This window comes from Amphiura filiformis, chromosome 9, assembly GCF_039555335.1.
Source record: "Amphiura filiformis chromosome 9, Afil_fr2py, whole genome shotgun sequence".
NCBI lineage: Eukaryota > Metazoa > Echinodermata > Ophiuroidea > Amphilepidida > Amphiuridae > Amphiura > Amphiura filiformis.
The window spans coordinates 39,645,249-39,717,337 of NC_092636.1; the positions used below are offsets into that span (position 1 = coordinate 39,645,249).

General features: G+C 35.7%; 2 protein-coding genes and 3 long non-coding RNA genes across 6 annotated transcripts; 2 read left to right on the forward strand and 3 right to left on the reverse strand.

Annotated features, from left to right (window-relative positions):
* Window positions 1–641: 641 nt before the first annotated feature.
* Window positions 642–7,718, reverse strand: LOC140160978 (uncharacterized). Of its 2 annotated transcripts, none has more exons than XR_011860055.1 (3): window positions 7,545–7,718; window positions 3,618–3,829; window positions 642–2,552 (listed from the first exon to the last, which is right to left on the reverse strand). It is a non-coding gene; the product is annotated as an uncharacterized lncRNA (long non-coding RNA). The 2 variants fall into 2 exon arrangements; XR_011860056.1 differs by having other exon boundaries at window positions 7,541–7,718.
* A 105-nt stretch (window positions 7,719–7,823) lies between these two features.
* LOC140160977 (cadherin EGF LAG seven-pass G-type receptor 2-like) lies at window positions 7,824–22,022 on the forward strand. Its single transcript, XM_072184333.1, has 5 exons — window positions 7,824–7,973; window positions 12,216–12,304; window positions 13,172–13,324; window positions 13,521–13,640; window positions 14,411–22,022. The coding sequence occupies exons 2-5, from the start codon at window positions 12,244–12,246 to the stop codon at window positions 14,485–14,487; spliced, it is 411 nt and encodes a 136-aa protein (XP_072040434.1). The 5' UTR covers window positions 7,824–7,973; window positions 12,216–12,243; the 3' UTR covers window positions 14,488–22,022.
* Window positions 22,023–26,266: 4,244 nt separating this feature from the next.
* Window positions 26,267–29,422, forward strand: LOC140160979 (uncharacterized). The gene is given in 2 exon segments (XM_072184335.1): window positions 26,267–28,495; window positions 28,498–29,422. Coding segments are annotated over 2 exon segments (1,182 nt in total). The 5' UTR covers window positions 26,267–27,414; the 3' UTR covers window positions 28,599–29,422.
* Window positions 29,423–32,297: 2,875 nt separating this feature from the next.
* On the reverse strand, window positions 32,298–40,076 carry LOC140160980 (uncharacterized). Its single transcript, XR_011860057.1, has 4 exons — window positions 39,484–40,076; window positions 38,769–38,835; window positions 37,987–38,049; window positions 32,298–37,070 (listed from the first exon to the last, which is right to left on the reverse strand). It is a non-coding gene; the product is annotated as an uncharacterized lncRNA (long non-coding RNA).
* A 4,026-nt stretch (window positions 40,077–44,102) lies between these two features.
* Window positions 44,103–57,173, reverse strand: LOC140160327 (uncharacterized). Its single transcript, XR_011859954.1, has 3 exons — window positions 57,124–57,173; window positions 47,826–47,892; window positions 44,103–44,621 (listed from the first exon to the last, which is right to left on the reverse strand). It is a non-coding gene; the product is annotated as an uncharacterized lncRNA (long non-coding RNA).
* Window positions 57,174–72,089: the final 14,916 nt, after the last annotated feature.

A 72,089-nucleotide genomic window follows, 5' to 3' on the forward strand; every position in this document is an offset into this window, starting at 1 on the left:
AAAACTGAGTAATAACTTTTATGTACTAAGTGTATATTGTACTGTTGAAATCAAAGCCAATCATCTCCCAGAGATACGAGACATGAAAGTAACACACACACACAAAACCACAGACAATTTAACCCCATGAGAACTACCTTCCGATTGGCCAAAAAGAAATTTTCATTACCAATCAGCAACATTATTAGAATAATTTTACTATGCAAAAAAATTGGGGTGAATTATTTGCAAAGCTCCATTCTGATTGGTGATTAAAGTGAAAATATAATGTAATTGACCAATCAGAGGCAATGTTAGATCGGCAGGTAGTGCTCAGGGGGGTTAATGGCAAATCTGCAAACAGGTGTAGTATCAAATAAGTTTGAATTATATGAACATGAAAGTTAACTTTCAAATCCAAAATGAATGGCTACCAAATCATTGTAAAACAAATGGGTTGTATGAATCAACTGATATGACATAAGTATCACCAGGGCTGTCAACTCTCACGCATTGGCTGCGAGTCTCACACATTTGGTCATTTTCTCACGGTCTCACGCCAAGGTAGTATAATCTCACGCCTAGGTAGTAAATCTCATGCAAAGAGCTGTCAAATGAGTAAAATCTCACGCATCGTAAAAATAATTTGTTGTCCCTACCCCCCTCCCCCCTCACCTTTTTAGATTCTCAACCGCCGTGGCTCAAATAATCATGGGTGAAAATGAACATTGTAGTCGGCAAAAAATAATTCCGCCCCAGTACGACAGTGTCTCATGCCTAGCATTTCCAAAAAGTTGACAGCCCTGGTATCACATTGTGTCTCTGTGAGATGATTAAAACACCTCTCACTTGTATATGATTTTCCATTTTATTTTTTCCAAGCTTGTTATCCAAAAGTGCAAAAAAAAAAAAAAATAAATAGGATCAGATTGTTTAAAGTTAGCCAGTACAAGCTGTTTCAAAATGATTGGTACCCATCAGCTTTCAATGACTATGGACAAGATTGCACATCAAAATGTAACATAGGATCTACCTTATTTACCTGGGCATTTCAAGAGATCTAATATTGAAGAAACATGCTTGTCAATAAACACCAAAAACTGATAGTACCAATCACTTTGATACAGCTTGTATAATTCTCTTATGTAATAATATATACTGAAAATATGGTATTAACTTTTTCATTATGTTGTTATAAAATACCATGCAAGGACGTAATATCAGTTTGAACTGATGAATCTATTTGTGCATAAATTATAACATATACTTTTATCAATTTCCATTCAATCACATATATTTTATGAAGGTAATTCATAATTCAATCATTTCTACCTCCATACTTGAGCAAACTGCTTTCATAAATATCTTTCCCAGATTAAATCTGCTTCACCTGAAAACATCATCCTTTTCTTTCTTTTTTTTAACGGTAATCTAAAACTAAAAAAGTATATTAGTCAAGTGTGATCTCATTTCACAGGTGACATAATTAATGCATATTCATACATAATTATGGGAATTTAAAATTGAAGGGTTACCAGAGAAGATGTAAGGAAATGGAGGATGAACATCATTGAGTCCATCCTGTTGCATTATAGTCCTTCATTTCAAGTAGTTAAACATCCACTTGACGTAACCTGTCTATTGATGACTACAGTTGATAGGTTTGAACTCCTGAATTGTGAATATTTCCAATGTTTCTGTACTAGAGATTTTGTTGATAAGTATAAAGTGTGTGTGATAAGGACTTGCTGCTTAGATGGAACACCACAGAAATAGAAATTTATAATTTGGTAAAAATTCCAAACAAATCCAGGAACAAGAGGCATCAATCAATCAATCAATTCTGGACTTCCCACCTCTTGTTTCAGGTGTACCGCTTTATGCGTGAATGTCACTGGTAACTCCACAGACGAAAACACCACACTGTCACAATAGAATATAAAACACTCAAAGCAAGTCAAGCTATATGTATTATGTACATGCTCAGGTACTAGATTATGGTGTGAGTTCAAAATAGCATTTGAGCTGATGTTGAGAAGTTATGAGTTTTAAAATGTAATGCATGCATGTAGGACCTACAATGTAGGTGATGCACAAATATATTAGGTTCTGGCAATAGCAGGTATTTAACACTGGCTTAGACCTTGCAACTAGCACAAATACATAAGGTGGCTAATATACAAATTGTGCCACTTCAGATACAAAATACAATTAATCAAAAAATATACAATGAAAAATAGCTGCAACAGCATTATTAAATACATATCCCACATCACACTTGTTTGAAGAATACAGTAGTAGGTTCACCATCATTTTCCTTACATCTTCTCTGCATTTTACAGATCCAAATTTGTTATTTTATCCAATATGCAGCAGATTGATGAGTTATTTGTCAGTCATGTGAGGTTGCATAATAAGATTTCTGGCTTGGCATGACAAGTTAACCCCTTGCATGTTTAGCTGGATCACCCTGAACATGGAAGTCAACATCTTTCACACTCATAGTCTGGCAGAAATCTGGAATTCCCTTCTTGTATATTATCATGAGTTTAACTTCTCCAGAACAACTGGTGCTGTAGAAGAGATGAAAGAAAAAAAAAAAAAATTATAATTCAGCTCAAACATAGTCAGGATTCAGTCTGGCAGAAAACAACAAAAACAATATATTGCCATCCCATTAATACAGAAATATAAGTGATGGTAAATGAAATCCTGAAAATATTCAAAATTATCATTTTGCAGCCTTTTGCCCATAATTTATGACCCATTTCCTGCTAAGGCCATTTCCTGAAATCAGACAATTTCCTGCAATCATTGGTAAACTTAACAAGAGAGCACTCTATGTGGCAGACATGATAAGAATGAAACACAATGAACTCAAAATGACCCATCCAATGAACTAAAACTAATTAAAATCTTCACAACTACTTTCTATCAGTGAGCACCAAATAAATTAAATCTAATTTTAAAAAGCTTCATGACTTTAACAGTTGCTGGCAGAGATTAAATCGGAATCCTGCACCAGTCAGCAAACAATCATGCCATGCGTATGTCCTGATGTCAAACCCTGGGTATCAGTCACAACATTCCAGGTTTATCTCTGCCCAATGACTAACATTGTATTTTTCGATTTATATCGGCTAATTGCCTAAGTCATTTTTTTGTGTGTAAATTTGAGAACAAAGAACAAATGTGGTTCAAGCATGCATCAGTTTATGTAATCTCCCTAATTATTTCGGATTATTCTCTTTCATTTGTATCATTATCATTTGTTCTTGTGCAAAGATTGGTGAATAAAAATGGTTAAATGCATGCTTGAACCATATTTTGTACTCTGTTCTCAAAATTACAAAAAATGCGTAGCCGGCTGACGATATGATAATTAACAATGACCATTATACAGTACTAGACAGCTGAAAAAGCAGCAAGTTTTTGCGCATGTGTAAACAAAGAAGTAGGGCCCTGATTGGCTAATTGCATGTCAAAGCTTCGTTCTGCACTCATGAAGGGTTATAAATCGTCACACATTAACGGGGCATGTGTGTCAGCCAGTGTGGTTCTTCTGTGCATGCGGTGTACTTAGGGAGGTGCAGTGCAATTACCGTACTCAGAGTGCTGCAACAGTGCTATGTACTTACTTAGGCGTAGTGCAACACAAAGTGCTGCAAACAGTGCTATATTGGTGTAAACACTCTTTTTCATCTTCTTCATTTCTTCTTCCATGTCGACCTTGTCAGGTCCAGCTCCAGGGGGTGCCATTCGGAACATTTTGAATTGCTTGATGTGGGATGGATTCTCTATTGAAAGCCTTGCTGTTTAAACACAATGATTTCCAACTTTCTCCTGTAATCTGAAATTAAGACCATGATAATATTACAAATTGGGCATCTTCCTCACATTATTACATACTGCTGAACTTTTATTTTTAGGCAAATATAAACTGAGACTGGTATAAACCAACATTACTACTAGTACTCCTGTTCTCAGATAACACTGAACACCAAAAGTTCCTCCTTTTTGCCAACCTGTCTCGATTTCCAACCTGTCTCGGTTTCAAGTGCAGGAAGTAATGGGGAATATTAATAATTATCTATAGTTTTTGTCAACATGTTATTACATTATGCAATTGAGGTTACGTGGCAAAATGAGACACAAAAGAAGGCCTACACAAATCAAGACCATTGAGCCCAATGGCAGATCCCCCCTTGCCATCCCCCACCACATCGCCAAAGGCCAAAAAAAGTCAAATTTTAGAGCGCAGTGTGCAAAAAATGCATAATTCAAGAAATGTCAAAATCTGAAGAAAAAAAGTTGACATTACATTTTGACATAATGCATTTTGTGTAACAATTCCTGCCAAATGAATGCAACTAGGCTTTGATTTTTTGTTTCATATTAAGAATTGAATGTTTGTGCATGTACTGAGCATGTTGATTTAGTGATTGCACAATATTGAAGGTGTGACAATTTAATTTAAGAAACTTGATTGAGGTATTGTGTATATAATGGTGCCACATAAGATATGGTTCACAGTGGACAATGGTAAAAGTGCATTGCTTCCTATCTCTTAAGTTATATCGTCTATTCGTCTCAGATTATGCTAGATGATAGATCACATGATAGATCACAGAGATAATTGACAACCTGTTTGACCACATTGCTCACCTGTGTTTTCATCTCATATTTTGTGGTGAAAAATGATTACAAATGCGAAATTTGCAATCATTAGAACAAAAATATTTCTCTGTTCGGACGGCTATTGTACAGATGTGAAATTGTGAATGCATATTAAACCGCGGGGACACATACACAGCACTTCTTGGAACTCCCGGTCAGAGCCGAGAGTTTCAATTATTGTAACTGATCAGAACCTAGACGTTCGCTTTTCGTATCTCTTTCCATGGTGCAAAAATTAACGTTGGGAAGATACAATGTAGGACATCAGGGTCCTACAATGTACTCTGCCATGTTTGGCTGAGTAACGGTACATGAACAAGGCCTTTTGTGCATTATGTAAATCAGTCATTGTGTGAAACTGTATTTATAGTTATACTCATGGGTTACTCATCATCAGACTGAATCATTGCCCGGGGAATCATTGTCGTTTACAACTGCACAAGTTATGTGTGTATATAATTTAAGTAAACGTTGACCCACAGAGGGTGTCAAATATAGGCCTACATGTCGCTTTTGAAAAACAGCGAGTCATGCGCATGCTCAGTTTGGTTTGGTTTGGTTGGGGAGACAAATAATATCACATCAAAGATGGCGACTTACAGTATTCATGAGCACGTTTTATTTACCAGTGTTTCTAGACATTTATAAACATGTATTATACATGACATCTCCCTTTCTTACAAAGCTTTTTGAAACACTTCCAAATAAAACTTCATAACCTTAACCTTCCATCTTAAATTCTTACACCTACATTTTATAACCGGGCCAATGTACTCTCAGCATGCAAATACTTCGGCGATTTAGTACACTGATCATGCGTGTGATTCAGTTTTCTGCAAAAGCGATTGAGTATTTATCTTTAGAAATGAACAAGTAGGTTTTATCATGTTTATTAGCGACCTGACACACACTTGTATTGGTTCGATCAAGCATTGAAATGCTTTCAACTTTTGTACTTTTTCAATAGATACTATGGCCAAAGTTCTAGGGCTAGAACCCGAATTCATGTTTACGCCACGCCATAAACTGCGCCAAAATAAAAACTGTGAAAGAATTTTGCATAATATAATAAGCTTTCTTCTCCAGTCTATTGCCTAAAAAATTTTGAAGGGGGAAACCCAGATTTTTCAATGCATCTCACTGGCATTGCTGTAGCCTTCGTACGGAGCGCAGAAGGCTAACTGAGCTACAAGTCGAGACAAGATAGACAACATGACAAATATTAAACAAGAAAGTACAAACTTAGGCTAATGAAAGTCAATTCCCAGTTTCCCGTTACATTATTTTTCATGACTGTGTAGGTGACCATTTCATTATTCATTATTCATTATTTTAGGCTAATGGAACTCGATTGTTAGTTTCCTATTGACCTCCCGCATCACTTTTTCAAATTGACCAAAACTTTCATTATTTTCATAAAAAAGTCAATGATCTGAAAATTGAAATGGAAATAATCAAAATTGAAACTCTCAAAATGTCTGACATCCCCTGCTGATCATAATCAGCAGGTTTTCTTAGTTGTAGGGGTAGAGGATGTAGTAAATAATGGAAATTTAAGGATTACCTCATCATGTTTCTAGCGATTACAAAAATTTCAAATTTCTTTTCATAAAATGAAAACAAATTCAAATCTTTTCTCAATCTGTTGCAAAATGTCTGTAAAGATGGTCTAAGCATTAATACCGGTTTTGAGATGGTCTTTCATCAACAATATATACTTTGGTACTAAAATTTGGAGAAAGCTGTTCATAAAATCATTGATTTGTTGACATAATGGATAATGAAAAGAGACCGAATAATGAATAATGAAATAGCGACCTCGTCCTTTTTTTCAAACATCCAATCGGAAACTAATAATCAAGTTCCATTGGCCTTATACCATTTCATTATTGCATCTGTTACAGGTGTAAACCAATAACTACCCATGTATAAGTGTGATAAATCACAGTTTGTAGTTTACAGATGTAGTTTACAACCACATGAAGGTGATTGTACAACTATTATAAAAAAAATCACAATATATATCAGAGCAGATCAAAAAGTGCGGGACAGAGAATTGAGTAGGTATTCATTAATAATTCATTATTAGCCATATACCATGCCCCTACTGCAAAGAAAATTCCTGAAAATCAACAGAACGAGATTTATGATATATTTAAAACCACAATTATTTATTTGTATGTTAAAGTTTGTTAGAAATCAACATTTTATTAAAAATAATGAAATATTTGGCCAGCAAATTGTTTTGAGCGGAGTATGGTAACGGGAAACTGGGAGTCGACTTTCATTAGCCTTATAAAATACCCTGGGTAAAGATACATAATGTTATTTTTTTATTACTTCCGTGGTCCGAGCTGTGCGCCTAGCGTAGACGAGCGTGCACAGTCACAGAGGAAATAAACAAAAAGTCAATCACGCTGATTGGCTGATCAATGCACTTGACAACAAGCCGGTTGACCCATTGGTCTTCGGCGTGGCGCGTAGTAGGCGACCTTGTCACTTTCTTTTCTACGCGATCGCAATTCACCAGCGCGTACCCGGACCACGGATATAATAAACAAATAACTTTAGGCCTACAACAATTACAAATCAAAAAACATGTTTGTATGTTTTATGACATTAACATACTGTCATACAGTTTGTTAAGTGATAAAAAAAATTCTTCTCGCTCCCATCCATAAACTGCTTAGCACGTGCAGATATTATAGGTAGTGTATGTTTTTATGCATAAATAATTGTAGGTAAGCTTAAAAATCTTTTTCTAACTTTTTCTAATTTAATTTGTAGATAATTTTTATTAATATTATACAGTAAACACAGCCAAACTCAAACTGAAGCCATAATTCATTTGTACTCGCGGAATTTTGTAAAATGTTTAACTTACTTACACTAAAGTTGTAAACGTATTCAATCGAAAATCACGAAAAATCACCACTCGCTCGCACTGGCCTGAGGCTGAATTTTGCATGTGAACTGAAAATCTGCACGCAGTTGGCAACTCGTTTTGACCTCTAAAATCCACAGCCAGCGCGAGGTCAGGGAATCCCTGCAGTGGGTTACAGCGATGGGCTTAAGAAATATACTAGCTGATTGGCTCCTAAGCGCTAAGATGTTTTCAAGTAGCCAATAGCAAACGCGTTTAAATAATTACACATTTGTTTACATAATTGATTGACGCAAGGAGCGGCCACCACTGCTCACCGGAAGTCGAAACCAATCTAAATTTAGCTGGTGTTTGGAGATCAGGCCGAGGAAAGAAGTGAGGAGAACTTGCAAACTTGGGAGCTTTAAAATCACCTTTATTTGGATTTTCAAACGTGAGTAACATTATGTATACTTTCTTTGTATCATGTACATATCTTTTTTGGGTATTTTCATTCAAATCAAGTAGAAAGTGCGTGTTGTAGAAAAGTTTTAAAAACTGGGCCCAAACAAGTAGATGATCTGAGCTGAGAGAGTGTGCGCTACGAGTACAGCCTTTGGCTTGCGGAGCCTTTGCTTTGCCTGACATCGTATGCATGGGTGGTTTGCATTTGAGTTTTCAAGTGTAGCTGGCTGCCGGCTGGTATGGCATTCATTCTAAAGTTTGCAGAAGTAATTAACCTCATGAGACAGGTAAATTGACTAGCACACAGGAAATTCACAAACAATTAACAATGAAGTCCGGATCTCTTGTTGTCGATCATCATGTCTGTGAATGCTTGTTGTTTGAAACAGATGATTTTTGTACTTTACAAAGCCAGGAAAACTTGAAAATCTCGTTTATTTAAAAATTGACTGGTATAAATGAATGATATTTATTGTTGACTTGTTGTTTAAATTTGATTTCAGCTTTGAGTGCCAGTTTGGTATTTTTTATCTTTAAAAAAAGGAAAAATTTCTTTTGAGAGGCCACTTTTTGGCTACATAGTAATAGGGTTCTAGGTGACAGCTAGGTTATAATTAAAGGGGCATTTCGTGATCCACAGCCTAGCCTCATCTCCCACTTTTCTCAAAAAAATTTTATACAGGAAGAAGAAGAAATGTTTTTATGTACAAAATATTTCTTGCAAAAATATCGATGTCAAATTTGAATTACATTATGGTATACGTATACCAGAACAAAATTACAACACAGTGGCTAGGTCAGGAGCAGATCGTTCGTAACTCTCAAACGCAATTTTATTGTGCATAACTCTCAAACGCAATTTTCGGAGTCAACTGAAATTTTGCGAATAAGATTTTTTTGTGGATATCTACTGACAAATTTCATAAAAAGAGGATGCTAAGATCAAAAAATACACAGGTCTTTAATTGGTAGAGTCTCCTCTAACCTGGCTGTCAATTCTGAAAAGTTATGTGAACTGAGATATTTTGGTTGAAAAATTTGTTTTTTGTGACTTTTTCATATTTTTACCAAAATATTTATAAGTAGGACCATAAAAATGACTGCAACCTTAATTTTTGCCCTGAATAAGGCCAACAAAAATTGTTGTGTTGCCCTCAGAGACCAAACCTAAATCTTGAAAAATCAGGTCACCATTTTTTTTCTTTTGAATGAAAATTTTACAGATGTTGAAAAATCAACATTAGTAGTCAAAATCCCTAGAAACACTTAAAAATAAATTTGTGGGGATTTTTAAAACCTTTCCCATTTTTTCCAATTGGGTAACACAATTTTTTTTTGCCTAGAATACAAGGCATATGAATACTTAATATAGATCTGTGCTGTGATGATGACCTTGATACTGAAGCAAAATTTGTGTTGAGACATGCTTTTTTCATGATTTTTATATTTTTTAAACCAAAAATATAAAAAGAGGATGCTAATTGCTAAGATCACAATATACCGTATTTCGTCAAATAGTCGCCCCCCTCAAATAAATGCCCCCACCACTTTTTTCAACCAAGATGTTTCAAAAATGCTGATATTTCCATGCTATCTTGTGTTAACCTATCATATTTCATTATTTGAACTTTCCCAACAACATTAACTCACCATATTTGAACTCTCTAAATAACCCATCCCCAATTTAAAGTACAAACATCCCCAAACATCAATTAACATAGCACCCCAACAACATCAGTAACACATTTTCACCTGGGTCAGCCAGCATCAAACTGCTGTACCATATGTACATGTCTGCAGGCTACAGTGCATGCATGTCTGCTGAATTCAACAACCTCAAAAAAGGCCATATTTCCTGAGGAAAAAGAAGCAATAAAATACTAACTTTGCAACTTACGAAAAGCTGATTTTTCTTCCATAGTCATGGTTGATATGCTCCCCATCAACTAGACACTAGTAAAAAACCCTAAAATACTCTTTAAACTGTTAATTTTTCAAAATTATTGGCAGTTTCTGAGGATACAGTAGTCTGCTCCCTGACAGTTGGTGACCTCTGACCTCCTATCATGTGACCATATTTCTGAGGCTAATAATAGCCTCAAAAAAAGTCGAGGTTAATTTTTAGCCTCAAAATTAAAGCAGGCCAAGACGAGGTTAATTTTTTAGCCTCAAAAACATTTCAGGCTAAGACCAGGTTAATTTCTTAGCCTTGTCACCGATAAGGTTAATTTCTTAGCCTCGATGGCTAAGTTGAGGTTAATTTTAGCCTCAAAATATATCGAGGCCAAGTTGAGGCTAAGGTAAGGCTTATTTAGCCTCGACTTATGGTAAGGGAAGCTTACCAAGTTGCGCACATGGTTGATAATAGCGTCAGTAATTGGCGAAAATCTGGATCAGAAACCCGGAAGTGAGCCAGAAGTCAGTATTTCTAGTTCATAGTTCATCATTTTAGCGTGTGTTTTTAGTTTACCTAATGATTTTAACGGGAATTATCGTTCTAAAATTGACCTTGAATAAACGCCCCCCCTTGGGAAAAATGAAACCCCCGGGGGGGCGTTTATTTGACGAAATCGGTACACCTTTAATTGGTTGAGTCTCCTTGAAGTGACTGTTAAATTTAAGTGAACTGAGATATCATCAATATTTTGGTTGGAAAAAATGTATTAAATTAGCCATAAAAAAATCATTTTAAATGAAAATTGACCGCAACCTTAATTTTAACTCTGACTAAGGCCAACTAAAATTGTTGTGTTGCCCTCAACGACTGACCCTGAATCCTGGAAAATCAGGATCGCAATTTTATTTTATTTATTTTTTGACAATTGTTACAGATTTGTTCAAAAATCAATGTTTTTCATTATAAATATTATATTGAAGGACTAGTTTTAAACTGATTATCTAACAAGTATCCAGTACATGTAGTCAAAATTGACAAATTTGCCTATGGAAGAAACATTATGGTTGTGGGGATTTTTTTAAAACTTTCCCATTTTTTCCAATTCAGGGCAACAACAATTTTTTTGCTAAATAAAAGGCATATGAATGCTTAGTATCTGTGAGCAAAAATACCATCATACCATAATATGACCTCAATTATATTGAAGCAAAATTTGGGTTAAAACATGCTTTTTTCATGATTTTTATATATTCTTAAACTAAAAATGCACATTTCTGTAAACACCTTTTTTAGTGAAAATTTATTATCTATGTATTGAGCTGGATGTTTGAATAAAGGTAACAGTGAACAAATTGAAAGGATCAAATATGTGGATTTTTCCACTTAAGATTTAGAGAGGCCACTTAGTGATTTTGATGTTTTCAAGCAACATTTTTGGATAAAGCTTCTAATTCATAGACACACTCTGATCTTTTCATTTTACCTGGCTGTTATTTCTGATAAGTGATGTGGGCTGAGAATGAGTTTGGTTTAGTTTATAAAATGTAGTTTTGGTGATTTTTTTTAAAAACAATTTTCACCAAAAATGATTAGCTATAACTTTAAAAGTAAATTAAAGCACCAGAGAAAAACAAAATCGCAGTATTCGTAGCCCCAATTGGGTGCAATTGTGTTTTTTCTACAAATTTTTTTGTTGCTTTTTACAAAAATTGAAAACAAAAGTTATAGACCCACAGGGTTATAGCTAGGCAAATTTTAGTGCCGGGTGAAATTTATATGAAATGGTAAAAAAAATTGAAATTTTGATATGAATTGCTAATTTTTATACTGATTGCTCATTGATTTTGAAACATTTGAGACTGGAGTGCCGGGTATTTGGGCTCAAAATTAATTGAGTGCCGGGTGGAAATTGAGAGTGCTGGGCGGGTCCGCCCACCACCGCCCAGCGTAGCTACAACCCTGTAGACCCAAAATTACTTGTAAACTGGAGAAACATCTGAAATACTGCTCCTAAACAAACTAGTAAAAAGTTCAAAATTTTAATTTTTCTTCAAAGCAAGGATACATTGAATTAGCTGTTCAATAGAAGCAAAAGTAATTAAAAATCAAATATACAACTCGATCTAGCTTTGGAAAACACAACCTTTTTTTAACTTAATTTCCGTCTCTCACGAAGCAGGCGATCACAAAAGCTGTTGAGACCTGTGGTTTAAGAACTGCCTTGTTTTTAACAAGAAGTCAATGTGGAATCCAAGTGTGTTCTTTGTTTTATTTGTTTTGCATTGCCCTGGGGCATTTATTTAGAGGAACATTACTTTTCTTCATTGTTTTCAGTATCAGTTTGACGCCACATTCTACCAAGATGCTGCAACACTCCACAGTCTTCCTGGTCATCTTAGTAACACTTGGCATTGTACTCCTTGGTAAGTTACAAATTTTTGCATGTTGACACTTTGGTGTCTCACATATAACATATCTCCTCTGAAAACATAACTCATGAAGTTTAAGAATACCCAAAATCCATCTGATACCAAAGACAGAGATGCCACTTCTCCTGATTTATCAGGAATCCCTGATTTTTGCCACTTTTAGCCAAATATTCAGGATTAATTTTGGCAATGAATGAGTGGCTACGCATCGCAACTTCCTGATTTTTTTCAACAAGCAAGTGGCATCTCTGCAAAGAAGATAGCTTACACTTCCCATAATGGATTTCTCCCATTTCAATTTTCTTTACTGATTTGGTGATTTAATGCAACATAGGTTGATAATGACAAAATGTACAGAGCACATCCACTTCTTGCAAAATATGTTTATTTAACGATTCTCAGCCCATGTTTAGCCAGTCTATCCTCAAAATAAAAAGAAAGGGAACCTGTTATAAAGTAATAGGAGTGTCATTTGATGTGTCAAGTGAGGTGATGCATCATGTTGCAAAGGATTCTGGGAAAGGTAAGATACCTTCTCTGATCTGATGCACTCTCAGATATTTCTATCAACTCCCAGTACTATCCATTATAAAGGGGAATAATATAAGGCATTGGATTTCAAAGCTATATTCCCCAATTTGAAGTTATATACACAACCCTAGCATATTTTGCAGAAAATTTCCGGAAATACGTAACTTGGTCTTCTCTAAACAGCATATTTGAGGAATTTTAGCATAAATTTCTCTGATTTTAGAAACTTGATGGAGTTCAGCTGTGTAACTTTTATTGCACTAATGTAGCGCTAATAGTTTTAGTTTCTATACATGTCTGAATCAATTCAATACTTTGTTTTGTCCACAGTTGAAGCTAAGACTAAGCACAAGAAAGAGGAATGTAACACTGTGTTCACAGGCTGCAAGAGGAGGGCAGATATTTGTGAATGTGACAAGTACACAGGCTGCAAAAATCCTTTTGATTTTGAAACATTGAAAGCATGTCAAGCTTCTATGTATAGTAAGTATGAATAGTTTATATGAATAATAATAAAATAAATAAAAATAAAATACAAAATAAATTAAAATTTATAGATTTGTGAGTAATGCATTAGGGAGGTAAACACTCTCCATGTAGGATTAAAACCCAGAACCTCTGTTCTACACATCTGATGGTCTATATTGATGCTATCTTTGTATTAATTATCCCGTTCCAGCTGATCCATGCCGAGGTCATCGTAAGTGCTACAATGGTGGATGGTGTCTTCAGAAATTTGATGGTGGATATGCTTGCAAATGTAGCGGTACTGGCTACTATGGTGATAATTGTGAAAAAGGTAAGAGGTCAAATTGAGGTGTAATTTTAGAATATTGATATGTAATTTGGTCCTGAGGCAATTTTTGTTTTTGAAATTTGAGCTTTAGGATGTCAAAAATTGCAAGGAGAAGGAATATTTAACAAGGAAAAACCTCTTTTATTAGAGAGGAGCATATATTTGAGGATATTCAGAGTTTTAAGTTGCTTGTCCATCCCTATCTGGGGAGGAGATTGAAATCTGATAAAATAAAAAAAAATACACCTGTTGGTTGGCAATAGTTTGGATATACTACTTTTTGCAACTTATTGTATGACCTAGATTCCCAGGAACCACTTAAACCACAATGAGCAGAAATTTGTAGGAAAGGTGAGTGATTTCACCCAACATCACAGACCACATTTATGGTCCCAATTTCTGGCTTCTCTGCTAAATTAATAAGGGTAAGAGAATGGCAGATTGAATCTGCAAGTCACCATAGAATATGATAGGAACTTCAATGATAGGTCTATATTTAACTTTCACCCCATATTTAACACACAAAGATCGACAAAATCTTTATTCAAAACAGTCAATGAAAAGGACCTCCTTGTTAAAAAATATTTCAAGGAAGGTCAGTGATTAGGGTTGGTATTTTCACATGAAGTTGGTCAGTGTTTTAAGTTACAAATGTGAAGGCCTGCTTGAGGAGGACAATGACCCCCCCCCCTCTTAGATTAACTTGTATAGATAAATAAAAATGTCCATAGCACATAATTTATGCTTTATTTGTGTGTTTGTTTTTACTATAGTGTGTCCAGAGCACCAGAATGGTTTAATGAAGCTTCCAAAGGCAGACTATGAGAATGCTAAGGCCTGTATCTATTAACACAAATTGGAGAGATAATTTGTCTAATGGTGTATCTTCTTACAATAGTAATGTGCAGTTATAGCAATAAATTATTGTTTAGTCACATGGAAATAAACTACTATGCAAACCACAGGGAGTTCATGCTCTCAAATACTATATTTTTTATAGTTAGCAAATTGCACAATAAAATATAAAAAAAAGTTGCATAATTTCATATTTTTACAAATCTCAACTTAGATTTGAGATTTATGAAGTAAGAATTTAGTCCAGTAAGGTTTTCAGAACAAACTGAAATAGCAGAACATTGATTTATTAGTCATTTGTTTTGTAAGAAACTTGACAAAAGTATGTGTTACAATTACTTGTTTTGCAGTTTGCTTAATTATTAATTTAAATGATTTTTTTTTTTGGTTTTTAAAAAAATGAAAAGCAAATTTATAACTTAATTCATAGTTGATGCTAATTTCTTACTAAATTCTTACTTCATGCCCACTGCTGTAACACTGCCAGGTATGTGTGGAAAATGATGCTTGTTTGCCAACATCCTGAAACATAAGATGTTCTTTCTGCCTGCATATTAACTTTAAATTTTAATTTAGCAGATTTACAGAAAATACCAATATCTTTTTACAAATGAAAGCATTTAGACCTTTTAGCAGGACTGGAAAAAGGTGTTCATTTCCAGGAAGATTTGCTTAATTCCCTAAAAGATAGCAACATTTCCCATGATGTCTTATTTATTTCTACTTATTTACTTACATGTATGTAGTGAAGCAAACTATCCGTCCAAATGCCAAAATTTCCCTGGAATGAGCTTCCGGGATTCCCCACTTTTTCCAGTCCTGCACTTTAGTTTCGGTCAAGATTTGGCTCAAGAAATTATTTTCCTGTGTCTAAACATACCATTACCAAACACTAACTGTTTTAAAACTAATATACTCAAGTCCAAAGCAAAATTTACCACAGGCGAGCACATGGCCCAAGATCGAGGAGGTCCCAAATTGTTTGGGAGGGTTAAAAAAGGAAAGTGGTAAAATTTAGTGAAGCACAAAATTAAAAAAGCTTTGGTATGAGAAGTAATTTACAAGGGTAAGATGAAACACATGCATCTGGATATCCAGGGGGGGGGGGCAAACTTTTAGCTTGGCCCAGGGCCCTGAAAAAGGTAAATCCAACCCTGCTCAAGTTGCAATGATTTTTTGACATAAAAATCACATAATTGTAAAATGAACTGACAATCACAAGTTTACTAATTGGTTTATCTTATCTATTTGAGTAATAGACTGTAACAATTGTTATTTTATGCTAAACTTTACTGAATCAGTGAGCTTAACATATGAATCATCATAAACAATCATCATATTTATACACTGCCAAACCACAGGGCCATGACACTTTCAGAAATGGCTTTGAATTTCATACACAAATTCAGTCTGTATTCATGCATTTCATGGTAGACATTAGCATGTTTTAGTAGATTTCTATACATGTATCTTGAAAGAATATTTACTACCAGTACTAGTGTAAATCAGTAGTATGATAACTTAAATAACTGCTTTTACATTGTTAAAATGAATTGACAGCTATTCTAAGCCAATTACAAATAATTTCACATGCAGTATTGTTGTCCATGCTCTGCAGATAGCTAATTCTAATGCAAAGGCTGTATGGTGACTGCAATGGTCTTGTTAATTTTGTGTACATGTTCAATCAAGCCCCATGCGTGCAATTTATTATTGAACATTTTATTAAAGTGCCTTTGATTTTGTGATTGTGACTAGATTTGTGAAAGTCATGAAAATAAAACCCATGCCAAAATAACCACTGCTCTTACTGGGCTATTCCAGTTGAAATCCATACACCCCCATTGGAAGCCACAATCTTAATCTCCTACACAGGGGGTGTACAATACATTTCAAGTGGAATCACCCAGGTAACCCCATTTGAAATTCACACTCACAGTGTGGGAGATAGGTCATGTCTTCAACAGAGGGTGTATGGATTTCAACTGGAATAGCCCATTGAGTGAATTGAATGTCAGTTGTTCTCACAGATCTTCAGAATAGTTTGTAGATGTAGAACATCGCCAGATTTTGAGTTCATGTGTATCTAGGCACAATTTGCTCTCCAAAATGGGCAAATTTTCAATTCAACATCCAAAGCGGAATGTAAAATTGCAATACAGTTTTAAGCTCTACATTGCATTGCATTGCATTGCATTGCATTGCATTGCATTGAACAACACTTTTCTTTATGAAATAGCATTGCAAGCAAACTTCAAATCAGCAGGGAAGGGAACACAAGTTACTTCAAGTATGTACATAATTTACTTTTAAAATACAAGTGTACTGCAGTAAGGTACTGAAGCTGATTGGAACAAATCAGGGGAGCCTAGCATCTCATTGGCCAGTTGACAACATTACATTACACACTGACTTTAAAAATTACAAATGTGACGTGTCATGTCAAAAGGAGACACTTTTGGGCAGGTTATCAATTTTGAGGTTTTTATATATCTTAAATATAGAGATATTTTGCTCCACAATGTCGTTTTCCCAAATGAAATCGGACATTCCTAAGCGAAGATATTGAGTTCGTAAGTTATGGTATTATAAAATTGGAAATTGAGATATCAGCCTTTAAAAATATTATTGACAATGTTGAGAGTAGGAATTACCTAGAAAAATGTCTCAAAAATACAAGATGCCAGTTATATTCTGGTCTAAAACTATCAGACAATATTTTAAACATTAATAACATTACAAATTTGCAACAAACCTAAATTGTGAAAAAATCTCCCCCGGGCAGATTTTTGGCTGTTTCTCCATTTGCGATCCTGCCCAAAAGTGTCTCCTTTTGACATGACACGTGACAAATAAGGACACCTGCATCTGCAATCACTGACGATTTTGTGTGACAATGTTTAGTTTATAGGTGCTTATTTATATCACAATCAAGTTTTATAGAAGCCAACAAGTGTTATTTTTGTATACCAAAAGTCCCAACTACCCCTTGGTAGGGTTAGGACAAAATAATTACATTTTTCAAAAGCAAAATGTGAACAATTAAAACAAATGAAATATTCAAAAAAGAAAGAGAAATTTGATTTACAGCAGGTAGTTGTGGATGATTCAAAAAGATTCCAAAATATCAATTCTGCTAAAAATAATTCCACAACTTTAGCTGGTATTTAAAAAATAGGATTGCTTGAGAGGCAATTATTGATAATGTTTATTGACTTTGTTTACTTATCTTTTTAAAACAATTTTGAAATTTGTAAACATTTGTAATTATATCAAACAAACATCAATATTTGCGACTTTGTGGCCCAACTTGAAAAATCATGTGATTTTGTTCAAGCCCTACAGTATATTCCCTATATACACCAACACAATAGTAATAATAATAATATACCAGTATTATTGTATATTTTTAGATGTACACAGTAGTTTTGTATTTTAAGATACTTTTTACTAACTTAATATAACTTATGTACAATTTTATACATATTCTGAAAATTCCTTAACTCTTGAAACGTTCCTTTGTGCATGTGTTTACAAATATACCTTCTTCATTAACTAAAACATGACTGATGTGATCTCTAAAAAACCAAAAAATTATTGCACCTTTTTGCATCTTTGTATAAAGATCACATTTTCCCCCTAATTGGCTGAGTGTATTTTATTTTTAGTTAGACATGCTTGCTGTAAAAGTGGTAGTTTTGTAGATCTTATTTTTGTGCTTATTATGCTCATTTCTGAAATTGATAAAATTCCAGTAGCGTAACCAGAATTTTGGTGTGAGGGGCAAAGCTAAATTTTTGTCCCCAATTGTCTTTTTTTTTTGCCATTCCCATTTTATCCCTGGCAAATTTTTGTGGGATGGGCACTCTGCCCCCTGGCTCCGGCACTGTAAAATTCATTAGGTATGTTTAAAATATAAACCAAACCTTCAGTCATAATCTAACCCAGCATTAGAGTGCACAAAAATATGTTTGCAAAAATGTTACCTTTTCAGTGATTAGTTTTGTTTTTAGATGCACAAAGATTTTTGCTTTCACATTGTGGTGCTTTATATTCAAACGCGATGTTTGGATTTGATACTTATTTTTTATTCATTTTTTTGCACGTTATGAGTACAGAATAGACCCTTGCATTATTTTCATTTTAACATTTGGTGCTTAATATTTGGTGTTTTGCAGTTGTTTTAGATGATTAATTTATTACAATCTTTAGTTTTGGGATATTTAATTTTGTTATGTTTGTTTTACACCTATATAGGATCTATGTTCAAACGCGATGTTTGCATAAGTTCCAAAAGCACTATTTTGACTGCTTGGGCACAAAAAGGTCAACCACATTAAAAAAATTATATTTTTTTTAAATTTGACATTTATTAGCTTGTGCACATATTAGTTGAGGGTTAATACAAAAAGTAATGGTGAAGTGGCACAGACACTATCTGTCATTAAACAAATTGTTTTGAGGTGATTTTTCCAATGTAATCAAATATTTCAATCATATTTTACTCAAAAATGAAAAAAAAATGCAGTTGACTGTTTGTGGTCCAAGCAATCGATTTGGTGCTTGAACTTTGGTGTTTTTGGATCATTTTTCATTTTCTTTTGTTTGTTTTGCACTTATGATCTCTATGTTCAAACGCGATGTTTGCATTGGATCTCAAAGCACATTTTGTGCTTAAAACGTTTTGTGTTAGATTCTCCCCATATTTTGATTTTTAGTTTTTGGATCAATTTTCATTTTCTTTTGTTTGTTTTGCACTTACGATCTCTATGTACAAACGCGATGTTTGCATAGGATCTCAAAGCACATTTTGTGCTTAAAAAGTTTTGTGTTAGATTCTCCCCATATTTTGATTTTTAGTTTTTGGATCAATTTTCATTTTCTTTTGTTTGTTTTGCACTTACGATCTCTATGTACAAACGCGATGTTTGCATAGGATCTCAAAGCACATTTTGTGCTTAAAAAGTTTTGTGTTAGATTCTCCCCATATTTTGATTTTTAGTTTTTGGATCAATTTTCATTTTCTTTTGTTTGTTTTGCACTTATGATCTCTATGTACAAACACGATGTTTGCATTGGATCTAAAGCACATTTTGTGCTTAAAAAGTTTTGTGTTAGATTCTCCCCATATTTTGATTTTTAGTTTTTGGATCATTTTTTATTTTATTTTGTTTGTTTTGCACTTACGATCTTTATGTTCAAACGCGATGTTTGCATAGGATCTCAAAGCACATTTTGTGCTTAAAACGTTTTGTTTTAGATTCTCCCCTTATTTTGATTTTTAGTTATGAGTTATTTTTCATTTTGTTTTGTTTGTTACACATTTGGGTTCTCTATGTTCAAACGCGATGTTTGCATAGGTTCCGACAGCACTATTTTGCACATTTTACTAACATTATATTCATTTATTCTTTTGAGCTCATTCACATTTTTAAAATGAACATTGGTGGCCAAAGAGATTGTATACAGTACTATACACAAACAAAAGAAGTAATTAATATTTTGTTTCATGTTTGACTAAGGAACCTTAAAATGATTATCACATTTACATGCAGGGATGTAACCAGAGAAGTTGGGTGTGAGCACCCCCTGAAATGGCATGGGGGGGGGGAATAAATGTAATTTTAGAATAAACAGTTGACAAAACATCAATGATGTGTATGTTGTCACATGTATGAAAATTTTGTTAGTATCAGCACCCTGAGAGAGAAAAAAAACCTGGTTACCTCCCCTGCATATTTGTGATGGGATCAATTAACTCTCTTCACGCGGGTGTCGACTGCAGACGACAAGTTTCAATTTTTTTTTTAATTCAAAAATTTCAGAAATGTAAATTTTCATGACCATATTTGGAATCAGCATGAAAAATGCATTAAAATGAGTACAAACACACCTAGTATTGATCCAGTAGTTCTTAAGATAGCTCTTGGTATTTTGAGAAAATATTTCAAAACTTGAAATTTTCCATTGAAGCGCATGGCTAGCACGCAGAGCATTAAAATTAGTCATTGTCAAGAAAAAATATATTTACTTTCATGTTGCTTTGTTGTATCTCATTTGGTGATATGTTCAAATGCTCAGAAAAACATAAAGCATGCATCAGAGTCAGTTGTGTCATAAAACCATAAGAGTCATTAAGGGCTTAAATATCTATCAGGCTTATGTTTAGAGGGAACGTTATACATTCTAATCACCAGATATTTTCTCATTCTGCACAATCATTAAGGCCAAAAAAGGGTTTATCCCAGAAACAATTTTCTTCTTTTTTTGGCAACTGAAAAAAAGTGAATGCACAGGGCTATACAGCAAGTACCTTAATACGCATACCTACATTGTATGCACACGGATCTCTGAGACAAACCTATTTGGGGGTGTAAGCACTTTCCAACCTAATTCACATCACACAAATAACATGCCATTGAATGAGCCTCATTAAGTCTGCAATTTAAATGAATTGGTGAAGTCGCACACTAACCATTTTGCTAACACATTTTGCACTTTGCACTGCACCGGTGGTGGGAATAATTTTGCACTGAAGTTGTTGTTTTTTTCCATGCACACAAATTTGACATGAAAAAAATGCATGTTACTAACATGATCAGTTGATGAAACAAATAGAATGGTGTTTATGACCAAAGGCAAAACATGAATTTGAAGTGATGACGTGAAGAGAAATTTAAAAAGACTTCTATATATCATGTATATGTTTGATTGGAAAGTTGTAACCATGGGAACCCAAGGAAATTCTGAAATTCCTCACGTTGATGAATGGTTGTTTCAAAGGTACAAAGAGAAAGAAAAATGAAATCAATGGCAATAATTATGTTTTTAAATGAAAAGTCTGCTGAAGTTTTTAGTTGATATAAATGAATTTTTATATTATAAACTGTTATGAAAATGTCCTACAAATACTTGAAATACAGTTGTATTCATCCACCCACCCACAATCCTAAACCTTCAGCTTCACATTCTGTGCCGTGAAATTTGATGTTCTGATTTTGTTCTCTTTTGTATCAAAAAAGTACATAGTAACGGGGGCAACAAAAATAAACCCTGTTCTACAGGTTTTTCAAGTAAGGGTTGGTCGATCAGGATTTTTTTCCGGGAAGATACTAAACGACCCTTAAAAAATCTGAATGATTTTGGCAAACATATTTTGAAAAGTGTCGAATTTGTTTGTATTTTCAAAACATTTCAGTCAAATTTCAATGACCAAAATACAGCTGTTATTACTTGCATACAGCATTTACAGCTAAAAAAAACAAAACAAAAACAAACAGAACATAAAATCTGGGTGGTCAGGCTCACGGAACAGGGATTTTTGTTGCCTTAAAACGTCAGATACCATAAATGTGAAGTCTCCTAGAGAACTCTTCATCTTAATGTTATTTTTCCAACTTTCTATGTTGAAATATTTTTATGTAGAAGGTGCTTTGTATTTTTGTATGTAGGTTGTAAGTAACTTATTCATGATGTTGAATTTACTGGTAAAGCATTTTAATAAATAATGCTACACATTGTTAACTCGTATATCTCAAGTCTGTTTCTATCTTGTTGCTATGTACTATGTTTCATCATGATGCTGTAAAAAATAATATCCCCACTCACTGCTCTCTGCTTGTGAGTTTGGCAGTGACATAGGTGCGTATTTCACTGCTTGAAGTTGTACACCCTTTAGTTAGGCTTAGAGAGAAAACGCAATCTTGCATTTCTCGTTGTGAATCTCGCTTTTTAGTGCTTTTCTCGCTTTTAAAAGATTCACTAGAAATTCACAAATCTGCCCTTCCCCCAAATACTCATTTGTACATGGGCAGTTTGATGGCACACTTGCTGTGGAACAGCATAAAAGAACTCTAGGTGAAACAAATTGTAGCAGTTGTGATAGTAAGAGCTAGGAGTCCAGTTACTCCATACCGTGTATCGGCTGTACCCCATACCCAGGGCTAAAGAAAAAGACATTTTGATTGTGAGAGCTATTTTGAATAGAATGAAATATGTTTTTGGCAAATAATTTTCATGGGCTGGTATTTTGAAACATTTGGGGTGAGTTGCCCTTGCCACCTTTGTATTTAGGCCCATGTAGACTCCAGTGGTTACTCACATTCACAAAGACACAAGTGCTTTGCAAAGTGATAACCAATTTTTCACCCCTAAATGGCATAACACACTACAGTAGTACTGCTGAGATTCAAAGTGACCCCAAATGTGGACCATATTGACAACGAACTACAACTAAAGAGAAATAGCCATAGCCTACTCTAAGTTCCCAATCCAAGCAGCTCTATCAACAACGGTTGAATGGCGATGATGATCCTTAGCAGTGGGGACTGTGGGGGTACCTTGGTATTTTTGGGGGGGACAAGTACAGTGGAGGAAAAGTGGGAGGGGAATAGGGGAATCCTAAAATGGTGCATTTTGAGCTATTTTGTTGCCCCAAATGTGGATATTTTCCTGATTTGTTTAATTTTGATACAGACAATGGAGGAGAAGCCCAAGATTGGGGGCTTTAGCACTTCCATTTCCCTTTGGAACCACCGCTTTATACAGGAGCATGTAAAATTATAAGGAAGTTAAATTCATGTGATGCATACAATTCCCAATCGGCAAAGCACAAATTATAATTTCAAGAAGATTTCCCCTGAAAGCAGTCATGCAGCCAAGTTGCCTTAAGCATTAAAATTTCCTGTTCCTGATCTTCTTAACAATGCCTTTTTAAATGCCAAGATATCTGGTGGTGTGAAACCAATCCTCCCTTATTATAAGGTCAGCCAAGTTGACCATGTGCCAACACAAGTTTTATCCAAGTCAAACAAGTATAATCTCTTTTAGCTTTCAGGCTTTCCTCTCTAGGCAGAAGATCTTTCACTGTGCGGCCGCACAGTTCAACAACCGTATGAGGTCTTCATTCGCGGGCTTCATTCCTGCATTTTGGGTATGAAAATGAAGCTCCTTTCCCTCTGCTAAAAACAAAAAACATTTTTAAAAAAGTTACAATTTTTATGGCAATTTTGCAGAAATTTTGTGATATCCCCCCCCCCCGATAACAATTTTGGGTGCCGCCACTGTCATCAACAGTAAGTGTGAATATTGAAAAACCTCATTGAGGCTGTATGGTGTGCCCTTTCCCCCATGGTATAGAATTTTGTTACAGGAGTGGGGGAAGTGCACAGTGTCTATCAGATCGACAGGGTAGAAAAAGGAGGGCAGAAAAAAGGAATCGGTACATTACAACCGGGATTACAACTACCGTACTGACGCGAGTAAAGTCCCACCCCCAAATTTTCGAAAAATTTCAGAAATTTAAAAAAAAAAATTTGCCTGAAGTTTTGTGTTTTAATATGAAAATTGATACTTTGTTTTCATGTCATTTTCTATTAATGACATCAAAATGCATTGAATTTGAATGCATTTTGATATCATTAATAGAGTATGACATGCAAACAAAGTATCAATTTTCATAATAAAAACACAAAACTTTGTGCAAAATTTTTTTTTTTTTAGGTCAACCATGAATGATCCTAGCGTCTAGGTCCAGGGACACTACAAAACCGAAAAAATAAATAACTTTAAAAAAAAAAATTTAAAAAAATTCTGAGTATAGTCCCACCCCCCAATTTTGAAAAATGGGACTATGCTCGAGTCAGTACGGTATATGAAAAACCAATTTCTACTGCCATATGGCATGATACAACTAATTTGCTATTGTAAAGATGCCCGGTAAATATGTTAAATGTTACAAAGAAATACAAAGAAATCTGAAGGTAAAAAGTTCAGCCACAGTAACTTCATCAAAGCGCAGTCTTACTGTTTACTTATCCTAAATTGACTCCGGGAAGTTGCCATGATTTCGTACTCATGCAATTTATCAATTGGATAATTTTGGTTCCTTTTCTGTACCTTCTCTTATGCCTCTGGGCATAAATATTACACCTCACTCAGTAGAATTAAGGTTTTTATTGGAAGGTTAATAAAGTTCAGGCTCAGTACCATGACCACTGTGATTGCCTGAAAGTGCCCATATTGTTCTGCAAAGGAAGTGGTTTGCCATGGATGTTAGGTTTATTGTACTGAGTTTGCTTTAAAAGTACAAAAACAAAAACAGCTGTATTTTCATTTAATATGTTCCTGTGATTGCAAGACTCAAAAAGTGCAGTAATTTTAGCTATTTTACAGTGTTGATAATTTCATAGAAAGATCCTTTGCACTTTGATTATTCATAAATATTATTTATGATTTATCCCTAGTTTCATTATCAGTCAAAATGCCAAGTAATAAGTCTTCTATAAAATTTTCCAATTAAAGAAAGAAGGCACATACGTTCCAACAGGTTTATTCCGAGTAAAATAAAAAATAAAAAATGACAGAATTAATTTTTTTTACTGGAAAAATTAGCTGAAGATGATTTGCATAATTATAAGCTATTAGGCCAAAAAAAAAAAAGGTTTGTCTCAAAGCTGACGAGAAATTTAAAAACAAATGCGAAATGCGATTTTTTTTTTTTTTTTTTTTTTTTTATTCCCGACTTTTTTCATGGTATTTTGAGAAAAAAGTCTGATTTTCGCCGATTTATTCTGGAAAAAACTAAAAAAAAAAAAATTTTGAAATAAAAAAATTTCCGCATTTGTTTTTTGTTAAATCGTGGGATTTTACAAGCGCCAGCGTCAGCTTTGAGAGACGAACCTTTTTTTTTTTTTTTGGCCTTATATGCAAATAATTTCTTTTTTCCAGTGTATGGAGATCCGCATGGGTGACACTTGGTAGGGGCGGGGGTAAGGGGTATACGGTAGCACTAGCAGGGCAGAGATTCAACTCATAACCTGATTAGATTTTAAATTATTTTTTTTACCCCATTTTGAAAGTTGTGGTGCAATTTCATCTGACGCAGAGCAATTTAAAGTGCAGTCTCAGACAATCACCACATGAAGTCAGTACAATATGGTATCATAATTTTGCACTACACTTTGGAAGCGGAGGAACTAGGGGACATCCCCCTAACAATCTTAATAGAAGAAAAATAAAGCAATAATTGCCTAGTTCAACTTTTTTAGCATGTTGAAAAAACACTGTGTTTTGGACCCAAATAGGGTAAAATTGTGCAACTCGCCCATCAAATAGCAAAACACACCAGTTCAGGCTAAGATTCCTAGTAAAAGTCCTAGTAAAACCAGAACAAAATAGGCCAATACACATCCGCCGACCCCCCCCCCCCTACATTTTAATGCTTCTTCCGGCACTGATTCCAATCATAAATGGATGATTTCAAATACTGGGTTGTATAAACATGCTTATATGAGCTACTTTACAAAATGATCAAACATCTTTTATCATCAATGACATGGGTACAATTTCATTGCATATGAATCCAGGGGGCACTCAAATATGAAAGTGATGTACCTGTGCCCACCAGCGTACGAACTAGGGGTCTATTCTACAGAAAAAAGCCGGGGGTCATTGACCGTCATTCGGTGTTGGAAATGTCAAAAATGGGGTGATTTTGTATGGGAGCGCCCAAAATTTCACATCATTGACAATCAAAAATAGCTTTTTACCTAATTTTACAGTACAAAATAGACAAAACTCATTAATTTTCAATTTTGAGGACTAATTGTTCAAGAAAAGCTAAGAAAGGGGGTCATTCAGTGTAGGCTACTGAAAAAAAACGGGGTCATTGGGTGTAGGATTTGACAAAAGTAACGGGGTCTTTTAATGGGCAAATGACATATCAATATATGGGAGTGCCCCCCCCCCCCTCCGGACACGAATGCATGTTTTAGTATCATATGATATGTTTCTTCTGTCCTTTGATGTAGAATAGTACCGGTACATTAAAATGGGGGGGGGGGGGTCAAAATAGTTTTGTATCTAATGAGGGGGTCAAAAAGTTTTGGGTCCATTACAAAAAAAGTCTTAGGTTTACACCCAGGAGGGCAGGGTAAACAAATTATTTACATTAAAAAAAAAAAAAAAAATTTAGATGCTCAGTTTTGCATGGAGAAAATCCAAAACAAATGGGGTTTGTGCCCCCAAAATTGTTCAGTCACCATAACAAAAAATTTCTTGAGTAGGCCCCCAAAGTATTTCTGAACACTAGTCCCTAAATAATCATGCTAGTAAATGCCCGAGTAAATGAGGACGCTAGCTAGCTACACGCTGCTGCCACAAACCATTTTCTCTACCAGTGTAGACTATATAAATTCTAGAAACACTCTGGACTTTATAATGACCATGATGGCTATATCCACACTGTGGAAGCTTTATGGATATAAATAGTACAGCACAGCAGCGATATGTGAGAGCACAGCCAGACATGTGCAACACAGCAGTGCACTGTATACTGACTATACACTAGTCCAAAAAGTGAGACCCACTTTTTTCACTGAAAGCGCAGCTTCAATATTTTATGCCCTCACATGTACTTGAACCAGGTAAAAAAGCAATACCACGCCTATTGTTCCTGTTGTGTGGGATTTCACTGTACCCAATCAAAAAAAGTACTGTATGAAAATCAATTCCCAGAAGTCCAATTCTATGCTATAGTGCAGTTGGACTACAAATATGCACAGTACTGTTTTGCATAATTTATTTACCAAGCTGTGACACAGACTGTGTGTGTACATGCTGCAGGGCTGCACTGAATGCACACTGCATTCACAGTATAGTATGTACAGTGCTGTACAGTACAGAATATAGCTAGTACAACAAAGCTCTATAAGCGGGTCTACAAGCTTGTCGTTTGCATTGATATTTTGGCTGTGTGTATGTACAGACATTGAAAATAAACTTAAACTGTGAAAGCTGTTTACAAACTATTAAACTTTTGGGAATTCTGTGCTAGATCTATACAAACAAAACTTGTACTGTACAGAATATAGTCATACAGAGAGTGGTGCAGCTAGTGCATGTCACTGGATCTGTATTCAAAATGGCTACCAGAAAACGTCCATGCACTTCAGATGAAGATGAGCACCCTGAAGAACCACAATTGAAAGTTGGGACAAGCCTAAAACTAGCTCTGGGAGATCTCTACCAAGAAACTGTTCAGCTACGTGGTGATGTCAAAGAACTCAAGGCTGATGTTAACAATGTACTTAAAAATCAAGATCGATTATCGCAAGACTTGAAGCACATTGCTGAAATACTGGCTTCAAAATCAGAAGTTAGCAAGTCTAGTGCAGCAGGCAAGAAGATTGAGCAGCAGAATCATGACGAAGAAAAATCTGAAAGTTCTGAAGATATTGGGGTGAATAACGAGGACACTATAAATAAGGAAGAATTCGAACTGGAAGATCATTTTGGGCAGAGCAGGGATGAAGCTTGCCAGACTGATCCAGTGACTATATTGCCAGATGACATCACCAAAACAAATGGAGAATTAAAAACTGACATCAAAGCTATTCTTCAGAATCAAACCACTCTGTCATTCAATATGAGAAGCATTTACGATATGCTTAACAAACATGGCACTGTATCAGCAGAAAACCATGCAGTCTTTATTGAGCCAAACACTGCCACCATTTCATCACCAGCAACCAAATACCATCCAGAAGCTGAAGACATCGTAGAAATAAGACCACCATCAATTGAAATTCAGTATGTTGACCCAGGACCCAGCAGTGCAGTTGAAGTCAAAACACTTTCACCACCAGTGCCTATTCCACAGTCTTTGCTGGCTTCTGGTGTTCTCAAACCTGTGCCCAAAATAATCCCAGGTCCTTATGCCGGAACCTTTCTAGTTGGAGGAGATAGTACATTGGTTCGAGACATCGCTGAGTATGAAAGTATCCTAATGCAGATTTATACCAAGAAGCCACTTGAAGCGGATGTAGAGAAAGCCCGGGGTCTGCTGCGTCATCTTTTCCGCATGGTGATTCCTTCAGAGATCCTTGCAACCTGCAATGTCACTGGGAAGTCCAGGGATGCAGTCACTCACCGATGGATCCGTGTTCCCAAAATTGATGAGGCTCTCTTGCTTCCCATCTTCAATCAGACACGGCTTCAGTTTCCGAATTCACGGACTGGTACACCGATGAAAAATCACGCACAGTGCAGTATCTGAATAACGTTTGCAAAACTGTGCGCCATTCATCTAGAAGTTCCACAAGTTGACATTTTTGAAACAAAATAATTGTCATTTTAGACAAACTTTAAAGTATAATAATTACTGTAAGTGTAAAGCTAAATATTTTTGTGTGCATGATAATTATGTTTTCATAAAACAAATAAAGGGCAGCACAGGGCCCCAGGAGCCATTTACCAAATGGTCATAACATTTTGGCTCCTGGTCCACACCAAAATCATACAGAGATGCCAGTCAGTTTCACTCAAAAAACCTGAAAAAGCACGTGTATGCAGGCCAAAAGCCCCAAAACGGGCTGAAAATAAATAAAAACGCAGGAATTTGGACTCACAAAAACCTGATTTCAGGTTAAAACCTGAAAACTGGCATCTCAGATCATATGAACCAAGCTCTTTTTTTTAATAGAGCCTGGTAGTTAAAGCATGTTTTGTATTTAATGTGTACAATTGAAATTTAAATGACTCTTTAGCTCTTTAAAAATGGCTCCTGGTTCTCTAAAATAATCACAGGACCAGGAGCTGCTTTTTTTTTTCAAATGTGTAGTTCCTGGTCCAGATCTGCTTATTTTGAGGCTTGGTTTGCTAGCATATGATTTTTTCTATTTCTTGAAAATTTGCAGCAATTTCACATCAATTAAAGCGGTTTTGTAAAATACATAAAATTGCAGAAAAATGTACCATGAAAATATGTTGCATACAAGTATTATATTAAGTTAAGTACATTCTTTCTTCTATGAAAGATAGATGTTAAAAATATTAGTTTTTAGCAAACTTTACAGAATTGGAACATCCTCTCACTCAGTGGCGTGGGCAAGGGGGGTAGAAGGGCCACGGCCTCCCACTTTTGTTGGTCATTCGGGAAATCAGTCATTTCCCGAAATCTGATTTCGCCCGCACCTTACACTCCTAATCAGACTCCATTCGGGGGAACCGAACAACCTGCCCCCTCCCCACTTTCAATGTGCTGCGCACGCCACTGCTCTCACTGTGTATAGAATTATACATGTTTCAAATAAGGAACTTGGTTAATTATTTATATTCTTCCTAAGTTCATGTGGATGTTAATTTGAGTCAGAAAATTGTTCCATAATTATTTGCAAAAGAAAAAGCAGCTTTGACCACGAGTCTACACATTTAGGATGTTAATTCAGCTCAAAGTTCTTTTTTCACATTTTTATTTCAGTTCAATTCAATTTTATTCTACATTCTTATTCAATGAGTGTGTCTTGTAAAGAATTCACGTAATTTGATTGGTTTTCTGGTGTATAATATCTCACAATAGTTGATAGTGATATTAGTCAGGGCGCGCGCCGCCACGCAACGGCGGCACGCTTGTTGCTCCTCAATGATCGCGCGAGAATGCGTTCGCGTAATACACGTGCGAGAAGTAAAACGCGATTCGGCGCGGCTTAGATGTTCGTAATGATTTAGTTCATTAACACAACGGGGATGTCCTCACAAAAGTAACTTTATTTTTTTCTTAAAAAAGGCAGTTTTTCTCGCAAAATTTACATTAAAACTGAATAAGAATGAGAATAAAAGATAGGATTTTGTCTTTTGCCTATCCAATAGCGTGTCATAATGGATGGGCTGGCCACTATTTTTTATCGTAGTGGATACCGCTGCGCCGGCATCCACTACTCAAAATATTGGCCAGCCCATCCATTATGACACGATATTGATAGGCAAAAGACAAAATCTATCATTTATTCTCTAATTAACATCGGGGTGGGGGAGGGGGGGCACTCATATAAAAGTTGTCAGTATGCGTGTGAATGCACTTCAGAAAAGCACCCTTAACAAGGACAACCATTGTGTCTTCAAAATGACCCTTAACAAGAATAATGGTTTGTTAACCATACCTTTAACAAGTGGATTAAAATCCAACCCTTAGCAAGGATGCATGATCAATTTTGAGGAAAAAAAGTAACATGCATTGTACACCATCCTATTATAGATATTGTTTTTAACGATCTTTTTTTAGTCAATCTCTGACGTTTTTCTCATAATTATCGCCTGCATCATAGGGTAGTAGGCCTATCTTATTATGATGATTGTGGGTGTAAGAATGTGATTGGATTTATAACTACCTTTTAGCATGGACACATGGTGTCAAAAAAGACACCCTTATTTGCTATAATCAATTATTTTGAGACCCTTAACACGGGCCTGTGTTGAAAAAAAAAAAACACCCTTAATTCTCCATTTTTGTTCACACACATGCTTACGACTTTTTATAAGCCTCCCCCCCGCCCCCGATTAACATTAAACAGAGGATACCAATTAAGTTAAACATTCAAGAAATTGTTTTAAAATGAAAACTTGTTGGGTATAAATCTTATCAGTCTTGTGGCATAGCCAGGAAGTTGCTCATTAGGCAAAAACAATCTTACCAATAGTTCACTTTCTACTTCAAATTAATGGTCTTTTTTAAATAAAACTTCACAAAATGTCATACATATTAGGGTCTTTTGTAGCTTTTTTGTGAAGATATTGTATTGCCAAATTCATCAGAAATTGTGTTGAAGATGTGAAATTATTAATTCCTTTTTAATTTTATCATGAGCTGTGTGTAATTACACTTTAAATTTACTTCCAACTATAGCTAACTATGAAATAATAATGGTCTTTTTCAAATAAAACCTTTTAAAATGCCATACATTTGGAGTCTTTTGGTTGAAATGTATTGGCAAATTGATCAGAAATTGTGTTGAAGTTAAAATGTAATTTTATAAATTTATCATGCAGTTCAAACAACCAATTAGAATGTGTAATTTCACTTTCTACTTCCAACTTATTGGGGGTTTTTTGTGGTTTTTTTAATGAAACTTTTGGTGAATATAATAAATTTGTTGCCAAAAATATCCCATTTTATTATTTAAAAAACCACAGTGTGCAGTGTCTTTGCTTTGTCTTGTGACTGAAGCCTAACAGGAGGGTTGAAGCTACATTATTTGAAAAACGTCCATCAAAATTTATGTGACTGGGGATGGAAACAAGGAGTAAAATTGACCACATGTACCAAAACAATATTTCTAAGATTGTAGCTAAATCCTATAGTTAGTTCTAACCAGCAATAAAAGTCAAATTTGAATATTTGGCAAATTTTTCGAAATTGTCGTATGCTGTGACAATCAAGACTAATTTCAGGTTACGCATTCCAATATCTTTTATAACCAACTAGCAAAATTTACTGTTAGCATAAACTATTAAATTTATAAGCAAACTCGTAGCCTATACTAAATTTTTGATATTTATACTTGTGCCAAAATTGCATGTTTTTGGCTCATTTCCTTTAAGATTTAGCCGTTTCATCTAGCAAAACAGTATATTTTTTAATCCAACAAAAGTTTTGTATTTTTATTGAATCAGGAGTACATGTAGATCTTTTCTATAATATATTGTGCTAAATTAAACTATTTTTTGTTTAACTTTCATCTTTCATGTATCATAAAAGCCTACTGAGTGAGTTTTCCTTATTGAGACAATTCGCAAAGACAGTAAAATCTGTGTGCAACTTTTTTTGGGCGTCTTTCAAATGTCCTTGTTTTTCAAATTAAATGTGGTGCATTCATAAAACTTTCACATCAAATAGTCTACCTCAGTATGCAACTAAGATTTTTGGGTGCAGATCACCCTGTATTTGACAATGAGACATGGGACAAAAGAAGCGACATACAGCATGATTTATCTCAAAATCTTTAATAATAATAATAATAATAATGATGATAATGATGATAATAATAAATATAATACATGTAATAATTACAATGATAATAATGATAAAGTGATAATAATAATAATGATAATCATAATGATGACAATAATGATAATAAGGCCAAGTAAAATAAAAAAAAACACATGTATATCATCCATGCCCTCCCCGATTTTTGGAGATTTTTGTTATTTTTCCTATTTGCATACTTTGTTTCTAAAATTGTTGTGATGAAAAGACATGTTCAGAAGTTCTTGGTTATCATTTATAAAGGCATTGCAAACACTTTCTTCAAGCTAGGGGTGGGGCTTTGGGGAAATAAATATTAGGGGGCCTCCCCGATTTTATGATGTGTTGACAAACACTTTGCAATTCCAATTTTACACAGAAACGAATGGTAAAAAAATAAATAAGGACCTCCCTCACCGATTTTTGAACAAGTGCAGACGATATACATGTAATTATTTTTTACTTGGCCTAATAATAATAATAATAGTCTAATACTCCTACTACCAGTAATACTAATAATAATAATGTGTTGCAAAATAATTATGAGCCCTGAGGGAGGGTAAAATTGTCTAAAATGACGGCCAGACGGGTGGCTAGCTAAGACCCTGGCCAGGGGGGAAGCAATTTTTGGTACACATGTATAAATTGTATATGGAGCACTGCACATTTAAATATGCACAATTTCCTGCTCGCTACACTTGTAAATTGGGATTAAAAAAATTGGCATGTGCAAAGGGGGGAAAGATTGTTTGGCAGGCATGTTGAGTAACCAATTTTGGCAGGGTGGGGGAAAGCAATTTTAAGCACGTACACCATATTGAAATTTTACTTGAGGAAAGCTCATAATTATTGGACAGTCCCTAATAATAATATATATTTTTTATCCATGTAAATTGATGTGCATACACCTGTGTAAGGTGAGAAATCACTTTTGATAAATCACCAAAATCATGCTCGTTTTGATTAATTCCAAAAATCACATCCCTTTTGATCTACATTATCCAATGCATATACACTCTAACATGGTAGGCGTTGTATTACAAACTTCATGAAAAGTCTCGTTTGGCCTAATGAACCAGATTAGTGTCACACACAGAATGTATGTGATCTTGATTCGGATGAGTTTTTAGCAAAACTGCTTTTCTCACAATACTTGGACACATAATTTTGATGTTGTTATTTATGTATGTATATGTGACAAGCACAGCACAGGGTTGCTTGTAACAATGCTTTTTGAATCCCCAAAATCCCATACCTTTTGATAAATTCCAAAAATAACATCCTTTTTAATCTACATGCTCGAGCATATACACTCTGATATCACATTTTTAAGAGGAAGAGAATCCTAACCAGAACAAAACCAACCTATGAGAATGCACCTCAGCCAAAAAGGGGAGGAAAGAGAATCCTAAACCAGAACAAGACACACCTATGAGAATGCATCTCAGCCAAAAGGGGAAGCAAAAAGGAAAGCACAGAACAGAACGTGATAATCAGAATACATTTACTTGGCTATGAAATGTGCCAAAATGGTTTAAATATCACAAATATAACAACATCTTCGGCCAAAAAACAACAAGTTTGTTTCCTGTAGCGGGCGCATTACGTTTTTGACGGCTGATTTTGTGCATTAGAATTTGTTCACTTTTCAAAGAAAAAACCCAGCAAAATAATATAAAACAATACTGGAGTAAACGAGCATAGTGAAAAACTACTGGAGAAAACATCACACATCTTTTTTAATACTTTTTTCAATCTGCAGGTTGAAAGGGTATCATAAATATTCTTGACTATGATTTTTTCTGTGCGTCTTGGAGAGACCCACTGTAAATTCCCATTCCAATTTGCAACAAAAAGGTATTTTTGTCATGTGAAGACATTTCGCATTTGACTTTTTTGACCTGCTACAGGAAACAAACATGTATGCCCAAGGAGAAACAGTCAGCTGAAAAATCATGATAACATACCTACAAAACCACAAAGTTTAAATTATAATAATAATAATAATATAGAGCAATTACATCAAAAGGCGCTTTACAAAACATGGTATTAAAAGCACATACATTTGTAAAAATATGAGAACAATATTTGAATTTACAATTTTAAAACATACAAAAAGTTTGAGGAAACCCCTCAATATTTAAGCAAGCAAACCAATATATTAAAACCAGTTTTAAAAGACAAGCAATATATTGCACAGCGTAAGCCTAAAAAGGCACGATTGATCAAAATGCAATTAACTGTGAAATATAAATTATAAAACACGCAAAATAGCAAACAATGCACACAATACATATTGCACAACATAAAATGCAACAGTAATTTCGAGATAAAAAAAGTAAGAAGTCATGCAATATGCAAAAATTAAATAAGAGAAATGTTACCACAATACGCATTCACAAGTGAACACAGCGCACGGAAACAATAAATGACTTGGAGTGCGATTGCAATTACATTTCACGAAGTCATACAATATAAGATATATGAACAATATTTGAATTTACAATCTTAAAACATACAAAAACCAATATATCAAAACCAGTTTAAAAAGACAAGCAATATATTGCACAGCGTAAGCCTAAAAAGGCACGATTGATCAAAACTGTGAAATGCATGTATACATTATAAAACCACTAAAATAGCAAAATAGCAAAAAATGCACACAATACATATTGCACAACATAAAAAAAAAAGCGACAGTAAAAATCGAGATCAAAAAAGCAAGAAGCCATGCAACATGCAAAACTTAAAATAAAATATACATAATACATTACACATGCAACAACAAATATTACTCAAGATAACAGCAAAAAGAGTGCGTTTAAAAACACAGATAACCAACTGCGAATAATTGTTCATGGTTGATCAAAATGACATCAAAATTGTTTAACAATTGTATGCCTTTTTAAATAAATGGGTCTTAAGCAAAGTTTTGAAGTTGGTGACAGAAGACGCTAGCCTGATGTGATCTGGAAGTTGATTCCATAGATAACCATTAAAAGCCAGTGGCAACACCAGGTTTTTTTTGGGGGGGGGGGCACAAAGTGAATTTCTGCAGGGGCAAAATCTAACTTTGCTCAGTCTTGTAATTTTGCATCTTTACTGGAGGCTGTGGGGAAGAGTTCTTAGGGGGGGGGCATTTGGTCCCCCATGCATGGTGCCACACTGGCCAAAATTATCAAAACAATTGAACATTAATCAGTTATTACTAAGTAATCTCATCTTAGCTTCGTGGAGGTCAAACTACTTTACAGCATTTTTACAACAAACGACAAAATTCAAATGTATGCAGTGTTTCTGTTTTACAAATTATAATTGTAATAATCTGTTTGTCTCTATGAAGCATAAAATGGCTTTTCATATAAACTTCTCAGCTGTTTATTAAAACACTTAATTCCGGATCGTATTACATACTCTTTTATATTATACTTATATATTGGCCGTACCTCAATTATGGAATTCTAATCTGGGGGAATACATGTAAAATTTACTTAGATAAACTGACCAAACTCCAAAAATGGGCAATAAGAACAATTTCTAATAGTCATGATAGAAGTCATACCCAATGTACAAGAATACCATGATACATGAGCTACCTAATTCATTTAAAGAGTATTTTACAAAACATTCTGATATCCATGACTACCAGACAAGTTTTTTCCGACCATTCCATTCTATATGAATGGCCAATTTTATGATTTACTGAATGGAGTGAACGGCACATGTGGGGGGGGGGCAAATTCACCGTTCTGTGGCATCACAAGGATTTCTAAATGAATTGCCAATTTGATGCTTTACTGAATGTAGTGAATGGCACCCGTGGGGGGAAATGCACCCCAAGTTAGCTATACCGCCAACCCCAGTGGCATCACAAGGATTTCTAAATGAATTGCCAATTTTATGCTTTACTGAATGGAGTGAATGGCACCCGTGGGGGAAAATGCACCCCAAGTTAGCTATACCGCCAACCCCGGTGGCATCACAAGGATATCTAAATGAATTGCAAATTTTATGCTATACTGAATGGAAATCTTAACATTTCTTGCTCAATTTACTCCCGGATTTAAAGTTTTGTAAAACTTTTGTGCCTTCCTAATATTCAGCAACTCATTCAGTTTGTTTTGGGGGTTTGTTTACACCGATTAAATCACTAGGGACTTCCAGTTTGGCCGCTGTGTTCTTTGGTGTGTGTTATTGAAATGTTAAAAAAGGGGTGCTTTTGTAAAAGTGTACTTGAAATGCAAAAAAAAAGGTGTAATTTTCAAGGCTAATTTGTACCCATTTTTGTTTAAAATAGGGGTAACAAATGCTGAAAATGTTCTTGAAACCGCGCAAAATCGGTAGGTATTTTTGACTTTGGGAACGATCATGCGTTACTCCTTTGCATAGGCAGTGACAACTCCAGGGTGGGGGAAAATGCACCCCAACCCTGGTAACATCACACGGATTTCTATATTAAGAATTACCAATGTTATGATCTTACTATAAAATAGTAAAAAGTTAAAATAACAGGATCTTCTAAGTACTCGCAAATGCTGCAAACGAATCTAGTAGCACAAAGATTTGATCCAGTTGAGTTGCTACTTAACTGCTCTTCTAACTGCTTCAATGCGTGTTGAATTGTTTTCAGAATTGATCCAATACGATACTGTTCTTGGGGGGAAACTTGTGTTGTTGTGATAACGGGTAAAGCCATCTGTTGGATGAAGTATATCCTTAGTTTTTAATGATAGATCATATAGAATCAGATGTCCAAGTAGCATCACAATACCAAATTACTGAAACATAAAGGATAGAAATTAAACAAGTTAATCATGAGTTATTAACCCAAAGGTTGCATAATAAACAAAAATATATAAGACTTCTGAAACAAAATCCATTTTCGAAGAATGTTTGAAATTATTGACCTTTTATTAATAGTGTTAGAGGACATAAAGCAAACAAAATATTATTGACACAAATTTCAGGCAGCTTCAAATATCCCGCCTCCAGATTTGTGTCAAGGGTTGGCTTAAGTCAAGATGCTATTTGTTTTTCTGGGTGGTTACTATACATGGCTCACCTCTACATGATAATACACTATCTTGGAATTTGGAAGCATTTTTTTTCATATTGCCCCAGAAAATAGCAAATTTAATGAAGTAAAGTTAATTACATTTATAATGAGTGTATGCAGTATAGTTTAATGGGATTGGATGTAGGCCCAGCACAGGATACTAACAATTAATATTCTTTAACTTTATTTAAAAATTTTACATAATTGTTCCAGATAGTTGCTTCATCAATGGCTTGTGCTAAGGAAAAGTGAGTATTTAGCACAATAATGTAGGCCTAAACATTTTTGATAAAAATATGATTCAAATTCATGATTTATTTTAGTTTCATTGATTAATTAAACAAATGAATTGATTTGTTGAGTAGATATAAGTTAATCAAATTGTTGGTTGCTTGACTAATTAACTGGTTGATAATTGATTAATAATATAATTGATGATTATAATTATGATCATAATGATTGATCAATTCTTTTAATGAATGATATAATGATTAACAACAAATCAAATGGGTGATTGGAATTATTATGATTGATGAGAATTTTCTTTCGATCAGGTATACTTGCTCAAAATCTGAAGATGAGAGATCTACAGATATTCCGATCAAGATATGCATTTGTTTACCTTGCATTATGCTTACCTTGTATTCATTCATTGAAAACACCACATCCTATATGCCTGCTTCACCATTTGCCTACACGACCTACAGGAAGGAAAAGTGGGTATTTTAGCTTATTAATTGATTAATGATTATGGGCGGTGGGGGTACGTGCCCTGGGTGCCACCATTGGGAGCGCCAAATCAGTGCCCCTGGATTCTGTACCCCTTCAAGTGGTGAAAGTAAACATTTTCGCTCGCATATCATTTTAGGACCGAAATTCGACTTAACTATAACCAAATGTGGTATTTGTCTTGAGGGGTGCCACTCTGTATTATTGCCCCAGGTGCCAAGTTACAGTGTTCTAAAAGTAAACAGGTCCATCTTGGTCATATATAACCATGATAGTATCCAGGCATCCTATTAACTATACCTGGTATACTTTATTGCAATATACACATTCTCTACAGCTCTTTTAGTGCATGATAAGTCATAATTAATATAATTTTATGCAATTTAAAGCTATTTAGTACTATATGCGACTATTCAGCAATTTAGTCGATTTTGAGCAATTTACCATTTTCTATATTAAAGGCCTCAAACAGCTCAAATTTTGTGAGTCATATTGGTGTGGTACATTTAACACAGAATCCCATTTTTGAGTTGTGCATTTTAGATGCAAGCAGATTTTTTTAAAAGGTTCACAAGTCCTGCTGCACCCCATTCCCCTCAGAAACAATGGCTACATGCATGATTCAAAACTGGACAATACAATATTGCATCATTGACAAACAAACATCACATTTGCTATTAATTGTACTTACATAGATCACTCGAAGTTGGAAGACACATCAAAAAATCTTGAATGTCTAAACTAAACCATCTCAACATCTGCAAAACACAACAAAAGCTTACATTCTAAATAATAGCATCTCACTTACCCACCAGTCACCAAGCACACAAAAATACAGACAACACAAAACCCTAAACAAGAACAAAGAGACACAGCACACAGAACATTGTACATCGCAAAGGCAATGGCGTAAGGCGTCATAGGGGGCACGTGCCCCCAATCTATCTGAAATTTTTTTAAACCCCACAGGAAAATTGCCGAAAAATGGCTTGTGCCCCCCCCCCCCCAATCATGGTCAGTGCCCCCCATGTGACGACCCACGCTACGCCACTGGCAAAAGGTATAATATGATGCACATTATAAGTTATACATTACTTTTTGATAGCATTAGACCACTTAGGAAAAAAAAACGTTTTGGGAGAATGTTTTTGGGTTTAATGTAAAATCAGTAGTTTTGGGGGTTTAGGGGGCAAAACGTATTGATTATGAAAATATTTGCAAATTTGTAAGGTTTTGGTGATATTTTAGGGTCATTTTATCTTCCAGAAAATTTAGGGGTTTTTTTCGTCGCCTTCAATATTAATTGTGGTTGTTCTCACCAATATAAGGCAAAGTATTAAATACCTCGTAAATTTTAGCTTAATCCAGGAAGAGTGAGCCTTCAATGACATGTAATAGGTACCAACCTGCAGGATAATAACTGTCCATTCCATCCTTTTCTGGCCCGTGTGCATCTATCTATATCGATTGGCTGTGAATACAGTGCCGAACACAATTTATCTCCAGTGTGTCCTGGACCATCTTCTGCAAAGAATGCCAATAGAATGGAATGACAGATACAATCAAACATAGTATGTTCACAAGCGCAACAAACTCTTTCAGCCAAGATAGACACAGGACATTAGCACCAAGACACACACAACACTAGACAAGACTCAAGAACATTGATGCATATAATTTAAGCTCATTCAAAAAGCATGTTTTTTCACTTTCTCGATTTTGACTACAAAACACCCAATTACTCACCATCTGTGCTGCATATTTACATATGTGATTGGAACCCTTCATCATTAATCTGCCATTTTACAACCACTGTTCTTGGTCACCACCTGTTATAGATATTATCATTTACCATTACCATCCATTCCATGCAGGATATTAACCGTCCATCCCATCCTTTTCAGGCCCGTGTGCACCTATCTATATCGAGTGGCTGTGAAGCACAGTGCCGGACACAATTTATCTCCAGTGTGTTCTGTCCTTGACCATCTTCTGATACAGCAGTCATTGCGAACTCTTTTACAATGGCTTTGGGTGGGCTGGGTCCGTCTGTACAGCTCATCAGTGTTGGGTACTTGTTTAATGCCATGGATGTTACGTAGGCAGTTGGTAAGGAGGCTGTTCAGTGGTTAGCAAAAGAATCACAATCTGAAAGAATAAAATCACTTACAAAAACAAAAAAAGTGTCAGTAAAAGTAAATAGAATGCAACAAAAGCATGTCATTCTGAAATACAAAGCATACTAGAGAAATGTTAATACAATCGTGCTATCTATCTAAAATATTAATACAATCATGCTATCTATCTACTTTATACATTTTAGGCTGCCAACAAGCATATTTCATCATTAGCTATGTTATACATAAAAAGCATATCTCACCGTAATTGCCAAGCATTGGACCCACTTTCTGAAGACAAACAAAAGACAATCCAGGCAAGCATAACATGCAGACACCAACCATACTGCTCATCATGTTTGCACTAAATGCTCCTCATGAGTAGGTACTATGTACGGATGCAAAATTTCACAGCTGGTACCTCTAAACCTAACCCTATCCCTGGCCTAATCCTAGTTCTAACCCTCCTCTACCTCTAACCCTAGCCCTAACCCCACCTCTAACCCTATCCCCGGGCCCTAACCCTATCTCTAACCCTAGCCTAACTAGATACCAGACCATGAACTCCCGATCAATATATAGGTCTACTCACTTAAAGTATTTCTTACAATCATGATGAACAGCAAGGATGTTATCTACACATTATCCAGGCTGAAAAGGCTCAGGAAGTCGACACATGGAGTGGGCTTCATACTCAGCAATTCAAGTAAAATGCTCACCATATCTATATATATATATGTAATACATTTTAGGTCGCCAACAAGCATATCTCACCATACCTATTTTATACATTTTAGGTCGCCAACAGGCTATCTATATCCCCATATCTATGTTATACATTTTAGGTTGCCAACAAGCATATCTATTTTATACAGTTTAGGTCGCCAACAGGCTATAATAATGAGCTAGGGAGGTGGAGGAAGCTCACATCCTCACTCTGGTAAAGGACCAGCCCCTCACCCTATTTTATACACTTTAGGTCGCCAACAGGCTATCTATCTCAGCATATCTATATTATACTTTTTACGTTGCCTATATCTATCTTACGGTACCTATTTTATACATACAAAAACATACAGAAAACAAACTACTGACCATCTATTGCCTCCTTTTCTGTCGTAACCCCAATCTCCAGCTCCACAAGCCATCTGAAATACAAAGAAAAGTGCACAAGAGAAATGTTAGTACATGTAAACAAATTCAAACATGCGCTCCCTCTCCCCCCTGCCCCCTCCCCAGCCCATGCACTTTGTGAACAAACACAACATTAACGAAACAAAATACACATAACATAAAACAGACATAAAGACCACCAAGTGCACAAACAAGACAAGACAAAAAAGACAAATACACAGTACAAACTACAAACACAAATTGGACACCGGTCGCCGACAGTACTGTCTAGGAGGTACACAATAGCAATTGTACTGTACAATTGTTCCGAATTGTACAGTACAACTGGTCGGACAGGAATCTCTCTAACTGGGCTAGGCCAGTAGGAGAGGGTATGATTTCCGGAGAGTGTCAGAAGTCGAAGACGATAACACTGTAGGCCTACTGCCAAGGCATCCAGTGGCAATTGTACAGTACAATTGAATGGACAAAAGAATGCCAATAGAATGGAATGACAGATACAATCAAACATAGTACGTTCACAAGCGCAACAAACTCTTTCAGCCAAGATAGACACAGGACATTAGCACCAAGACACACACAACACTAGACAAGACTCAGGAACATTGATGCATATAATTTAAGCTCATTCAAAAAGCATGTTTTTTCACTTTCTCGATTTTGACTACAAAACACCCAATTACTCACCATCTGTGCTGCATATTTACATATGTGATTGGAACCCTTCATCATTAATCTGCCATTTTACAACCACTGTTCTTGGTCACCACCTGTTATAGTTATTATCATTTACCATTACCATCCATTCCATGCAGGATAATAACAGTTACTGTCCATCCCATCCTTTTCAGGCCCGTGTGCACCTATCTATATCGAGTGGCTGTGAAGCACAGTGCCGGACACAATTTATCTCCAGTGTGTTCTGTCCTTGACCATCTTCTGATACAGCAGGCATTGCCGAACTCTTTTACAATGGCTTTGGGTGGGCTGGGTCCGTCTGTACAGCTCATCAGTGTTGGGTACTTGTTTAATGCCATGGATGTTACGTAGGCAGTTAGTAAGGAGGCTGTTCAGTGGTTAGCAAAAGCATCACAATCTGAAAGAATAAAATCACTTACAAAAACAAACAAAAAGTGTCAGTAAAAGTAAATAGAATGCAACAAAAGCATGTCATTCTGAAATACAAAGCATACTAGAGAAATGTTAATACAATCATGCTATCTATCTCACCATATCTATTTTATACATTTTAGGCTGCCAACAAGCATATTTCATCATTAGCTATGTTATACATAAAAGCATATCTCACCGTAATTGCCAAGCATTGGACCCACTTTCTGAAGACAAACAAAAGACAATCCAGGCAAGCATAACATGCAGACACCAACCATACTGCTCATCATGTTTGCACTAAATGCTCCTCATGAGTAGGTACTATGTACGGATGCAAAATTTCACAGCTGGTACCTCTAAACCTAACCCTATCCCTGGCCTAATCCTAGTTCTAACCCTCCTCTACCTCTAACCCTAGCCCTAACCCCACCTCTAACCCTATCCCCGGGCCCTAACCCTATCTCTAACCCTAGCCTAACTAGATACCAGACCATGAACTCCCGATCAATATATAGGTCTACTCACTTAAAGTATTTCTTACAATCATGATGAACAGCAAGGATGTTATCTACACATTATCCAGGCTGAAAAGGCTCAGGAAGTCGACATGGAGTGGGCTTCATACTCAGCAATTCAAGTAAAATGCTCACCATATCTATATGTAATACATTTTAGGTCGCCAACAAGCATATCTCACCATACCTATTTTATAAATTTTAGGTCGCCAACAGGCTATCTATATCCCCATATCTATGTTATACATTTTAGGTTGCCAACAAGCATATCTATTTTATACAGTTTAGGTCGCCAACAGGCTATAATTGAGCTAGGGAGGTGGAGGAAGCTCACATCCTCACTCTGGTAAAGGACCAGCCCCTCACCCTATTTTGTACACTTTAGGTCGCCAACAGGCTATCTGTCTCACCATATCTATATTATACTTTTTAGGTTGCCTATATCTATCTTACGATACCTATTTTATACATACAAAAACATACAGAAAACAAACTACTGACCATCTATTGCCTCCTTTTCTGTCATAACCCCAATCTCCAGCTCCACAAGCCATCTGAAATACAAAGAAAAGTGCACAAGAGAAATGTTAGTACATGTAAAAAAAATTCAAGCATGCGCTCCCTCTCCCCCCTGCCCCTCCCCAGCCCATGCACTTTGTGAACAAACACAACATTAACGAAACAAAATACACATAACATAAAACAGACATAAAGACCACCAAGTGCACAAACAAGACAAGACAAATACACAGTACAAACAATAAACACAAACGGGACACCGGTCGCCGACAGTACTGTCTAGGAGGTACACAATAGCAATTGTACTGTACAATTGTTCCGAATTGTACAGTACAACTGGTCGGACAGGAATCTCTCTAACTGGGCTAGCCCAGTAGGAGAGGGTAACGGGACACCGGTCGCCGACAGTATTGTCTAGGAGGTACACAATAGCAATTGTACGGGGCAGTACACTTGGTCGGACAGGAATCTCTCTAACTGGGGCTAGGCCAGTAGGAGAGGGTAACAGGACACCGGTCGCCGACAGTATTGTCTAGGAGGTACACAATAGCAATTGTACTGTATAATTGTTCAATTGTACAGTACAACTGGTCGGACAGGATTGATAAAATCTCTCTAACTGGGGGCTAGGCCAGTAGGAGAGGGTATGATTTCCGGAGAGTGTCAGAAGTCGAAGACGATAACACTGTAGGCCTACTGCCAAGGCATACAGTGACAATTGTACAGTACAATTGAATGGAAAAAGAATGCCAATAGAATGGAATAGAATGGAATGACAGATACAATCAAACATAGTACGTTCACAAGCGCAACAAACTCTTTCAGCTAAGATAGACACAGGACATTAGCACCAAGACACACACAACACTAGACAAGACCCAGGAACATTGATGCATATAATTTAAGCTCATTCAAAAAGCATGTTTTTTCACTTTCTCGATTTTGACTACAAAATACCCAATTACTCACCATCTGTGCTGCTCAATATTTACATATGTGATTGGAACCCTTCATCATTAATCTGCCATTTTACAACCACTGTTCTTGGTCACCACCTGTTATAGTTATTATCATTTACCATTACCATCCATTCCATGAATGATATTTTCAACTGCAAGTATCAATCTTCTGTCTTCTACTTCCATGCTGTAATGTATAATAAAAGAAAAGAAAAGTTAGAAAATATCAAATCATTTCTAGTAAATTATTGGATGCATCTTGAACATGATAAAATTTAAAAAAAACTGGGGGGGTGGGGTAATGCATCCCCTTAACCCCTCCCACACTTGATGGTGCGGCACTGGACAAAATGGCACTTTTTCCATGTTACTCTATGTACAAAATGAGTATGATAATACAGGGTGGTGTTTTTGTGTGGTACTCCAGCTCTCTGAAAAGAGCAAAAACATGTGCTAGATAGCTGTTACATTTTAGGTTGCTAGCATGTTAGATTGGGTCATGTCAGATGATGCTAATAAATGTATACATTATGTTTTGCTAGATATGGACTAAAGAAAAAAGCTACAATTTAGCTAAAGCTTTATTTTGATTGTTTTTTTAAGGCATCGGATAGCAATGTTTGCACCATATTTTTTGTGGGGCACAATAGCACATCAGACATATCAAATAGCATCATTCAAAATATGAGGAATGTCCTGATGATATCAAATAATTTTGATTTTTTTGAAATTTTCGATATAATACAAATTTTATGGTAAACTTTATAAATCTAATAATTTGTACTTGAAGTGTATATGTATAGCTGTATCAATTGAAAATTTTGACCTTTCATATTGAAAATATACATTATTTCCCAAAAGACCTAAATTTTGTTGGTGTTTTTTTTTTTGGGGGGGGGGAATATATATCTTCAATACAAATTATCAAAATTTTCATATGTTGGACAGCTTTTCATCCCAGCTATACATACACTTTAAGTACATATCATTAGATTAATACTTCGCGGACTGTTAAATTTCAAAAATATAATTTTTTTATAATTTGCCATAAAATGTGTATTAGGCCTAGTGCGAATCTCAAAAATTAAAATTATTTGATATCAGAAAGATGTTCCTCGTATTCAAAATGCAATTTGATATACCTGATGTGCTCTCAGGTACCACAAAAATATGTGAAAACATTGCTATCGGAATGCTACATTGATTCTCATGAAATGACCACAAATTAATGTTGTTTAATGACCTTTATAGCATGAAACAAATTAGGTTAGGTGATGTGGTAGAAATGGATGGGTCCAATGGGGGGCGGTACTCCCACTTTGGAGGTGACGATATGTATGGCTGTTAAGACCCCCCTTTTCAGCGTTGCTAGCGCTGTCACCCAAAGACCCCATATTTGTTTACAAACACATGCTCTGTCACCCGAAGACCCCTACTTCTCCATTATTTTGATCTGTCACCTGAAGACATGTTTGTTTTTTTCAATTTGAACAGTAACTTTCATTTATCACAGATTTTGTTACTTATTTTGAAAGAAATTTGAAGCCATTTTAGAACTAGAAATTAAATGTTCGAGCTTTCTGTGGCACTGTTTCGGCTCTCACTCAAAGGTTCCATTTAAATAAAAGGTCATGTTCTCACCCAATGACCTCATATTTTTTACATTTTGCTCTCACAGAATGCCCTTTACTGTGAAAGTGCCAGCCCTACACCTATATCCATATCTATTTCATATTGAAGTGCCCCCGCCCGGGTACAATCATTTTGATACAGATTGCAAAAAATGACCTCTGAATAATCACAAGATATTTCTGCCTGTCAAAGAATCCTGGGCGTAGCCATGATTTTAGTAAAGCAAAATGTTCGTCCCCATTTGTCAATTTTTGTCCCATTTTTAGTGATTTTAAGGACATTTTACTTTTTGCCATCCCCATTTTATCCCTTTTTTTCAGTGGGGCAGTTTGCCTCCCCACCCTGGCTACGCCCCTGCTGGGCCTTGAGCTCGTGCCAAATTTTTGGGAACCCAATTTGCAAATCTTATTAGTCTAGATTGGCCGTATAAAAACAAGCAAAGTGCGAAATATTTACTTTTATAATAAACTAGAGCGATAACAGCACCATAGCTGAACCATGTGGCTTCAGCAGTATATTGTGGTAGGCCTATACCACTGTCACCCGGAGTCTGTAATGGACATAATCTTGAAATGCTACGAAGGTATGACCGGCCGAGTGGTGTTAATGAAAGAAGAAAAGTAAAGAATATAAAATAAACTAGAGCAACTGTGCCCTTTGCAAGGGCACGAGGTAAGTTAGGCGGATGACTGTGACGATCTGATCAAGCAGCAATACTGTGCTGGATAGTATTAATTTGAATAGGACTGTTTCATTAATTGCCGTTTTAATATACCTTGATCGTGGAAAGCTGGCATTTTGAAACCTTGAATTTTGACCTCTGTATGACCCCCTTAATGACCTTAAATGAATTTTAAAATATTTGAAACATGTTAAGAATGTATAAAGATCATTGCATTTAAATTTCAGCTCAATTGAAACATTTTGAAAACTTGACTTTTGACCCCTTTATTGCCCCTTAATGACCTTAAATGAATTTTAAAATATTTTCAACATGTTTAGAATGTCATAAGGATCATTGCGTGTAAATTTCAGCTCAATTGGAGCATTTTGAAAAACTTGACATTTCCCCCCTTTATGACCCCTTAATGACCTTAAATAAATTTTAAAATGTTTTACACATGTATAGAATGTCATAAGGATCATTGCATTTAAATTTACATTTGTAAGCTCAACTTCGGAGCATTTTCGATTAACATGACCTTTTTTGACCCCTATGACCTCTGACGTTTGGAAATATTTTTATTATATTCATTATGTTTTCTTCTTTCATATGACACCACTCATGGGGTCATACCTTCGTGGTATTTAGAGATATGTCCATTTCAGACCAAAAGGTTAGTTAGGGACTTAGTACATGTAGTAACCTAGGGACCTAGTAACCTAGTAACATAGATAGTTATAGGCTGATACCAATTCATGGTTCAGCAAAAATATCTCGCTAATATGCTATCCTGTAGGACCTGTGCGATTTCTCAAAGTCAGCAAAATTCACTCGAAGCGGACTTTTACATAATATTTTGCCTGCTTTTTGGCACTTGTTATATTTGTGTCTTTAAGAGTGTCACAAAATGTGAACCATTATAACATAAAATAAAACATAACATCAATTTTGAAATTGATTTTGAACCCATAAAAATGATGAAGGTGAATACAATTTTAGACTATATAATGCTATAGGAGCCTGAATGGCCCTTGAAATGGTTGATTTATTTCAAACTCACTGAGAGAATCTTATAAAATGCTTCAAAGTACTTACCTTTGTATGCATTTGCCTTCTTCTGTCTATGCTCAGTATGCTGCTCAGGTATGCATCATGAAAATAACTATAAGAAAGAAGATACAGACAATTAATTTACATGGTCAAACAGCAAAGTATTTGATGAAATAGAATTACTATTATGACAAAGCATCAAATGCCTTCCTGTAAGGGTACTCAATCTCAATTTGGTACACTGCGGTTTGCAGTGCAAATTGCCACTTTTATGGCAAAATAGGGGCTTCAACTCAGAAATTTTCAGTGATATATCAAACTGCAGGATTTGTAGTGTGATCAGTAAAAATTTAGCAAGATTGGCAGTGATCAGTTAAAATTTAGTATAATTTTATTCAATTTAAAGCTGTTTTCACTACCATATTTTAGCAGATTGATCAGAATTTGATCCAAAATTTCCTGTGTTTTGTCCAAATTACCTGTGTTTTGTCCAAATATTATGCACTTTATTATTCAGAGCAAAAATTAAGGTTGCAGTCCATTTTCTTTTGAAGTTATTGCTACATTAATATTCGACATTTTTTAGTAACTAGAGCGATAACCGCACCATAGCTGAACCATGTGGCTTCGGCAGTATGTGGTAGGCCTATACCACTGTCACCCGGAGTCTGTAATTGACATAATCTCTAAATGCTACGAAGGTATGCACGAGGTAAGTTAGGCGGATGATTGTGACGATCTGATCAAGCAGCAATACTGTGCTGGATAGTATTAATTTTAATAAGACTGTTTCATTAATTGCCGTTTTAATATACCTTGATCGTGGGAAGCTGGCATTTTGAAAACTTGACTTTTGACCTTGTATGACCCCCTTAATGACCTTAAATGAATTTTAAAATATTTAAAACATGTTAAGAATGTATAAGGATCATTGCATTTAAATTTCAGCTCAATTGAAGCATTTTGAAAACTTGACCTTTGACCCTTTTATTGCCCCTTAATGACCTTAAATGCATTTTAAAATATATTTTAAATGTTTAGAATGTCATAAGGATCATTGCATTTAAATTTCAGCTCAATTGGAACTTTTGAAATGTGACCTTGGACCCCTTAATGACCTTAAATACATTTTAAAATATTTTTGCTGAACCATGAAATGGTATCAGCCTATGAATGAATGTTACTTACTACTGTCTGTTCAATTAGCTTAAATTTGGTCAAAGTCATCAAAGAAAAGTGTTAGCACAGCCTTAGACCCAATGTGATTTTAATTTTTCAAATTCCAAAGTTCAATTTAAAACCCCATTTCTTTTCAATTTTGCCTCATTTTAGGCAGTTACTTGGGTCCACCAAAAGGGTTCGCGACCTTTTCACAAATCGAGTGGGACGGTCCATTCTCAACTTAGGGTATAGACCCTATCCAATTTAGCAAAACAATCTGCCCACCAATCTGTCCTGCCATTTCAATTGTTATACTGTTCCGGTTATTGGATAGGGTCTATAAGTGATGCCCGAGGTGATGATGGTCCAGCGGTTTTGTTGCCCGAAATTATATGCGCGATTACGTTTTATGCATAACATTAGGCCTATGCTGAGCATTTTCCCCTAAACAATGACATTAGAATTATGGATTTCGTTCTTATTTCAATTGGTTTACAATGTAAATTGAGTTTTGTTTAATACCATCATTCCTTTCCCAAGAATATCAGCAGCATTCGCTTGACATTTTCAGATACAGTGACTTAACAAGAATTGTTTTCTGTAACCTGATTGTTTTAAACAATATTTTCTTTTGTTTCCAAATGTCCTTCGCATAGTTTGTATTCAACAAACAAAATGAAATAACAAATTGAAAATAAAATGTAGTTTATAATAGGCATAGGCTTACACCTTCAAAGACCCATTCACAAAATAAATAAATAAATAAATAAATAAATAAATAAATAAATAAATAAAGACATTTTTATAATCACGTAATGTTTTAACAGTGGGGTTTCAACACAAATTATTTTTGCTGAACCATGAAATGGTATCAGCCTATATTAGTGTATGTCCCTTACTTACTTACTTACCAACCATTTGGTCTAAAATGGACATATCTTTAAATGCCACGAAGGTGTAACCCCCCGAGTGGTGTCAAATGGAAGAGAAAACATTAAAGAATATAATAAAGAAACACAGGGGGTGCTACTGCTAATAGTTTTAAAGTTGTGGTCCAATTTTATTCAGAAGTCGCCCAATTGGGCTACTAAATCACAGGTTTGCACTGGGAGACAGCTTGTCTGCTATTTTGATAACAAGCATATTGTTTCCAAGAAAGTGAAGTAAATATTGTGAAATTCCCAAAGTATTATTAAAACAGTATCTTAACCGCAGTATGGACCAAACTGGACGTGTCTAAGATCGCCCACTACAACCCATTTTGTGGTTAGTATTTTAGATCACAGGAATTTACAGTGTCCCATGATGCATTTATGAAAATACACACTAAGGGTATGTGGTAAATGCTATAGTTGCCTCTGATTGCGCAATAATGGTGAATACTTGTGTGGTGGGGGTTTGGTGGTCAAATGTTATTCCTTCCCATGATGCATTTCTGAAAATCAATAGTAGGGGAAGGTGGGGCATAACGGACCCCCGGGGCAAAACGGAACCACCTGGAAAAATAGGCCTTGGCAATACTGCCGTCTATGCAAATTATATTGAGGAACACAAGTATGGCTACGAGGATTTACAACAAAAATTTTATCTGAAACAATCCACTGACATTCGAGCAAGATCGAGTCAAAAAATTACTACCCGTCTGGTGTAAGATATGTAGATGTTTAATGCGCTGAAATTTTACTTCATTAATATCGGATTCCCAAATAATTGTGTATATTGTAAACACGAAGGTACTAGCAATGAGCTGTATTAAGTGCATGGCCTATATGCTACGATGTATTATGCATGCAACCAATTTCTAAAAAATCGGGTATGGGGCAAAACGGAACCCTAGGTGCGGGGCATAACGGAACAGGGTTCCGTTTTGCCCCGGGCGTTTTGTCCCACAGATGGGTTCCGTTTTGCCCCAATTGGACATAACTTGTCTTCACTCAAGGAAATGTAGGCGTTATCTAGGGCCTACTCGAACATAGTAAACACTTCGCTGAAACATAGACATATAACTAGACCTACAGATAGAATTAATGATTAAAAGTTAACCACTTACTCCACAGAGATGGTAGGCCTACTGAATATTTCTTTCTAATCAAATATTGGTCATACATATTATAGGCCCACTAGGCCTATAAGAAGTTAACCACTCACTCCACAGAGATGGTAGGCCCACTTAATATTGTAACTGAATATAGGCCTACATATAACTAGGACTAGGGCCTATCGATGGAACAACTAATATAAGTTTGCACCCAGGGTGCCGTTTTGCCCCATAGGGGTTCCGTTTTGCCCCGATAGTGGGGCAAAACGGATTTTTTTTTTTTTTTTTTATTTTTTCATTTTTATAAAAATTGTAAGATTCAAGTTATATTGGTTAATGGTATATTAAAGGTAAATACAAACTTCAACTGAATATATAATTTTTACAGTCATATTACTTATGGTGACGTCACAGACCATCCTCAAAGTTAAGTGTTCCGTTATGCCCCACCTTCCCTACATACATACACACTAAGGCTAGGGGAAGGTGGGGCATAACGGACCCCCGGGGCAAAACGGAACCACCTGGAAAAATAGGTCTTCGCAATACTGCCGTCTATGCAAATTATATTGAGGAACACAAGTATGGCTACGAGGATTTACAACAAAATTTTTATCTGAAACAATCCACTGACATACGAGCAAGATCGAGTCAAAGAATTAATACCCGTCTGGTGTAAGATATGTAGATGTTTAATGCGCTGAAATTTTACTTCATTAATATCGGATTCCCAAATAATTGTGTATATTGTAAACACGAAGGTACTAGCCATGAGCTGTATTAAGTGCATGGCCTATATGCTACGATGTATTATGCATGCAACCTATTTCTAAAAAATCGGGTATGGGGCAAAACGGAACCCTAGGTGTGGGGCATAACGGAACAGGGTTCCGTTTTGCCCCGGGCGTTTTGTCCCACAGATGGGTTCCGTTTTGCCCCAATTGGACATAACTTGTCTTCACTCCAGGAAATGTAGGCGTTATCTAGGGGCCTACTCGAACATGGTAAACACTTCGCTGAAACATAGACATATAACTAGACCTACAGATAGAATTAATGATTAAAAGTTAACCACTTACTCCACAGAGATGGTAGGCCTACTGAATATTTCTTTCTGATCAAATATTGGTCAAACATATTATAGGCCTACTAGGCCTATAAAAAGTTAACCACTCACTCCACAGAGATGGTAGGCCCACTTAATATTGTAACTGAATATAGGCATACATATAACTAGGCCTAGGGCCTACCGATGGAACAACTGATATAAGTTTACACCCAGGGTGCCGTTTTGCCCCATAGGGGGGTTCCGTTTTGCCCCGATAGTGGGGCAAAACGGGTTTTTTTTGTTGAAAATATTTCTTCATTTTTATAAAAAATTGTAAGATTCAAGTTATATTGGTTAATGGTATATTAAAGGTAAATACAAACTTCAACTGAACATATAATTTTTTCAGTCATATTACTTATGGTGACGTCACAGAGCATCCTCAAAGTTAAGTGTTCCGTTATGCCCCACCTTCCCCTACAAGGTAAATGCTATATAGTTGCTACCAACATTTTGAAATATGTCCGATTGAGCTACAACTTAGTACAAATAATGCTTGATATAAGGGATCATGAAACATCATCTGAGGTCATCCAAGGTCAAAGTTTAAAACTGCTCCGATGAGGCTGTAACTCTGGAAAAACAATCCATGGCACTTGGAGAGCATGAAACAGCAACGGTCATCTGAGGTCAAAGGTCAGGTCAAATTTAAAGTCGCTCCGATGTGCCTGTAACTGGGGGAAAACAATCCGCGGCATTTGGAGAGTATGAAACTGCAAAGGTCATCTGAGGTCAAAGGTCAGGTCAAAATTCAAGTTGCTCCGATTGGGCTGTAACTCAGGGAAAATGATCCCTGACACTTAGCGAGTATGAAACTGCAAAGGTCATCCAAGGTCAAAGGTCAGGTCAAATTTAAAATTGATCTGATCATGCTGTAACTCAGGAAAACAATCCCTGACACTTCCACAAGTATAAAACTGCAAAGGTCATCTGAGGTGAAAGGTCAGGTCAGATTTGAAGTTGCTCCGATCGGCCTAGGCCTATACCACAATATGCTGTCGAAGTCACATGGTTCAGCTATGGTGCGGTAACCGCTCTAGTTATAGGCCTACTGGGAAATAATTATAGCCACTTAGCTGGACAATACTTCCTGATGCGGATGGTCGAACAAATACTATCTCAGCGCATCTAATTATTATGACATTCGTCCCCATATTGCACTAAATGGATTGCTTCAAAAAGTTTATGGTACCCGACGTTCTACGGCTTTTTGCTGAACCATGAAATGGTATCAGCCTATAAGTGTGAATGTTACTAGCTTACTTACTAGCTTACTTACTAGCTTACTTACTAGCTTACTAACTAACCATTTGGTATGAAATGGACATATCTCTAAATGCCACGAAGGTATGACCCCATGAGTGGTGTCATATGAAAGAGGAAAACATCTTCTTCTTGTGCGCGAGTGTTCTCCGAATTGCCTAGACTTTCGGCTTTGATTTAGTGGGATATTGATCGGGTACATATTGCCATTTTTCCATCGGACATTCGTTTTTCCAAAAATTGATGGTAACTAAGAGAATAACATAAAAAACTGCCGTGTTGCTATGCAAAATCGATCGCAGTGGCATTGTGGGTAATAAGGACAGTGTGAACCGCTTAATAATATTTCCATTAAAAAACCATACGCAGAGCAACATTGCCCCGTTTTCTGCCAACTGCGAGGTGGCGAAGAAATGATTTAGGCTATCTAGATGCACAACAGCGCATAATTTAATAATGATCTTACGAGCTTTTCGTCCCTACGCAGAGCTACGCGCCCCGTTTTCCGCCACTGCATCGAGGTTGGCAGCCAAGAAATTAAGGCTACGACGCGTGAATAAGGTCTTTGCGTCATCACTAAGTAACGTAGGAAACAGTGGTCTGGTAATCTAGAGTGGTGATAGTGCCTGCGTGGAGACCCGGGGTGCAGACAGTCAGTGTACAATTTCATTATTTATTCTAGGCCTATATGAATCGTCGAGATTGAGGAATATATACGGGAAATGCATTGCACTTTATTTGATTGAAAACGGTCAACAAATATGGTTAAAACCAAAACCGGGTTTATTTTCCCGGGCTTTTTTATTGTCAAAACTCAGTGGTAGCGCGTACAGTAACTAACTGGCAGCGCGTTGGTGTTAGTGCGTTGGCTTACAAGGGATGTGACTCGCACGCACGGGGCGCATACGCATAGGCCAACTTTCCGTGCCAGAGAAATAGAAAAGAAAAGAAAGTAGGACAAAACTGAAAAGGTAGGCCTACTTGGATGGGTTATGGGTACAGGGTTGTGGATTAGAGTAAATAAATAAATAAACAAATAAATAATTCATGAAAAAAGGAAGCTAAAATAATGAGAACATAATTAAATGCAAACGGGAAATCACACGCTAAGCAGAAAATATGAAAAATGGGAACAAAATAACTATGTAGAAAAAAGCCAAAGCTAAAAGAAAGGACAAACGTAAAAGGGTAGATTTATAAAATATCAAATAATAATAAATCAATAAATCAATAACATGGAAACGGAGAATAACAGCATATATTTATTGGAACAAAATAGATCTATGTAGAAGAAACTGAAAAGAAAGAAAGAATAAAATGAATAAAAAAGAAAAGAAAAAAAAAAAAAAAAGATACGGGTTATGGTTACAGTAACTAAAATGAAACGGGAGCAAAATAAAGAAGGAAAGAAAGAAACTAATCAGGAAACGTAAGAAAAAAAGCTAAAATTAGATTAAAATTAATCAGGAAATATAAGAAAATAGCAGCTAAAATAATGAGAACAGAATTAACATGGAAACGGGAAATCACAAGCTAAGCAGCATATAAAAAAGAAGCTAAAAGGAAATGCAAGAAAGGACAGATTTAGAAAATAATGGGAATGCGGTTAGGCCTAAATAAATAAATAACATGGAAACGGAAAATCGCAATCTAAATAGCAATTTTTTAAAATGGGAGCGAACTAGGCCCATGTAGAAGAAACTGAAAAGAAAGAAAGAAGCTGAATGAACTGCCAGAAGGGACAGGTTTAGAACAATAAAATTTACCTTTTCAATGATTCTACCTTTTCAGTAATTCCTCCCGTTTTAGTGATCGCTCCCATTTACTCATCTAGCGGGGACCCGCGCGCAGCGCGGGTATCCCGCTAGTAAAGAATATAATAAAAAATATTTCCAAACGTCGGAGGTCATCCAGGGGTCACAGGGGTCAAAAAAGGTCATTTTAACTGAAAATGCTCCGATTGAGCTTAAATTTAAATGCAATGATCCTTGTGACATTCTAAACATGTTCAAAACATTTAAAAATGTATTTAAGGTCATTAAGGGGTCATAAAGGGGTCAAAGGTCAAGGTTCTCAAAATGCTCCAATTGAGCTGAAATTTAAATGCAATGATCCTTATGACATTCTAAACATTTAAAAAATATTTTAAAATTCATTTAAGGTCATTAAGGGGTCATAAAGGGGTCAAAGGTCAAGTTTTCCAAAATGCTCCAATTGAGCTGAAATTTAAACGCAATGATCCTTATGACATTCTAAACATGTTGAAAATATTTTTAATTCATTTAAGGTCATTAAGGGGCAATAAAGGGGTCATAAGTCAAGTTTTCAAAATGCCAGCTTCTCACGATCAAGGTATATTAAAACGGCAATTAATGAAACAGTCTTATTAAAATTAATACTATCCTGCACAGTATTGCTGCTTGATCAGATCGTCGCAGTCATCCGCCTAACTAATATGGTACCTCGTACCCTTGCAAAGCTGCACAGTATTGCTGCTTGATCAGATCGTCACAGTCATCCGCCTAACTTATGGTACCTCGTGCCCTTGCAAAGGGCACAGTTGCTCTAGTTCATTGTATATTCTTTACTTTTCCTCTTTCATTAACACCACTCGGGCGGTCATACCTTCGTAGCATTTCGAGATTATGTCCATTACAGACTCCGGGTGACAGTGGTATAGGCCTACCACAATATACTGCCGAAGCCACATGGTTCAGCTATGGTGCGGTTATCGCTCTAGTTATAAAAATATCGCGGGAAAAGACAAAATTGAAAAGAAATGGGGTTTCAAATTGAACTCTGGAATTTGAAAAGTATAAATCACGTTGGGTCTAAGGCTGTGCGAACACTTTTCTTTGATGACTTTGACCACAATGTTTTATTGCTGAACCATGAAATGGTCTCAGCCTATATGAGTGAATGTTACTAGCTTACTGGCTTACTATAGCTTACTAGCTAACTGACTAACCATTTGGTCTGAAATGGACATATCTCTAAATGCCACGAAGGTATGACCCCATGAGGGGTGTCATATGAAAGAGGAAAACATAAAGAATATAATAAAAATATTTTCAAACGTCAGAGGTCATCCAGGGGTCACAGGGGTCAAAAAATGTCATTTTAACCGAAAATGCTCCGATTGAGCTTAAATTTAAATGCAATGATCCTTATGACATTCTAAACATTTAAAAAATATCTTAAAATTCATTTAAGGTCATTAAGGGGTCATAAAGGGGTCAAAGGTCAAGTTTTTTAAACTGCTTCAATTGAGCTGAAATTTATATGCAATGATCCTTATGACATTCTAAACATTTAAAAAATATCTTAAAATTCATTTAAGGTCATTAAGGGGTCATAAAGGGGTCAAATGTCAAGTTTTTCAAAATGCTCTAATTGAGCTGAAATTTATGATGCAATGATCCTTATGACATTCTAAACATTTTAAAAACATTTTAATATTCATTTAAGGTCATTAAGGGGTCATAAAGGGGTCAAAGGTCAAGTTTTCCAAAATGCTCCGATTGAGCTGAAATTTAAACGCAATGATCCTTATGACATTCTAAACATGTTGAAAATATTTTAAAATTCATTTAAGGTCATTAAGGGCCATTACAGACTCCGGGTGACAGTGGTATAGGCCTACCACAAAATACTGTCGAAGCCACATGGTTCAGCTATGGTGCGGTTATCGCTCTAGTTATTGGTAGAAACTAGCATTGTAAAGATTAGAGGGGTCACCAACAGTAAACAAGTAGCTACAAGTAAACACGTACCTGAGGATTTTGTGATCAAACATTGCCAATATCATGAATATCTCATTCCTCTGTCTCATTCCTGTCTTCACGTTTTCTGCCAATCAGGTGTCTCTTCAGACTCTTCCTTGCATGTCGTACCGTACTAGCACCAAATTGTCATCTCTGTGTAAAAGAAGTGAAATATAAAAGATTTTATATCAAACTAGCTCAAACTGGAAGGATGTTGCTTGTCTTTATAGTTACTCGTATTCTTAGTAGATAACCCCCCACCCCCACAACTCAACACAAAAGTTGATAACCATGAGAGTTACCAAATAGCGCAGGAAATGTGTGGAAAATGTTTTCACCAGTAGCGAAATTTGACTGTGAAATCAGCAAAATAGGGGGTATTTAATTTGGATAAAAGGGGTACTTTGGGAAATACGGTAATTTTAATGTCAATATTTAGTGTCATAGAAAGGGGCGTTTGAAATTATGTTTGAAATTGTAGTCAATGAAAACCACAAATTTTGCATGAAAAACGGGGGTAAATTTGATGACAAATCATTGCAAAGGGGGTCTTTGAAAGATTTGGTAACTCTCACGGGTTACCAACGCCTGTGTTGAGTTGCGGGGGGGGTGTAGATATCAGCCACTGATCAAAACCATCAACGATGTGAACAAATCAATGATCCGATTAATCAGTTCAATAATAAACGTCTTTGACAGCCCTCTTGAGGTATCGAAGATTATCTTCCCATGCCCCTTTGAATACATGAAGTTTAGTGATCTCTCAAGTCAAAAAGTGTCTAAAAGTGCGATGCAAAGGAAGCAAGCAGGGCTGATATTCATAAAACCACGCTAGGCCTAGTTGACAGCTAAAATTGACTTTAGCAAGCTGCTAAGCCTAGCTGATTGCTAATTCTTATTCATAAAACCCAGTTAGAGTTAGCAACATTCTAAAATTTTGCCAAAACTTAGAGTTGATCTGGGGCAGCGCTAAGTCACTAGTTGACAACTAGTCTTAATGATTTTGAACTAAGTTTGACATGATTTATTGTTTTAATTTCATATTAACTGTTGTCAATTATGAAAATAATGTTCTCAGAATATTCTGTTTCTGAGGTCTTCAGTGTGTTTTACACATAAGAAACTGTCTTACAAACACACAACAAATTTAGGGTGAATGAATAAACATTGAAATAAGCCAGTATTGTTTAACCAAATTTGCACAAGAAAAATGATTATGATATAGCAAGTAATCTTTAGTTAAGCAGATATGTTCAATCGAAGCAATTCTGTTCAATTGTTTGATACGTAAAATATATATTTTGGAGACATGTTACCAATGTTCTCTTTGGTAAAGATGCATGACTTATTTTCAATAACAAATTATATGTCAATTTGATAAAGATAAATCATGCTTGGCTTTTGTCAGGACAACAAGCAAGATATATCATATGCTATTAAATTATCTAATATTATTTACACAGTGTTGCTCATGAAGCTAAATGAGCAGCGTTAAGTGGATGCATGTTGTTTTCTATTTGATGAAGCAATATAGTATGTATAGTATGTTTTTACAACAAACCAAGGACTTAACATGTATATGAACTTTACTTGTTCAGAGTATCTTTTTTAATTTAATTTGCCGTAACAACCTTGTAGGCCTATATAGCTTACAAAATACACATGTAATTTTATTAACGAAATCTCAATGAAGACCATCAGCAATGAGTCATTACATTTTGATCATTTTGACTGTGGTTCAGAGCTCAAGTATAATAGACATGTATTATATAAGCCTATTGTATTAGATGTTACACAACTGTTGAAGGCCATAGCACCCAAAACACCCAAATAAGTTATCAGCTAAATATTTCTAGTTGATAGCTAGTTAGCAAAGTGTTTAGCAAGGTTTTATGAATAAGAAATTAGTTGATTGCTACGTAGCTATCAACTAGTGGATTTAGCATCTTGCTAAGCACTAGTTGGTTGCTAATTTAGCAAGGCTTTATGAATATCGGCCCAGATGTTTACGGGTTAACTCCTAAGGCATGAAAAATGTTTATTGTTAATGTTATGTCTGAAAGCCCTTGGCATTTTCAAAAACGAATGCCGAGTGCGTGTGTTTTTTAAACATAATTTTGAATTAATTTGCGAGTATCGAATCAATTATCTTTAGAATATTTCATGATTTTATGGAAAAAATTCTTTAAAAAAATTGGGCGTGTTAAAGCCATAATGTGTGATTTGCTTCACAGCGATGCCCTCAATTTTACTCGGATTTCTACTTTTTGCATAATTATAATGCCCAATGGTGTATTAAAATACCACGTGAAAGACTAAGCCTGGAGTACTTTAATAACAGTAAAATTTAACTTTTTATGTTAAAACCGGGGAGACCCTGTTTTATTAAGAGTTCACCGATCGAGTGCTTGCTAATAACATGTCCCGTGGATGTCATGTCAGCTTATGTGTACACATGTCGAGCGCGATGCTCCATGCATACGGTATTAAACGGGTCCAAAAAAGCAAGTTCCCCAAGACATTTTAGTATAATCCAAAAACGGCTTGATCAATTCTCTTGTTTTCAAGTTTGACTGATTAGTTATGCATCAAGTGAGCGGGATTTTGTTGCCAAATGCAGCCATTTATGAAATTTTCGGCCCCAAAAATGTTGCATTTTTCTATACATAGACCTTTTATGCTTCAATTTGTGTTTGACAATTTTCCCCTAATTTAATCAAAAAGAAGCTTGTGTTATCTCGTCAAGGGAAGTTAAGCAGTATCAACGAAGAAGAAGAAGAAGAAGCATATACTTTAATTTAATTTAATTTTTCCTGATTTAGGTGTCACATATTCAAAAAGTTTTTTTGGTTCAGTGAATAAATTAAAATGAATGCTGTAGCTTATTAATGTCTTTCAATAACGAATAGGCCTTCCTTCATGTGAGATGGCTTCCAAGCAACGTCCTTCTCTGCTGTTGGTCAAGCTCGTTCCCCCCGCATGCTGCAGGATTTGCTCCCGGATTTGCTGCAAAGTCCTTTAAGGTGGTATTGTCCCTCACTTGTCCGCTTGTAACAAGTTGAGTCTTGATAACGGCCACCGGGAACGGAGCTAGGAATGAGAGCAAAAAGTAGGAAGTCACCACGGTACTTTTCATGGAAACTTTTACCAAACCGACAAAGTCTCCACGGAAGAAAAATCAAGAAGCACAAAGTCACCACGGATATCGATCGTGAAGGACGCTATGGTGTCTTTTGAAATGTCCACGGAAACTATTACCAAACAGGCAAAGTCACCACGCTGATCGATCGCTATTTGCATAACAATGAAACAGGAAACGGGGTGCTGGATGAGCTGACCTTTGACTGTTGTCACAAGCAAGCTTAATCAAGTTAATTAGTCGGGTGGTGGAGGAAGTGGAGGAGCTCTGTGTAATTCCAATGGGAAGTTGGTGTGCATAAAGAATTTCTGCACTTTGGTGCATCTAACTTAGTACAACTGCATTTTCATAGTGTTAATCTTAATTTTAAACTTAAGCAATTAAGGATTTAACAAGCTTTTAATTTATGCAGTGGAATATGTGTCATGCAATTCCGTGGGGTTTTAACAACTTTTTAAGGCATAAAAAGGGAAAACTCGAAGACTGTAACATGTACGGTATAAAAATAAATTGCATGATTTATTATAAGATTGTTTTTGTTTGATGTTCAAAGTACTTAATAAAATAAGAAATTAGAAAAAAACCTTAGAAAATCAATATTATTTGATATCAGAAGAATTCAATTTGATATGTCTGATGTTCTCTCATGTCACACAAAAAAATATTGTCAAAACGTTCATACGAGAGCACTTAATGTAAAATTTCCTTTGGCTAAAACTGGCATTACTTTTATACATATAAATATCTAATTCACATACCTATAGGGTGTTCAAAAAAATCTGGCATGAGTACGGGTCCGGGGACATTGGAAATTGGGACCCGAGTACGGGTACTACAAGTCTGCCTTGAAGTAAACTTTATATTAAATCTAATGATATGTACTTAAAGTGTATGTAGCTGGGATGAAAAGCCGACCAAGCCGATCAATTGAAAATTGTGAACTTTCAAATATACATTTTTTCCCGAAAAGACCTAATTTTTTGTGTGTTTTTGGAAAAAAAAATCCATACGGTATATCTTCAATATGTGATGTCATAATTTTCAATTGATTGTCTGCTTTTCATCCCAGCTACATACACTTAAAAGTACATATCATAATCATTAGCTTTATAAAGTTTACTTTACAATCCTGTGTTCTACACAGTGCATTTATCTATAATTCCAATCCTGAGGGTGTTGTAACTCAAAGCTCATACGTATTGGTCTGTGTGAGAAGGTTTTCTAACTTAGACTTTTATCTTCACACTGCCATCACTAACAACGCGATATAAATGCGCTATAATTAGAAAAATGCAAAAATAGGCACAAAAGTTGGCCAGGGGTGTAGTACCCCCTTAAGCATTTCAGTCCAAAGAAAATATGCGATAGCACAAAATTTAATACAACATTTAAAACATGCTCCAAATTCACTAAAAACATATCAAAATCTTCGTATGGGCCTAAAGATCACAAAAATGTAAGTAACATCTGTGCACATAGAACATAATAATAGTTACTAAGTTATGAAGCTCAGCATGTCTAAGATCAATTCAATTTGCATGTTGTACAGGCCGGTTGAAAAATGAAAGTTGCTCCGTTTTTTGTTAAGTGGGGGCAAACTGTTCCTCAAGTTCAAGTGATTCAGGGAAAAAATAATTACTATGTAAAGTTCAGAAGAGAGATGATAAATAAATATCTAATCCTATTGAATCCAACATTATTTAACTCTTTGACGTGTAACATACTAACTAGACATGGTAGATAGTGCAAACTCATTTTCTGAAGCCTCTAAGCTAGATGAACAATTTGTCTTGATTTTTACTAAAGTTGGAGCAACTTTGGACCCATTCACAACAAGCAATTCGAACTTGGACCTTTTGTGTCCCATAACTTCTTGACTGTAGATTGTATGCGCACAAACATTTCTGGGATCCTTGGGATGGATGAATAATTTGACATCTTGGAAAGTGTTCTTGGTATCAAATTTGCCCCCCTATATACTATCCTATTGGGTCTTTTTGAGGGTCACAGTCTCAAAATTCTGCCTGGCAGACAATTGAATCAAATTCAGTATACCCAATTTAAAAAAAAAAAATAAGCTGGTTGTCAACTTTAACGCAAACTTGCTGGTTGGAACACGGTCTAGTAGGCCAATCAAATTAAGATGAGTAAGGGGTTAACCCATCACAAATTGCAACAGAATCCATTTAATCACCATTCGTTTCAAAAAACATTATTATTAAAGAAGTCCCCGAAAATCCAAGTAGTGGAACAGTACCTAATTTGCATAAATCCAAAATGGCTGCTTATACAGGGGTGGAATTTCAAAGTTGATCAAATCCTGTTACTTGCTGTTAAAGTAAATTCACACCAAACCTCAATCCTTTGTGCATCCTTTTAAGGTTGGTCTGAACCCTGGAATTATGGAAACTTTTGGGCCTCATAACAGGGCTGTCAACTTTTTGGAATTGCTTGGCGTGAGACAGAGACGCACCGGGATTTGGCGACTCCAATGTTCATTTTGACCCATTATTATTTGAGCCTAGTACACTACCCAACAAACACACTTTTACAAAAAACGTTAAAATGTCCGGTTTTATAAAGGGTATAAAATCGTTTAAATAACACTCAAAACATTTTTGAAAACTTGATGCAAACATTCTAAACAAAATACTATTTTAAAGTGTCGTATTTTGCACAAATATTTGCCCAAAATATATTGCGGCTTACATACCGTACTATATAGGCCTTGCATAGCCTAAACATTGATTATGCGTATAATTATTTCACTATTATAAACGGTATTTTTTTGGCCTACTTAAGGGATCTAAAATGAGCATTTATTGCGTTTCGACAGTATTTTTTGTGGGACATGAGAGCACATCAGACGTATCGAATTGCATTCTGAATACGAAGCATGTCTTTCTGATATCAAATAATTTTCATTTTTTGAAAATCACAATATAATACAAATTTTATGACAAATTATAAAAATTTGATATTTTTCAAATTTTGATATATAACAGTCCTCGAAGTAAATTATATAAATCTAATGATATATTCTTAAAGTGTATGTAGCAGGAAACGACCTAATTTTTTTGTGTGTTTTGGGAAAAAAAAATCCATATCTTCAATACGAAAGGTCAAAATTTTCAATTGATCGTCGGCTTTTCATCCCACCTACATACACTTTAAGTATAAATCATCAGATTTATAAAGTTTACTTCAATTACTGTTAAATATCAAAAATATCAATTTTTAATGATTTGCCATAAAATGTGTATTAAATTGCGAATTTCAAAAAGTCAAAATTATTTGATATCAAATATAGTATTATCATTATTCTTATTTTAATTATGTCTATTATAGCCTATGGAGGATAAAGTGGTCGGTGGTCACAATCAAGAAAGTGTGACGTGATTCAGTATGCAAATTTTATATAAACAATAGCAACAATCATTCATTCTGTTAACACTAGAGGTAGTGTAAATGGCGATTTATATGTTCCAAAGTGCAATACAAATTATGGTAAAAGCTCTTTCCAATACAAAGGTATAGCGTATTATGGAATGTTATTTCGAAAGATATTCGTCAAGTCAACTCACTAATGCAATTCAAAAAGAAACTCAAAGAAGACCTGAAATTGTAGCACAACTAATTCTGCAGCTCATACATGTCAAATGTTTTAAATACTTCGTGTTTCTCTTTCAATTATTGTTAATTACAAAAACTTGGTTTTCATGCTGTATAATATTTATATAAGGTATTTTAATGCTGTGTAATGTTTATGTAAGCTCAATTTCTTATGGTTTTTAATAATGTATATTCTACGTGTATTTAATGCTTTTATATGTTTGTCTCAGGGCCCTACTGAAAATCAACATTGTAATATTTGTTGAGTAGGTTACCCTGCTTAAATATGGTTAATAAATAAATAAATAAATAAATAAACAATAGGAGGATATAATTCGATTATCAATAATATATATTGTTTGGTTCATATCTACTGATATAAGAGCTTTTAACTATAGAGTATCATGATTTGAAGTGGTCGGAAACCAGGAAATTTGATCAACTTGACCAAGGTAATCAGCTCATATGCAAATGCCGCACTATTATGCATAAACAATAGCAACAATAGCGGGGGTATAATTCTATTATCAATAATATTCAATAATATTGTTTGGTTCATATCTACTGAAATAAAAACTTATGACTAAATAATAGAGGATAATTATTTGAAGTGGTCGGAATCCAGGAAGTATGATCAACTTGACCAATGTGATCGGCTCATATGCAAATATCCTATTGCCCTATTGTACACGCAAACAATGGGAACAATTGGGGGATATAATTCGATGAAGATAATTAGGCCTATATGATATGATAATATGCAAAATATAGGATAGGATTTTACGACATCTAATTATTAAAATATGCACTGCATACATTAATAGAAAATAATGATTTACAATATCTTGGTGTAGATTATTCATCTAGCAGTTCAAAACATTATTTTATAATTATATTCAATCTAGGCCTAGGCCTATAGAGTAATAATACTGGAACTAAAATTTGCAACTCGCTTTGCTACGTTGCTTCCGATCAGATGCCTGATGAAATCCGAAGTTTTCGGACGCAACACGAGCAAAATGAGTTGCAAATTTTATAGTTCCAGTATGGCAGTATTAGATTGAATTGATAAAATAATGATTTACAATCTTATAAAGATTATAAGATGTGTATCTTTAATGAATGAAGGAGTGAATGAATGAATTGTTAAATGAATGAATCTGAGACGAATATATGAATGAATGTATTGTTGAACGAGCGGATGGATGAATGAATGAATGAACTTATATATGAATGATAGACTATCACCACACCACCACCCCAAAAACCCAAACACCCCCCCCACACACACACACCACCACCACCAAACACTAACAACATTATAAACAGGAATGATAAAATATAATGTATAATTATCGTCGCACAAAACAGTAGTTTCGAGGATTCGAATAGTGCAACCAGCATTACGATTTTCAACAAGCGTTTCAAAGCGACTGGATTGATAGACTACCGTGGCTACTTTTACAAAAATAGGGAAGTCACCATGTCTACTTTTACCAAAATGACAAAGTCGCCATGGGTGTAAAATAATGTAAAGTGAGCTCAAACTCTATTTTTCTGAATTCTGCGCTCAAAATCAAAAGCTAAAATTAGGCCCTATACATTGAAGATATAGTTGATGAACGTGGGGTCTGCAGGTATACATGTGTGGGGTGTGTGGGTTTTTGTTGTTAGTGTGAATATACGCTTTACTGACATGCTTACTCCAAAAAAGTTGAGACCATTGTATACCGTACCACCAGAAACCCTCATCGGTGCTATCTACTGTAGATAGCAAGCTACACAATCTTACATGTGCTATCTCAGTAGAGATGGTATTAATTATGTATCATGCTGTGTTCCATATAGGATATAGAAAATTATAATATATACGAGTGTATAATTATGCCCTTATAGTCCCAGTATCTATAGCATGCAGTTCAATTGCGGTACCTCTTCAGGTTCGTATATAATTTATAGGTCTTTTGGTGCCAAGTTGATCGCTAATCTTAAGGGGCACTTCGTATAATCAACATCATCATCCCCATCATCATCTTGCTCCAAGGCCATAAGATGGTATATAGCCAGTTTTAATTATGTATGACATGGTATGTACTATCATGCTTTTTAATATAGAAAATTAGGCTATAATATGCGAGTGTATAGGCCCTAGACCCAGCAGTGTTCACGTCACAGTATGCATTTTAAGTGTTCAATTGCGGTATAGGCCTACCACTCTAGTCTAAGTTCACTAAATGATTTATAGGTCTTTTGGTGTCAAGTTAATAGCCAATCTTAAAGGGGCACTTCGTAATCACTGGCATCATCCCCACCCGTCTTGCTCCACAAAACTATAATATTATACCATCAGAAATCTAGGAGTCATAGTTTTGTGCATGGGCTCGTTTAGCATAGTCATGACAGTACTTTGAGTACAACTTTGTAAACAAGCGATCTGCTAGACACTAGGCATACAGTCATGATAATACGGTGCTATCAACTGCATGCGGTATGATAATATTAATCATTAGGCCTACAAAGCGGTTTAATAGCCATATTTGGCGTTCTCAGCCGGGCGCGATTACCTGGCTGATGGTGACTGTACCCACTAAGTTTCATGCCCAATATGACAGTTTTTACTAATTTGACCTCAGAGACCCCTGGTGACCCCAAAATGACCTTCCAGAAATTTGGCTCTAAATGTTGACTGTAGCCTATGGCCTACCCACCAAGTTCCATGCCCATACAACAGTTTTTATTAATTTGACCTCAGATGACCCCTGGGTGACCTTCCAAAAAATGGGCTTTAAATGTTGACTGTACCTACCAAGTTTCATATCCACACGACACTTTTAGTAATTTGACCTGAGATGACCACTGGGAGGTGGCCCGGGGTCAGATGACTTAGTGAACATAAACTTCTTCTTGCCAGTACAGAACTACGACTTAACGAACATAAACTTCTTCTTGCCAGGACAGAACTACACCCACCCAAAAAATCTAAATGATTTGATCATAAGGATATTCTTCGTATGCAGAATGCAATTTGGTGTGTCTGATGGCCCCACAAAAACACCATACAAACGTTCCAATTAGCTCCAATTCCTTAAGCCTATTTCAATATTATATAGGCCATATGGCCCTACTTTATACTGAGTCGGTTTATACTTTTTTTTATATATAGTCTTGTCATGCTATATATCACGCATCTTAGGTAGGCCTATAATATTAGGCGTATTATAGCACTAACCGATTCGTCACGAAGACAAAGCATGAGGATAATTATAATTAAGTATAGGCCTATCATTTATATTGTGTGCAATGTAAACGACAGGAGGATAAAATTCGATTGTAAATATAATATATATTAGAGAGATTGCGAAATTTACGTGAAACGTGACACGGGAACGCGAACGGCAAGCTACATTAGTCGAAAATCGGTTATTATGCCCTCTAGAGGGTGAAATCTATTGTGAATTGGTCAATCGTGGAATTACCGTAAGGCGATTACGTTGCGGTTGGTAGCAAAAAATGACGTTCCAAAATGACAAAAAAACGCATTATAAAATGCAGAAAAATGTTATGTTCGTCATGTTATGAAACGAATCAAAGTATCCTAATAGAACAAGTAGAGTCCGACATGTAATAAAATCCATTTTGGGGGTTCAAATTTGATCTCGTATAGACAAGAAGAAGTAAACAAATTTCGATTTTTTTCGACGCGAATTCGAACGGGCAGATTGCCTATTCATTTGTGTGTGGAAAATGCCGTCCAAAAATCAGCTTGCGAAGAGACGTTTTAGGCAAGATTGTGTCGTGTTACGGCATAAATGCGGTATAATTGTCTGTTTGGGACGGGGAACAGAAGTTCGTGCAACGCTATTTTTCGCCTTGCTTTTTCGTTGTGCATTAAACAGCTGTCGAAGTGTTTTGCTTATGGATACTATTCAGCAAACTCCAAAATGTTTTTAAAACATGATAATGCATGTGGTTTTGGTTTTAGTTAAAACGTTTTGATAACATATCGATGTATGTTTATATAAAAATCATGAAAACTCGTGTTATACTGAAAAATAATACAACAACATTTTAAGCCAAAATTCGAAATGCTATAGTAAAATATCATTTGGCAAACATATTTAAGTGTCTATTGTAGCAAATAGCATACACGTGTGAACATAGGCCTATACTCATTTTCCAATAGCCCGCAAAACTCAAATATCGCTAAACTGGACTGAATTTTTTTTTTTTTTTTTTTTTGGTTGATTTGTATGGCGCTTGCAACTACTGAGGTTATTTGCGCCAGTACTCACTCCTTTGTCAAGTTGCACCTGTATAATTCCATTCAGTCAAAATACATAATTATCTGCTTCACTGGACCTTAGTTATTTCTATCTTCTTCATGCCTATCTCGTTGTATATCTTTTGCTGTTTGCTCGTACGATGAATCCAAATTTGTTTCCTTGTCGACGTGGTAAAAACCCAAACAGTGTCTCTTCAGAGCCACCACAGGCTGAGTCAGCCGAGGAAGGGCTAAAACGTGGTCAAATTACTTTGCATGATCCTACGCTAGCTTGACTTCCCCGCATCCAAGCCTGTTCCCCAGAGCCCAAGTTAGCGTTATCCATCCGACACCACGTGGAGGTTTGGGTTGAGTTGCCCGCGAACAAATACTTTGCCAGCTCTACGGGCCTTGTCGGACTACTGGACTGAATGCTAAGTTAGAGCATTATATATAGATACAGCCAGTCGTATTTGCATATCAATACCGAGGAAAGTAGTTCGATGAAAGAAGATAATCTTCTCTGGTTCGATGCACCCAAGGTGAATCAATGGGTGCTTCCTATTACCTTTAGATTATTTGTCTCAGCATAGCGCCATCATGATTGCAATTGCGTTTACACGTAGTCTTGGTTCAGACTCTATGCGGCTATCACGAACATACTAGGAACGACGAGCGTTAGGACCGACACAAAATGGCTGTGTAGGAGGCTAGTTTGGATGTGAGCGGGACTATGACGTTCTACCGCAAAATGCAGAAATCCGTAACCCGTATGGCGTTTGCAGTGAACGCCTCTCCGCAATCTCTCTATTGTTCGCTTCATACCGTATCTACTCAAATAAGAGTATATCCCTTTCAAGTTGAAAAATGTTGCCAATGTTAACACAAGTCCCTTCAGTTTATACATGAATTATGTGTTACTATTTATCTTCAGGCCCGGCTTATCTACGGCCCTGCTTCAGACAATTTTTTTAATAACACATTATTTTTTTGAATGTTGAAGACTAATGAGCAACCAGTATTAATACGATTTTAATACGTTTTAAGCGACTGGGTCAATAGACTACCGTGTCTACTTTTACAAAAATGACAAAGTCACCACGGCGTAAAATAAAATGGACTTGTTATACCGCCCTCATACACGTGATCACTCTCGTGGCGACTTAGCTATTTCTGTAGGAGTTTCCATGGCGTCTTTGCCATTTCTGTTCTATATTCCCTGGAAGCTTTTATGGAGACTATGTCATTTTAGTTAAATTTACTACCTGGAGCACGGCCACCCATATAAATGTTTTTTGAACCATTCAAGAAATGACCAATGAAACAAGTTTATAGGGATCCAGTATAAAAGATCTAATCAGGAATCTGTTGGTCCATTTGTTAAATTAATCAATGAACACAAGATTTTTCATTGAAGTTACAGTTATTCCTTCTGAATAAATTTAATTAGAATGAAACCTGGTTAAATTTACGCATTTTAATGCATACAAAAAGCCAATTCAGAAAAGTGCAAATTTTGTTGATGAATAAAATGTCATAAATGGCTATATGATTACTCACTGAACCATAAAACATGTTTGAAATGTGTAAAAATTAATTCATGAACATCTTAACTTAAGTTATTTTAATAAAAAACAAAAACAAATATATAGAAACGAACGCGAAAAAAGTTCAGACAACCTTTTTTTTAAGCATTATGATGTTGTTAAAAGTACACTGAATGACCTCTGGGCCACTCAGAACATGTTTGACCAAAGTTTGGCAGCAGGTGCTTAATTTGAGATGCACCAGAATGCAATTTTTAACTTTTTATAATCATTCCGGACTAGAAAATATTTGATGAGTGCACTTTTCTCAGAAGCAAAGTAAAAACAACTTTGTGTAGCAAATACATTTATAACATTTTCAATTTTTTCCTCCAATTGTCTTTTTTTGTGTTAATATGCCGAAGTAGCACCGGTCCAATTGCTTACCAGGACAATCAAGGCGTCATAAATGTTGTATTTCAGACTTACCATTTCATTTCATTTTATAATAATCTGATGCAGGACTCTGATTTTTTTTAAATTAATACCTAAGAAGAGAATAAAAATAAATGAAATTGCACATCATACAACAACAGGTGTTTGGAGAAATCCAATTACAAACTGATCATCAGTACATTCTCATTGTTCGCATTATGATAATGAGAACAATGGGAATGTGAGAAATAGTGACCAATGATAGCCACAAAATTTTCCCCAGCATCGTTATTCAGAGTTTGACCTCTATTGGTGACACCACTTGATTTTTTTCTGAAACCAATGCGTTAATTATTAAAATCACGATAATAACTGTGCAGGAGCTCCCGATTATTGGCAAGCTAGAAGAAATACAAAATGAAAATAATATAAAATTGTAAATTGGTCCACACAGTCGGACCAAAATAAATAATGTTAATCAACTTTTCAGATTATAATGATTAATATTTCAATCTCTCAAAAACATCTAATGCAGTAGGCCTAAATGTAATCAATTATACATACCATTATACATCAGCATTCATCATCAGTCAAGTTTACTGCGGGGAGAACAACAGCCCAATATTGTCATATCTGTTCACAATGCTGACAACTCGACGATTGAATTCGGGCGGGAACTTGATGTTCAAGCTGTGTAGCTTTGCATGAACTGCGCATGTCATGGTCAACAATGAATTTCATTGTCAAGAAAACCTCATCGACCATTGTCATTCATGATGTTATTATCATAACAATGCCCAACGTCATCATTTGGCAACCATACAAATATACCACCGGGGGACATGGAACCAGTGGCGCGGCGTAGATGTAGATTTCCTTTTGGGATATAGGCCTATAGTTAATCCAGCACTTCTTCATGTTCTTGGCAACAGAATAAATTTATGGTACTATGCATTTGAAAAATTTTACCATAGCTAAAAAGTATAGGCTAAAATGGCCAATTATGAGTAATTTGGTTAGAAACCCACATTCAGGTGTCAGCTGTAGTAGACCACTTTAATTTATCATCCCCTAAAAAAAATCCCTCTGACCATGGAAAATCAATCCTGGTCTGATCCAACAGCTCGGCCATCCATGAGAAATGAGCAGGACAGTCACTGGAGATGTATTATGTTTTATGCATGGAAATGTATGAATTGTTTATCAAAAAAAGGGGAATGCGGAGCAGTCTACTCCCACACTAAATACACTAGAAGAAAACACAACCAACAAGGAAAATAAAGACCTCGACCGTTATCCTTAATCGATATAATTAAATAGATTGTTGGTGTAAAGAATGTTACCAAGTGTTGCCACGATCTCATAGCTATTACTTTTAGCAAGTGGGCTTTTAAGCCAGGGTTAGGGTTAGGGTTAGAATCTGAAAGAAGTCACCACTGGCGTCTCAGCGAGGGAGTAACCCTTGAGAAGATGGATAGTGGCGGCGCCAGGATTTTTTTTTTGGGGGGGCATTGGGGAGCAAATTTTGCGTAAAATTACCGCAAAAGGTTGAAATTATGGTAATTTTAGGTTTTTAAAGCTGCCAAGGCCTTAAAAGGGGGGAGAAGAAAATATTGTCACTTACCACCGTAGTGCCGCCACTGAAGATGGGCAATTTTGTGAGCCCCATATTGTATGCATCCCTCAAACAAAAGGCATATTGATCAGTGTACTCAATCTGTTTAAAACATGCTCAGAAGCATATCCCAATTTCAAGAAAATGCCTCAAGACAAAGCAGCTATTATTAGGGTGGCCACAATGCTAGCTATTGTGTGTACCCCTGCCTACATACACAGATGTATGGTGAAAATGTAACAGATTCTGCAGCAGTTGGAAAACTTTTGGGCATTTTGAATTCCATATAATTTGTCTCCTAGTAACTTCTGTGCAAACCCGACTACCTAATTAGATAGAAAATATTCTGCTCGTAATGAAGGTGAATATAGCATTTTTGTACGGTCA

What these genes read in the sequence shown, in the direction of transcription:
- LOC140160977 (XM_072184333.1), top strand. Translation starts at nt 12,244, where the DNA reads ATGCTGCAACACTCCACAGTCTTCCTGGTCATCTTAGTAACACTTGGC. An exon ending in ATGTCAAGCTTCTATGTATA is followed by an intron (nt 13,325 to 13,520) that starts GTAAGTATGAAT and finishes ATCCCGTTCCAG; the next exon opens with CTGATCCATGCCGAGGTCAT. An exon ending in TGGTGATAATTGTGAAAAAG is followed by an intron (nt 13,641 to 14,410) that starts GTAAGAGGTCAA and finishes TTTTTACTATAG; the next exon opens with TGTGTCCAGAGCACCAGAAT.